Below are 72,089 nucleotides of genomic sequence, written 5' to 3'. Positions count from 1 at the left end.
AACAGACCCTGGTTAAAACTCCAAGCCCTGTACACTCTTAACCACCCGAAACACCAACTTCAGCTTGACAAAAAGTACCACAAAAAGGGGGGTCCAAACCACTCCTGAGGCCCCGAAACGCGCTCCTAGACACTTTCTGGGGGAACACTTTTGGCCTCTCACACTTAGGCCTGTGAGCCCTGTACACTCTTAACCACCCGAAACACCAACTTCAGCTTGACAAAAAGTACCACAAAAAGGGGGGTCCAAACCACTCCTGAGGCCCCGAAACGCGCTCCTAGACACTTTCTGGGGGAACACTTTTGGCCTCTCACACTTAGGCCTGTGAGCCCTGCACACTCTTAACCACCCGAAACACCAACTTCAGCTTGACAAAAAGTACCACAAAAAGGGGGGTCCAAACCACTCCTGAGGCCCCGAAACGCGCTCCTAGACACTTTCTGGGGGAACACTTTTGGCCTCTCACACTTAGGCCTGTGAGCCCTGTACACTCTTAACCACCCCAAACGCCTACTTCAGCTTGACAAAAAGTACCACAAAAAGGGGGGTCCAAACCACTCCTGAGGCCCCGAAACGCGCTCCTAGACACTTTCTGGGGGAACACTTTTGGCCTCTCACACTTAGGCAAATTTTCACTCTCCCAACTCATTTATATGGAGGAACTTCAAATGCTCATAACTCTGGAACCCTAAGTCCTAGAGACTCAAGGATGGTACCGTTAGACTCGGGGTACCCACAAATGGGGGCGTAGGACAAGGTCCCATGTCTTTATCTTGCTCCCCTGAGAATCGGTTAAAACTGACCCTGTTTAAAACCCCAAATTTTCACTCTCCCAACTCCCTTATTTGGGGGAACTTCAAATGCTCATAACTCCAGAACCCTAAGTCCTAGAGACTCGAGGGTGGTACCGTTGGACTCGGGGTACACACAAATGGGGGGGTAGGACAAGGTCCCATGTCTCTATCTTGCTCCCCTGAGAATCGGTCAAAACAGACCCTGGTTAAAACTCCAAGCCCTGTACACTCTTAACCACCCGAAACACCAACTTCAGCTTGACAAAAAGTACCACAAAAAGGGGGGTCCAAACCACTCCTGAGGCCCCGAAACGCGCTCCTAGACACTTTCTGGGGGAACACTTTTGGCCTCTCACACTTAGGCCTGTGAGCCCTGTACACTCTTAACCACCCGAAACACCACCTTCAGCTTGACAAAAAGTACCACAAAAAGGGGGGTCCAAACCACTCCTGAGGCCCCGAAACGCGCTCCTAGACACTTTCTGGGGGAACACTTTTGGCCTCTCACACTTAGGCCTGTGAGCCCTGTACTCTTAACCACCCCAAACGCCTACTTCAGCTTGACAAAAAGTACCACAAAAAGGGGGGTCCAAACCACTCCTGAGGCCCCGAAACGCGCTCCTAGACACTTTCTGGGGGAACACTTTTGGAGTCTCTCACACTTAGGCCTGTGAGCCCTGTACACTCTTAACCACCCGAAACACCACCTTCAGCTTGACAAAAAGTACCACAAAAAGGGGGGTCCAAACCACTCCTGAGGCCCCGAAACGCGCTCCTAGACACTTTCTGGGGGAACACTTTTGGCCTCTCACACTTAGGCCTGTGAGCCCTGTACTCTTAACCACCCGAAACACCAACTTCAGCTTGACAAAAAGTACCACAAAAAGGGGGGTCCAAACCACTCCTGAGGCCCCGAAACGCGCTCCTAGACACTTTCTGGGGGAACACTTTTGGCCTCTCACACTTAGGCCTGTGAGCCCTGTACACTCTTAACCACCCGAAACACCAACTTCAGCTTGACAAAAAGTACCACAAAAAGGGGGGTCCAAACCACTCCTGAGGCCCCGAAATGCGCTCCTAGACACTTTCTGGGGGAACACTTTTGGCCTCTCACACTTAGGCCTGTGAGCCCTGTACACTCTTAACCACCCGAAACACCAACTTCAGCTTGACAAAAAGTACCACAAAAAGGGGGGTCCAAACCACTCCTGAGGCCCCGAAACGCGCTCCTAGACACTTTCTGGGGGAACACTTTTGGCCTCTCACACTTAGGCCTGTGAGCCCTGTACACTCTTAACCACCCGAAACACCAACTTCAGCTTGACAAAAAGTACCACAAAAAGGGGGGTCCAAACCACTCCTGAGGCCCCGAAACGCGCTCCTAGACACTTTCTGGGGGAACACTTTTGGCCTCTCACACTTAGGCCTGTGAGCCCTGTACACTCTTAACCACCCGAAACACCAACTTCAGCTTGACAAAAAGTACCACAAAAAGGGGGGTCCAAACCACTCCTGAGGCCCCGAAACGCGCTCCTAGACACTTTCTGGGGGAACACTTTTGGCCTCTCACACTTAGGCCTGTGAGCCCTGTACACTCTTAACCACCCGAAACACCAACTTCAGCTTGACAAAAAGTACCACAAAAAGGGGGGTCCAAACCACTCCTGAGGCCCCGAAATGCGCTCCTAGACACTTTCTGGGGGAACACTTTTGGCCTCTCACACTTAGGCCTGTGAACCCTGTACACTCTTAACCACCCGAAACACCAACTTCAGCTTGACAAAAAGTACCACAAAAAGGGGGGTCCAAACCACTCCTGAGGCCCCGAAACGCGCTCCTAGACACTTTCTGGGGGAACACTTTTGGCCTCTCACACTTAGGCCTGTGAGCCCTGTACACTCTTAACCACCCGAAACACCAACTTCAGCTTGACAAAATGTACCACAAAAAGGGGGGTCCAAACCACTCCTGAGGCCCCGAAATGCGCTCCTAGACACTTTCTGGGGGAACACTTTTGGCCTCTCACACTTAGGCAAATTTTCACTCTCCCAACTCATTTATATGGAGAAACTTCAAATGCTCATAACTCTGGAACCCTAAGTCCTAGAGACTCAAGGGTGGTACCGTTGGACTCGGGGTACCCACAAATGGGGGCGTAGGACAAGGTCCCATGTCTTTATCTTGCTCCCCTGAGAATCGGTTAAAACTGACCCTGGTTAAAACCCCAAATTTTCACTCTCCCAACTCCCTTATTTGGGGGAATTTCAAATGCTCATAACTCCAGAACCCTAAGTCCTAGAGACTCAAGGGTGGTACCGTTGGACTCGGGGTACACACAAATGGGGGGGTAGGACAAGGTCCCATGTCTCTATCTTGCTCCCTTGAGAATCGGTCAAAACAGACCCTGGTTAAAACTCCAAGCCCTGTACAGTCTTAACCACCCGAAACACCAACTTCAGCTTGACAAAAAGTACCACAAAAAGGGGGGTCCAAACCACTCCTGAGGCCCCGAAACGCGCTCCTAGACACTTTCTGGGGGAACACTTTTGGCCTCTCACACTTAGGCAAATTTTCACTCTCCCAACTCATTTATATGGAGGAACTTCAAATGCTCATAACTCTGGAACCCTAAGTCCTAGAGACTCAAGGGTGGTACCGTTGGACTCGGGGTACCCACAAATGGGGGCGTAGGACAAGGTCCCATGTCTTTATCTTGCTCCCCTGAGAATCGGTTAAAACTGACCCTGGTTAAAACCCCAAATTTTCACTCTCCCAACTCCCTTATTTGGGGGAATTTCAAATGCTCATAACTCCAGAACCCTAAGTCCTAGAGACTCAAGGGTGGTACCGTTGGACTCGGGGTACCCACAAATGGGGGCGTAGGACAAGGTCCCATGTCTTTATCTTGCTCCCCTGAGAATCGGTTAAAACTGACCCTGGTTAAAACCCCAAATTTTCACTCTCCCAACTCCCTTATTTGGGGGAATTTCAAATGCTCATAACTCCAGAACCCTAAGTCCTAGAGACTCGAGGGTGGTACCGTTGGACTCGGGGTACACACAAATGGGGGGGTAGGACAAGGTCCCATGTCTCTATCTTGCTCCCCTGAGAATCGGTCAAAACAGACCCTGGTTAAAACTCCAAGCCCTGTACAGTCTTAACCACCCGAAACACCAACTTCAGCTTGACAAAAAGTACCACAAAAAGGGGGGTCCAAACCACTCCTGAGGCCCCGAAACGCGCTCCTAGACACTTTCTGGGGGAACACTTTTGGCCTCTCACACTTAGGCCTGTGAGCCCTGTACACTCTTAACCACCCGAAACACCACCTTCAGCTTGACAAAAAGTACCACAAAAAGGGGGGTCCAAACCACTCCTGAGGCCCCGAAACGCGCTCCTAGACACTTTCTGGGGGAACACTTTTGGCCTCTCACACTTAGGCCTGTGAGCCCTGTACTCTTAACCACCCGAAACACCAACTTCAGCTTGACAAAAAGTACCACAAAAAGGGGGGTCCAAACCACTCCTGAGGCCCCGAAACGCGCTCCTAGACACTTTCTGGGGGAACACTTTTGGCCTCTCACACTTAGGCCTGTGAGCCCTGTACACTCTTAACCACCCGAAACACCAACTTCAGCTTGACAAAAAGTACCACAAAAAGGGGGGTCCAAACCACTCCTGAGGCCCCGAAACGCGCTCCTAGACACTTTCTGGGGGAACACTTTTGGCCTCTCACACTTAGGCCTGTGAGCCCTGTACACTCTTAACCACCCGAAACACCAACTTCAGCTTGACAAAAAGTACCACAAAAAGGGGGGTGCAAACCACTCCTGAGGCCCCGAAACGCGCTCCTAGACACTTTCTGGGGGAACACTTTTGGCCTCTCACACTTAGGCCTGTGAGCCCTGTACACTCTTAACCACCCGAAACACCTTCAGCTTGACAAAAAGTACCACAAAAAGGGGGGTCCAAACCACTCCTGAGGCCCCGAAACGCGCTCCTAGACACTTTCTGGGGGAACACTTTTGGCCTCTCACACTTAGGCCTGTGAGCCCTGTACACTCTTAACCACCCGAAACACCAACTTCAGCTTGACAAAAAGTACCACAAAAAGGGGGGTCCAAACCACTCCTGAGGCCCCGAAACGCGCTCCTAGACACTTTCTGGGGGAACACTTTTGGCCTCTCACTTAGGCCTGTGAGCCCTGTACACTCTTAACCACCCGAAACACCAACTTCAGCTTGACAAAAAGTACCACAAAAAGGGGGGTCCAAACCACTCCTGAGGCCCCGAAACGCACTCCTAGACACTTTCTGGAGGAACATTTTGGCCTCTCACACTTAGGCCTGTGAGCCCTGTACACTCTTAACCACCCGAAACACCAACTTCAGCTTGACAAAAAGTACCACAAAAAGGGGGGTGCAAACCACTCCTGAGGCCCCGAAACGCGCTCCTAGACACTTTCTGGGGGAACACTTTTGGCCTCTCACACTTAGGCCTGTGAGCCCTGTACACTCTTAACCACCCGAAAAACTAACTTCAGCTTGACAAAAAGTACCACAAAAAGGGGGGTCCAAACCACTCCTGAGGCCCCGAAACGCGCTCCTAGACACTTTCTGGAGGAACATTTTGGCCTCTCACACTTAGGCCTGTGAGCCCTGTACACTCTTAACCACCCGAAACACCAACTTCAGCTTGGTGTTTCGGGGCCTGTGAGCCCTGTACACTCTTAACCACCCGAAACACCAACTTCAGCTTGACAAAAAGTACCACAAAAAGGGGGGTCCAAACCACTCCTGAGGCCCCGAAACGCGCTCCTAGACACTTTCTGGGGGAACACTTTTGGCCTCTCACACTTAGGCCTGTGAGCCCTGTACACTCTTAACCACCCGAAACACCAACTTCAGCTTGACAAAAAGTACCACAAAAAGGGGGGTGCAAACCACTCCTGAGGCCCCGAAACGCGCTCCTAGACACTTTCTGGGGGAACACTTTTGGCCTCTCACACTTAGGCCTGTGAGCCCTGTACACTCTTAACCACCCGAAACACCTTCAGCTTGACAAAAAGTACCACAAAAAGGGGGGTCCAAACCACTCCTGAGGCCCCGAAACGCGCTCCTAGACACTTTCTGGGGGAACACTTTTGGCCTCTCACACTTAGGCCTGTGAGCCCTGTACACTCTTAACCACCCGAAACACCAACTTCAGCTTGACAAAAAGTACCACAAAAAGGGGGGTCCAAACCACTCCTGAGGCCCCGAAACGCGCTCCTAGACACTTTCTGGGGGAACACTTTTGGCCTCTCACTTAGGCCTGTGAGCCCTGTACACTCTTAACCACCCGAAACACCAACTTCAGCTTGACAAAAAGTACCACAAAAAGGGGGGTCCAAACCACTCCTGAGGCCCCGAAACGCACTCCTAGACACTTTCTGGAGGAACATTTTGGCCTCTCACACTTAGGCCTGTGAGCCCTGTACACTCTTAACCACCCGAAACACCAACTTCAGCTTGGTGTTTCGGGGCCTGTGAGCCCTGTACACTCTTAACCACCCGAAACACCAACTTCAGCTTGACAAAAAGTACCACAAAAAGGGGGGTCCAAACCACTCCTGAGGCCCCGAAACGCGCTCCTAGACACTTTCTGGGGGAACACTTTTGGCCTCTCACACTTAGGCCTGTGAGCCCTGTACACTCTTAACCACCCGAAACACCAACTTCAGCTTGACAAAAAGTACCACAAAAAGGGGGGTGCAAACCACTCCTGAGGCCCCGAAACGCGCTCCTAGACACTTTCTGGGGGAACACTTTTGGCCTCTCACACTTAGGCCTGTGAGCCCTGTACACTCTTAACCACCCGAAAAACTAACTTCAGCTTGACAAAAAGTACCACAAAAAGGGGGGTCCAAACCACTCCTGAGGCCCCGAAACGCGCTCCTAGACACTTTCTGGGGGAACACTTTTGGCCTCTCACACTTAGGCCTGTGAGCCCTGTACACTCTTAACCACCCGAAAAACTAACTTCAGCTTGACAAAAAGTACCACAAAAAGGGGGGTCCAAACCACTCCTGAGGCCCCGAAACGCGCTCCTAGACACTTTCTGGGGGAACACTTTTGGCCTCTCACAGGCAAATTAGGCCCTGTACACACTTAACAACCCTAAACACCAACCTTACTATACTATGACCATTTTTATGACATTTTCAGGCGAAAAAAAAAATTACTTTTTTTGGCCGATTTTGACGCCTTAATATACTATGACTATTTTTATGACATTTTGAGACTAAAAAAAATTGACCTTTTTTGGCCGATTTTAACGCCTTTCTACACTATGACCATTTTTATGAAAGTTTGAGGTGAAAAAAAAATTTGACTTTTTTTGGCCGATTTTGACGCCTTACTATACTATGTCCATTTTTATGACATTTTGAGGCGAAAAAAAATTTGACTTTTTGTGGCCGGTTTTTGACGCCTTACTATACTATGACCATTTTTATGATATGGTCATAGTATAGTAAAGCGTCAAAATCGGCCAAAAAAAGTCAAAAAAAAATTTCGCCTCAAAATGTCATAAAAATGGTCATAGTATAGTAAGGCGCCAAAATCTGCCAAAAAAAGTCAAATTTTTTTTTTTGCCTCAAAATGTCATAAAAATGGACATAGTATAGTAAGGCGTCAAAATCGGCCAAAAACAGTCAATTTTTTTTTTGTCTCAAAATGTCATAAAAATGGTCATAGTATAGTCATGTCATCATCTGCCGCTAATCTGGGTCCAGGCCCAGGTCGCAGGGGCAGCCCGCCCAATTCACAATGCACCGAAGTCCTATGGCACCTCCACAGGTGGTGAGCCCATGGAAGGTGGTGCCACCCGGAGGGGGTTTCAAACCCACGACCCTGAGAGGTTGAGTCTCATGCTCTACCAACTGAGCTAACCGGGCAGCGTCATAGTATAGTAAGGCGTCAAAATCGGCCAAAAAAAGTAATTTTTTTTTCGCCTGAAAATGTAAGGCGTCAAAATCGGCCAAAAAAAGTCAAATTTTTTTCGCCTCAAAATGTCATAAAAATGGCCATAGTATAGTAAGGCGTCAAAATCGGCCAAAAAAAGTCAAATTTTTTTTTTCACCTCAAAATGTCATAAAAATGGTCATAGTATAGTAAGGCGCCAAAATCTGCCAAAAAAAGTCACATTTTTTTTTTGCCTCAAAATGTCATAAAAATGGACATAGTATAGTAAGGCGTCAAAATCTGCCAAAAAAGTCAATTTTTTTTTTCACCTCAAAATGTCATAAAAATGGTCATAGTATAGTAAGGTGCCAAAATCTGCCAAAAAAAGTCAAATTTTTTTTTCGCCTCAAAATGTCATAAAAATGGCCATAGTATAGTAAGGCGTCAAAATCGGCCAAAAAAAGTCAATTTTTTTTAGTCTCAAAATGTCATAAAAATGGTCATAGTATAGTAAGGCGTCAAAATCGGCCAAAAAAAGTAATTTTTTTTTTCGCCTGAAAATGTAAGGCGTCAAAATCGGCCAAAAAAAGTCAAATTTTTTTTCACCTCAAAATGTCATAAAAATGGCCATAGTATAGTAAGGCGTTAAAATCGGCCAAAAAAAGTCAATTTTTTTTTCACCTCAAAATGTCATAAAAATGGTCATAGTATAGTAAGGCGTTAGAATCGGCTAGAAAAAGCCAAAAAAAAATTTTTTCGCCTCAAAATGTCATAAAAATGGTCATAGTATAGTAAGGCGTCAAAATCTGCCAAAAAAGTCAAATTTTTTTTTCACCTCAAAATGTCATAAAAATGGTCATAGTATAGTAAGGCGCCAAAATCGGCCAAAAAAAGTCAGACCATTTTTTAGTAAGACCTCAAAAAAATATGTGTATTTTTTATGTAGTTCACTGGAAAGCAGACCAGATGAAGAGGGAGAAACTGATGTGCATACAAAAGAGAACACAGTGACATGCTCATATACTACACATATACAGCACCTACTGGGGGAGAAGACATGTCTTTTGTACATGTGTATGTCTCTGTATATCTGGAGAGCATATGAGTTTAGGGCTGTTGGAAAGAAGAGAAGATAGTGGAGGCATTGGTGCAGTTGAGCTCCTTTTACTTGAAGCCATAAATGTCTGTTTATGTCAATGTGCCATGTGAGTTATATAATGGAAATACATACATTCTACATAGATGTGCTAACATGGACAAGCTGTGTAGATTTAGGATTTTGTGTGGATCTTACATCATCAATCTATTAGCAGGGCACTGCAGGGGATTGAACCCCACCCTAGAGTACTAGGTGTACCATAACCAGTACCTTTTGCTTTTTGAAGTGATGTAAAGGTAAAGCAAAACCTATATTTCAACAGCATTTCTTAAATATTGTGCTATCAACATATCTAGTTAGAATGAGATATGGCATTTGTGGAAATGCTGTTGCAATGAAGGAAAGAAAACCTTACTTTGAATAATGTATATGACATATATGTAGGTATTACTGCTATAGAATCAAAGCATTGATTTATGGCATATAATCTATGATGTGTTATGTATTTTTGCGTTACGTCTGTGGGTAAGTGGTGATGTACATGATTGTATATGATTTGAAATAGTTCTTAATTGTTGAGAAAGTAGAGAAAGCAAAGGATTTGGACATGCCCCCCCAACGATCCTTAATAAGACATTTATAAACTATTAGTGGATATTAGTAGATAGTTAACTATTCATGAACAAAATACTTATATACATTTGTAAATTATTATAAAACCATTTATAAGTAAAGTTGAACATTTATATATGATTTAGATATTGTGAAAAATGCTTTGTCAACATTGTTTGTACATTATTCATAATCAACTAATTTTCAATATGGTGACATAATATAGTATGGTAATATGGTGACATACTGTGGCGAAATACTGTAGATGTGTTAAAAAACCTGCTGTACCACCATTTGTTTATTCATGTTTAACAGATGATTTGTTAGGCATTCATTAAAAAAATCTATAAATCATTTGCAGATGTTATTATGTCCCTTAATCTGAAGTGAAAACTATTCATTATTTACAAATGTCTGTTAATCTTTATAAATGATTTGTGGCCCTTTTACTTACTTCTTATGAACAATCTGGCATTAATAAATACAGATACGAAGCAATTACTAACCTGTCCTTTCATGTTGAAACAAATGATTTGTTAGACATTCATAAAACATAGTTCTAAATGTCTGTTTCATTTATTGATGTAGATTAAAAACAATAATAATACAAAAAATATATATTGTGTGGCTGTACTGACATGATTTTGATTTGATTATTTTATTATGTATGTAAATTTAAAAAAATATGTTAAAAAAGAAAAGAAAAAAATAGGGAAAGGAATGGACAATATTTCCACTTCTATTACAAACATGTCCCGAAAGTAAGTTTTTAATCTTATTGTATGTGCATGTCAGCCAGATTGTTTCTCATGTGGATTTTGGACACTATATGGTCACTGCAAGTATTCTTATCAGTTTCCAGTCAACGGAGTGTTGACAGAATATGCAACACTCAACCCCTCAGTACAGAGCCGAACAGTTAGCGTCGAGTTTTTCGCCGAAGACAGAGCCATAGGCAGCCGCTTCGCCATGCTTAAACTGTTTTGAAGGGGGAGGGGCTTAGTCTATGGAAGGGGCTTGTTGTGCCACCCAGATTTGCTTACCTCTGTGCAGTTTTCCCCAGACACACATTCCTCTTCCACACAAAAACAGCATTGCACTGAAATTATGTGAAATTCCGCGAAATTCCACGTTAAAAAATAGATTCTGTTTAAATCGGCCAATTCCGCAATTCCGTGATCGCGGAAATCATAGGGCCCTATAATACGTCGTGTGGGCGGGGGGTCCCTTATTAAAAGAATCGATTTTTGAACATTTTTGAATCCGTGCTGAATCGTCAAGTGTCGCGTCACGGTTAATCTATCAATCGATGAATCGGGCACACCCCTAATTGTATAGTATATTTTTACTGGTTTGTATATTTATTTTACTATGTGTATCATGTTTTGAGGCATTAGTCATATTTGAGCTCCATCAGACACCTTTGTGTTGTCTATGATACACACAATACTTATGTTAAGATACTGTCTTCTGCTGCAATCATAACAATTAACTTCTTTCCCTTTACTAATAAAGTTGATTCAGATTTATTTCCTTAACTGTTCTGAAGCAGTTGTCTGTTCCTGTCATAATGAACAGCGTGTAACTGTCATCCACAGCAGACAAAGACGTCATTTGGCGTCTTTTCTCCGAGGTTGTGGTTTTAAAGAGAACATAGTCGTGTGTCTGTGACACAAAGCCAGCAATCATCTCGATTGTGGAGTCCACTGAACGATGTTTCTAATTGAGCCCAAGGGAAGGAGGGGAACCAGACGAGAACTGTATATAGAGATCCCCAGGTTAAAGAGAGACACTTGGGTAACATGTTTCCCTCAGGGAGGAGAAAAAAAACAAGTGTGAGGAGGTGGGTAAAGCCTTTAGAATGAAACTAGGCCATCCTAACAAGGACTGGGAGAGACTGTGACAGTAGAATACAGAGCCTAGTATACCCCAGCCAGGGTCTCTCATACTCACTGCCAATATTGCTTTCATTGGCTATGCACCATTTCACTCTCTCTTTTAAGCTCTGCCGACCTCTAATACATCATGATGCTGTATGGTAATTCTGTCAGGGGGCTGTTTCACTTCAAGTATCTGGATATTAATGAATCAAATAATGATGAAAAAATGTTTATGTTAGGGCAGATCCAACAACAGAAGACCACAAGTCAGCATTAACGTATTATTCCTTTAATTAATATTTTACTCATATTTTGTCAATGTTTAATGCTTTTATACATTCATATTTTATGACAATTGAATTTTTATTACTCCTTCTCCTTTTGGGCACTTCCATGTATCCTCTGTTTACTTGTCTGGATTACAGAAATTGTGTTCTGATACAACACATACACAGTGTCATGAGACAGTGCATCACAATTTTTAGCCATACTAGTTTCATAGCTCTAGGGAGGGCTATGTCAGTGAATCCACCTCTTTGGTCCAGACTGAAATGTCTCTACACTTACTGGATTGATTGCCATGAAATTTTGTACAGACATCTGTGGTTTTAGGATGAATCCTAAGGATTTTGTTGATCCATGGGTTTTTCCTCTAGCACCACCAGCAGTTCAAAGTTTCCATTTATCCAATCTCAACATAGACAGAATGGATTGGAATAAAATTTAGTACAGAAATTCATATTGCTCTCAGGATGACCTGTAATAACTCTGATGATCTCTTCATCTACTGCCCATCATAAGATCAAAATGACCATATACATTAAAACCTTCAGTCTTAGATGTGCCTCATATCCTAGCTAATTAGAAAATGCTGTTAAATGCTACGTGGACATTTTGGAGTGGTTAACTGGCTGTATGATTTACCGACAGACTAAAACTTAATGAAATTCACAAGACAGAGTCTATTTTAGATTCTTCATAGCAATGAGTTGCAATTAGCCAGGGCCCAAACAATAAGGGTTTTTAGAAGGTTCTTGGGTCCTCATCACAGTGATCATTCTTGCCAGTCACAGAGAAGAGAAACAATTGAGTTGTTCCAATACTACACATTGCTAGACATTAAAAAAATACACAGTTGCTGTTATGCAGTTTAAGCTTTACGCTCATACCTGTTCACTTAAAGTTCCCTGATGTTGTTACTGCACTCTGTGCCTCCACAAATCCACACATTTTCTGCCCTGCTCTCTGCTGATATTTTAAAACCTTCCTATCACCATGTAAACATGCTCTGCTCTGACCAAGGACTAGAAATGAAAGTGCAAAAGTTCAAAATGTTACATAAATATGATGTAAAAAGCAGACAGGCGTTGTTCTCTCTGACCTGAATTTGGGTGCCCATCTCTGCTTAAGTAACAAATAACTCTTTTTGACATCCTTTGGTGACCAGTATTGCAATTATTGCAACAACTGTCCTCTTGTACTACAGTGGCATGTGTCTCAGAAATAAAGTCACGTTTATTACAACAGAGGTGATTAACTGTGGGAGATAACCATAAGTCAGCTAAGAGATAGCTAAAAAATACAGTGAAAGAAGAAAAATAGTACACAGTATCACAATGCAAACATTTAACACTATAGATAATACTGTTGACTGGCTTTTTTTCCTTTTTTTTTTTTGCTTTTGTAGCTGAAATCTCTCAGGACACCCCTCATTCTTTTGTTGCACCTCCTTTCTTCTGCTGAGCAAGTGAAAATAGCAGCAGCTCGTGGCAGGAGGAGAGCTGTTATTCCAAATGTACAAACTGAATCCCAGAAATCCAAGTGAAGGCATTGTTGAAGCACTGGTACTGATTAACAATCCTATCAGTCTGTGCTCTGGGGCATCAACAATCTTATTTATTTCCCCTTTAAATAAATGTATGGGAGATTTCAAATGCTACTTAAATGCTGCTTAAATTCAATCCAACAAAGACTCCAACAAAATACATGAAATACATGAATGATATATGTTAAAAGAACATATTATTTAGCCTTTTGTCATTAACAACTGAATGAATTGTTTTTCATCGCACTGGTTGGTGAGCTATTGATGTTGCCAAGGTACAGTGTAGATAGGTAGAATCGCCTGAAGGCCTGAATGTGAAACTACACAGTGGATGAATATTGCAGTCAATAGCACTACTTCTGCTGAGTCAACTGTCACTTTTGGAGGATGATAACACAACAAACTGCAAACAATGCAGAAAACCCCTGTAAGAAGAGATCTAACATGAGTACCTTTGTGTATCCGTGAGTTGATTTAATCGAAGAAAAGTTCTAGGCTTTCTGTTTTCATCATCATACTAATTTCTGTATCTGAGCCACCTTAATTCATGACAGCAGTTTACGGGACTGTCATGACTCAGGATGGTCAGCTGACTCTGGCTATCTCGCAGCAAATCCTCAGATCGCATCCACAAGAGGGATAGACTGACAAAAACTCTGCACACTGATCTGAGCTCTCGGTTTGTGTTTGTTGAAGAAACATTATCTCTAGGTACGAGATGTGAAGCCATGGAAGTCTAAAGGAACAGTGTGTAGAGCTAGCTAACAGCTGTCTTTAGATATAATCTGATGTCTTGTCAACACAAACAGTGTAGCAAGCAGACTTTCAGTTTCTGTCCTGTCTGTGGGCAAACATCTTTAAAGTGGATGTCTGCACTTAGTTGCAGCATCTGCTATTGACAGTCCATGCATAGCTGAATGGCATAGCATTTATTTTTAAAATGTGCATAAAGATGACACCCTTGTGAGAGGTGCAGATTTTTATTGTTCATGAATGAATGTAGAAGAAATTTAAGTTTCCAGGATAAATTCTGAAAGACGCTTTATGCTACTTTATTTATCTGATGCAATAGAATCATCAAGAATTGAATCAAAATGAATCGATTCTGGACGAAAAGCAAATCGAATCTCAGATCAGTGTTGATATCCAGCCCTGTTCAGCAGTGGTAGTGATGTTATGCACTGTAAAGTATCAGGCACAAATTATTATTCAGAGAGTATTTTTATATCTTAGAAGATAGCTGGTGGGGAACTTTGATCTTTATCACTAAGAAAAGGAGCTAAAAACGTTTGCTTTGCCCTGTGGGGCCACATTTACAAGTTATGTATGAATTTCAGAGGGAAAAAAATGGAAATTTGAACATCTACATTTCCATGACAACAAGGCAAGTTCCATCTGCATATGAAGATCATGTGATATGACTGAAATCTCTAAAACAGCTACTAAATGAAGCTTGAGTTAAGGCTGTGTTGTCAACTGCAGCTCCCAAGGTCAAGAAAGAGCTGTGAATCTTTCCATGAGTACAGTTTGACAAAATTATCTTAACTCAAGGCCCATTAACTGGTATTGTTCTGGAGCTTTCAATAATTTGATCAGACTCTGCATTGCTTCAAGCTAAGATTAAATATTTTATTTCATTATAAATTTTAGTTTTATGCCCATAAATTATGTAATCCTCATATTTCAAACAACAAAAATGATGGAGAACATCAACAGAAACTTTTAAAGATGCAGACTAATATATGTGGTGTTACCCCTCACAGCACAGTAGTAAAAGAGCAGGATGAGAGTTAAAATAGTAAATAAGTTATGGGGGATAGATTGGAGTGGTAATTGCGTCGCATGTATAACTAATGAAATGACAAAGTGGACAATGAGTACTCAGGGAAGATCCACATTTGTCTTTTCCCACGAGGGACTGTACCACAACTTAGTTTGTGTGGACTTTGCCAAAAAGTAGGTCAAGACTAGAAAGAGGTGAACTCAGTCCCTGAAGCTGTTAAAATCATGATTTATTGCGAGCCATTCAAACTCCCTCACCACAGCGACACTGAGCGTGACACTGTAGGTAAATCTGACGCATAGGCTAAAAAAGCAGTCTACTTATATGAGCTGAGAAGGGTGTTTGGTCACGGAGAGGATGGGCGCTCATACAGTTATATATCTCTACAGAGAGCATAAGATGCAGAAGAGGAAATTGCTCCTCATTTTTAATGTAGTTCCTCTTTCTAAGCAGATAGCCAGCACGGCCCTCATAATATGACCACACTGGCTTCAACAAATGTGGTAAACACTGAGCAATAGCTGTTTTGATTATGTTCATAAGACTTTGCTCTTTCCATCTGAAAGGCTTAATGACCAAGATATCTGCTTTTTCTGTGGAGGCAGGTTGGCTACAAACTGTAAAGATTATGAGCTACTGGGTAATGTTTATCTCCTTGAGACTCACTTTTCTTCCACAGAAACTATAATTCCACTGGATTGATTGGGCTGTTAAACCTTCTATTGAGATTAATATTAAATCCACATTTTCTGAGCCAGGAGACTCTTTAACCACAGATAATGCTCCACTGAAAATGACATTGGACAAATACTCCTCAAGCTAAAAAGTGTTGATAAAGATTTTTTTTTTTTGGTATTCTACACACTTAAACCTTTCTTTCACATATCACCATTCTTAAGTAGATATGGTGAACTTGTTAGCTAAGAGTCACAGCCAGCAGTTAGTAATATTCACTTTGTTTTATTTCTGTTTTTGGCTTTTACCAACTCCTGAAGGAAATATCTGGCTCTTTAGCTGCTAAATCCATTGTGTTCACCAGCTAGTCACTAACTATGTCTGTCTGCAGTTTGGTGCTGAGCTGGTAATGCACAGTGAGTTTTCGGAGCTGCCTGCTGCAGCTATGAGAGTGGTAAGAGTGAAGCAAAATAGTAAGGTTAGGGCCGGACCGCTAAACATTGAGCAACAGTTAAATTCAGTATAAAGCTCCATCAAGTCAAACGGAGGTGCAGACCGCTTTCACGTTTGTGTTGTTTTCACATTGTCATTTGATGCATTGTTATTAGAGAAATAACAGCTGCTTTAACCAGAATGTTAAGACATGGACAGGTGTGTGTGTGTGTCTGTGTGGATGTTATCAAGAATAGATCAAATAAATAAAATCATACTTATGATTTATAAAAATGGAATTAAGTTTAATGATTTGAGATATTAATAATACAAAGAGATGTTGGTGTTGTATTCATTATAGCACACAAGATTGGTTTACTCTCATCCCTGCTTTGGGTTTTGATCATGATTTTGCTTAGAAGCCCACCCGAACCTGTGCACCACTAAACACTCTCAAAATTTCCTTATCAAAACTTTGATGAGAAACCAAAGAGTAGTTTGGATCACTTACTTGTTTTTGTTTTTGTTTTTTTTACACTTTATTTCGTTAGTTAACTGTTCAATTATACTTTAAAGCAAATTCTGTTTTTGTGACACAGATGTCTAAATGGTGTTTCAAAGCTGTCTCCATGATCAAAGGAATAAAATTATGGAGGAGACATGCTACAGCTTTTATTCATTTATTTTGTTGGCCCAAAAGTAGAAAAACTGAAACTTATTGGACCTAAAAATAATGTAATCGGGTCAGGAAACACCCACTATTTTTTATATGGAGCATGTGAAGTACCCCCAGGTTGGTAGAACACACAATTTCACAAAAATAAATAAATACATATAGAGGACATGGCCTCAGTATCCTCAGTGATAGCCATGGTCCTTGTCTTGAGCTTCAGGCTGAGTCTCAGTACAGAAACTCTCAACATTCAAAATCCTTCTTTCAACTTTTCAAATCGCAGTTGATTGTACAAGGACCAGGCAAGACTCTATTTCTAATGGACCTGCTACACAACACACTGAACCAAAAGTGGCAGCTTTTTCTACAGTAATACGATTTCAATGCAAGTGTCAAACCTAAAGCTGATACAGCTGTTGGGAATAACAATGTATACTGTATTTATTTCCCCAGTGCAGCAAGAGAAAACATGATATTGCTTTCTGCCTTGGGGCAAATTTTAAATTCACCACTGAACAAAGTGTCCAAATGCAAAACCAAAAGTATGTTCAACAACCTGTGACAAATACTATTAGTCACAAAGTCCCTCTGATGTAGAGGGTCTAATACAGGGTCTCATCAAGCCTTATCCAAATCACTTGGAGCTTTAACTTTTGATGAGTGCACACAGGCACAAAGTGCCTCCTTCCCTTTCACTTCATTTGTCGCCTCAAGGCTTCACACTGTGTTCTTACGGTTGCGGTGAAAAAAAAAAAAAAGACGTCAGTGTTTCTATTTCCTTTCACATAGGAAGACACGCTGGACAAAACAACAAGAATTGTGGGTAAAGGATAATAGCTTATGAAACCAGATATCTTGCACCAATCAAAAGCCAATACAAACAGCTGATTCGGCTATAAGCTGAGTTCCTGAGCCAAAATGAGAACTCCTCTGTGGAGGTAATGGGCACACTCACAATAACCACACTCTATCTTTCATCAAGATCTTAACCACACCAGTCCTCACTGATGTGTCAATTAAGTGTGAGGAATAAGAGGATGCAGACAGGCTTCTGTGCTGAGCACAACACCTACAGCAGAGCCAAATACAATGCTCATGAAAGTGACATATTTCAGCCTCCTAATTATCAACCACCATCTGCAGAGTGTCTGAGGGATTATGATGATTTGTTTGGGGAATCCTAAACAATGAGCTCTGGCACACAAACTGTGGCACAAAGAAAACACATAATACATTTTCTTGTGGGCATCATAGGCAACTGTACCAAAGTTTATGGAAACACATCTAGAAACTGTTAAGACATTTTCCTAAAACCAAAAAATGCCAATCTCCTGGTGCTGCTAAGTCAGAGGATCATCAAACTCAGTAGGAAACATCCTCTGGGGACCATAAATGTTAATACAAAATTTGGTGACACAGGCATCCAGAGAGCATGGCTAAAAATAGTTATTGGATTAGCCTTTAACAAGTGGTTGTTAAATGCTGTATCTACTGTATTTCTGTCCAGCTGATTTTCCATGCATCCAATGGTTATGCTAAGCTTGGCTAATCATCTCCTGATTCTAGCTCCAAACCTAACACACAGAGATGAGAATGGTATCAATCTCCTCATCTGACTCATTTCTGACGCATTTCCAGTAGTGTTGAACTATTCCTTTAATACTGACACTATACTAATACTAAGAAGCAGGGGCAAAAGAAAAAGAATAAAAACATATATATATATATATATATATATATATATATATATATATATATATATACAGTATATAGTATCTTGCTTTTAACAATTCACCGTTTTAAAATCAGTCCCATTGTGCACATTAAGCTTCCCATAAGCCTGAAAAAATATTCAGGACAACCCTGGAGTGATTCAAAACATGCTCTCTCTTAAAGCCAAACAAATCTCACAGAATTCTTCAGAGCACTCAAGGAAATGAGTCCAGGGAACTGCTCTGCATATGTGTGGAAGTTTAGACAGCATAGAAAATCACTGCGTCTCACTCCACTCACTCTTATATGGTGTGACAACCTACACATGTTTTCCTGGCACTCTGTCCATCTAGTTTCAGGCCGAAAATTGCGTTGCCAATAGTTATTACCTCCTATAGACTTCCTTAAGAGGTAGTACAAGGAATACCTCTATCTGCTGGGATCTGACACATCCGGTCCACTGTCTGATACAATAATTGCAGGACAGGGGATAAAGTGTGTGTCAGTCTCCTACTACAACATGTATGCTTACTGCTGGTGGGAAAATAGATAAAACCAGGCAAAGAGAAGAGCCAGTACTCTGAAAGCATCGTCACCGTCCAATTAGAGGTTATAGATTACAAATAACTCATTATCCATGTGGAAACCAGCTCTGTCTATAAGCAGATTAGTGAATCAGTGGTGTTTGTGTCTGAGTACTTTAACCTGTCATCCTATTTTATTTATTTATTTATTTATTTATTTTTGGTAGTTGAATATGGTGGGATTAAGCATTTTCTTTGTTAAAATGTAAACTATTCACACTCCGTTCTGTCCTTCTAAGATGAAAAAAAAAGAAAAAAGAAATTTAAATTTAAGTACATATCCAGCAGTGAGTTAGCACTGAGTGGTCCAGAACAGCTGAAGTGCAGCAGGCATGTAGTGGAACGTGCACAAACACAAAACTGGGCACAGCCCTGAGCCCCGGGTCTCTGGGGTTTCCAATATCTCCACGCTCACTGTGTTTCATTTAGTTTGTGAATATGCACCACTTAATCATAATATCAAATACTGCTGAAATGATTCATTGATTAATTGACTAGTCAACTGACAAAAATTTTGTTTTTTACAAGCCATCACCTTGGGCTCTGTGAACCTATCCTTTCAAGAAACTGTGATGAGTGTTTTTCACAATTTCTGCTCAGTCTATTCTTATGAAATATAAATAAATGAAATACAAAAATGTTTGTTGCAGCCTTAATATAAACTGAAAGAATGACATGAAGTGATTATTTCCCAACTATATCATTTACACTGAATGCAAACTTTGAAAAAAATAACTTTCTTAGTATACTATCAGTACACAGCAACTACACTAAAATTGAGATTAGGGAAAGATGATGGTTATGGCAAATAAACTGTGGACAGGCAAGAACAACATTGGTTAAGGTACAATTAATTTTGCAGGTCTGTGACAGGACACAAACTCCACTTTCCCTCATGGAAGTCTTAATGTGCTAAACCGCCATCCACCTTACCTTTAATGTCTGTGTTTTTATATAAATGCCACACTGCTTCCTGCATTGGCTTTAAAAGTCGGCACTCAATGTAAATCATGAGGAGCAGAATCATTCAATATGGATATAATTTCTAAATTTACTGGGCTGTTGTTACCTTCTCCTGTGGCCCCGTTGACATTGTGCTTACACAGCAAGCATTCCTAAATAACCTGTATTTAACCAAATCATCACAAACCAGTTTGACACAAGCCAAAGGCTCTGGGCAAAATATAATAAAGCTACCATGTGTAGTCTGCTGAGTGCACTGTACATGGTGGGCACTTGAAGGTGACTGGGTTACACACACACTGCTCGGAGAGAGAGGAGGCACATGTGAGGTCAGGGGGGTGCTCACGGCTCATTTTTGCCCCCAGGCAATGTAGTGAGTTAATCCAGCCATGCACAAACCAGCACTCATGCCTGCTCATGAGTTTTTCAAGGTTATGTGTGAGGATTAAGAATGAAGTATTTAAATATATTTTGGTAAAAATGCGAGTGTTTGGGACATACTAAGAATATGGATGGAAGGGAGAGACGTGGAAGCTGCTGGAGTGTTTTGAGAAGTTTCTATTTTGATGCTGTGAAAACTTTTAAGCTGACCACAGCCTCTGCTCTCCATGAAAAACCAAAACTGAAAAAGTCATCAGTCATCTCTCAGGTCCACAGAGTTTAGGTGTTTCATGCTCAAAAATACTATAAGTTTTAGGGTGGAATATATCATTTTAATAGCCTGCAGGTGTTTGGGTAATTCACTGCACTGCCTGTCAGCTCTTCGGAGAGCCTCCCTGCTGCTTTTGTTTGAGTACAATCATGAGTCCTTGAAGCTGACAAACTGCTTTCATCCTGCTCTAATGACTGAAGACACTGACAAGGAAACAAACAGCACAAGAGGAAGGCACACCTCCGTTTTGTACACTGAAATGAATGAACCTCATCAGATGGACTCATGATTCATAATCTGCAGATATAGGTGGGTGAAGCAAATGAATAATACTGTCCCCTTTCCTCGGAAATTACTGTCAAATTGCCCTTGATGAAGGCACCAACGTTCTTATTCAGCAGGGAGGACACAGTACGCAGAGGTAGCTGCGGTGGTGGGATCCCCAGGGTGATTTTATTTGCTCTGTACTGTAAAATTTAAGAAATGCCTTGTTGAAAAAGAAAACCTGCCTGTCTGATTTGTATCACTGTGATGGTAATTAGTGGTACGGCGCACAGGGAGTTTGTTTAAGAAAAAAAAAAACATGGGTGCTAAATGATCACTGATGACAAGGTTTGTGATTAAATAATCATACTGAAATTATGTGACCTGAATCAGCAAAGTAGTTTTTCTGACTTTTTAAAAATTTTTTACTTCCTCATTGTTTGGGGCTTCACAGACCTTAAGACCCCTTAGGAAGACGAAAATATCAACCAATGATTTCTTGTAAACATTTTTCATTTATCCTTAATTTGGTAGTTACAGATGGGTACGGTACGAGTTATAGATTAATTGATGGATCATGTATGTTTGGTAATCACACACATTATCAGTATTTTTTGCCCAATTTGTTCTTTTTAGTTTAGTATATATGGATTGTGAAAAAACACAGTACTGGCATGGATTTATTTTCCGGAAATTGCACTTGAAAAAGCAGAAACTGTATCATGTTTGAGGACTAGACAATATTCACGACACTATATATTCTTTTTGAATTCAAAGAGCTAGAGTGTGTCTTCAAGTCTGTCTGTTGTGTGTCTTTTAAAGTTATTCTGCCCTGTAAATGTTTCATTTTCCCAGTCCAACTTGCAGGATTTTCTGACGGCTCGTGCAATGTGAAAATAAATTCCTGCTGAGTGAAAACTTGTAAGTGTCGTAAGTATCTCTCAACATCAACTACAGAAACACAGCAGGGGACCGAATCATCTGTCAAGCAGCCAAAAATGACCAGTGGCACAGATGATGAGGAGCTCAAAAACACAGTCTGAAAAATGTTAAGTGTCAGAGAAAATCATTTTGACTGCTTAGAAAATTATATTGTGATTTACTGGAAGTATGTTTTACTTTTACATCTTATAATCATGGCTGCCCAATAGTTGCCTATACATTAGACAGGAATCAAGAATACTGCTACTACTCAGACTGAGGAAAAACCAGAGAAACCTTTTGCTACTAACTGGGCTTGGACATTTGATGGTAACAAAATAGGGAAATTAGCTCAAGGCATTCTTACACCAGTTAAATAAATATTTCATTTCTTTCACAATATATTCCGTATACATGAACAAAAAAGGATGGGTTCAAGCCTGTCTTACAAGAATTCTCAAATACCCATATGTACATCAAAACAGTTTTTGGTTGCTGTTATCCTTCATCATGTTCATACTTGCCTTTAAGGGATCCCTTCCTGACATCCTTGCAGTGGAAGAGATGGGGGGCAAAATCCACAGTTATTGTTCTTTGCAAAAAATGTATTCTGAAGTTTATCTGAAGGTCATAAGTCATCTCTCAGGTCCAGGTTCAGGTGTGTATCCTTGCTGAGTGGTGGTGCATAGTAACACAAAAAGGAGATGTACTCAAAGGTCTCTAACTCAGACTGCTGCAGCCTCATATCAGTTTTTGTAGTTTGTTTGGAAAGAGGACTGCTGATTTTGTCCCCCCATCTCTTCCAATGGAAGCTCATCGGGAAGAGATCTCTTAATGGCGTGTGTGAATGGGAGGAATGATCACCGAGAGAAAAGAAGAGTTTCATTGTGTATACGGAAACAATAAATGTGTCACAGGTAAATATTAAGGCTGAAAGAACATAAAACAATAAAATACTTGTGGTATAGAAAGTGAATGATGCCCACAAACTGATAACAAGGTAATATAAAGAAGTGATGGCGAAAAGGTTGACACTGAAAGTCTCTTAGTTCTTAGATACACCCGCTATCAGTCTTAGCAGTATAACTAATATCATAATGGTGTGATGAGTCAAAGTCACTTTCTTGAGGCCGAATCATCCGTTGGAATCCTGGATTTAGGGAAGTTTCTTTATTAATGTTACACATCTTTTACTTTACTCTTTTTTAGCTCAAGGAGCTTAAAATAAGTGAAGCCCTGCTGTTCGCACAGTATGACAAGTGGGGAGCCTGAAGAGATTACTTTTTCACTGCTGCCTACAATAATGTAATATCGTAGCTTCTTACCCTCGAACCTTGACTTGTCACTCTCACCTACTCACACTGAATAGATGTGGATGTAAAGCATTACATCTAAAATGTATGTTCAAAGCACTTGAATGAGTAAAAGTTTAGCTGATCATTATCTGCACTCATCTTTTTTCCATTTCTCAGACTTACTGATATTTTTTTATTTCCATGTTGTGTTTCTTGTGCCTTTTGTTTTGTCTGTGTTGTTAGATACAGCGAGGGAAGTTCCGGAGTCGTATCAGCCAGACTAGAGGATGAATGGTTGTTATGATGGAAGGTGATATACTGCACAAACATAGTTGGGTTTTTTTTCTTCCTTATTGGCTGTTTCCAAGGTCAGAAACAGCCCAGACAGCAGAAAGCATTAAATGAGCAATTCTAGTCCATACAGAACACTCAGCTTGTGCATGATTTTTTTTCTTCCTTTCTAATTTCTTCCACAAATAGTCTTTACTCACTTATAGTAGTAATCCATCACACTTCACAAAAAATGAGACTTCCTTTGCAGAAGTCCTCTATGGTCGGGATTGAGTTCTAAACAGGTAGCAGGTACAGTGCTTAGCTTTCCCCTATTCTTTGCTCTCTCTTCAAGAGTAAATGTTCGATCTGAGCTGCTCTACAGTAGGGTTATTTCAGCCTTACAGCACGCTGCCTATTAGTACATGCTACCAAAAGATGACATGTGCCTGAATTGTTCAATGTGGTTCACAGGTCAAGTAACAAAAGGCCATCTGGTTTCTCATTCAGATTCCAATTGCCCTTTTCTTCACCTGATCCACTGCAAGAGGCAGAGATGGGAAAGTGCCTCACAGGGCCATTACCATGAGGCTTATCAGACAGCTCATCAGCTACAGGCAGATGAATGGCATTCAGTGTTAAGCAAAGCCTGAGATGGGGACCTTAAGATATTAGCCTAAATGATGACCACTATTTCCCCCTGCAGAGGATAAGGTTGTCTGCAGGACTGACTGCAAAATAATAGACAACAGCAAAAAAAAAAAAAGAAGTTTGGGAAACATAAAACGAGTAGTGGCCCTGTTTCAGGAGTGCATACTTCCCCTTATATTTTAAACATGATAGAGGTGATAGAGGATACTGCTTGAGCTGTTTGTATAGAAGGAAGAACTGAAGTTACTGCAGACAGCAGAATTTTAAAACAACAAGACAAAGAGAGCCGTGCTAACATCTCAATGAGGCTCTACTTACTGTGGGCATAGCTACAGTTTGAGCTAAATGCTAATGTCAGCATGCTCACAATGACAATTTTAACATGCTGTTATTTAGTGGGTATAATGCTAACCATGTTCACAATTTAGTTTAGCATGTTAGCATGATAACATTCACTAATTAGCACTAATAACAAAGTACATCTGATGTCATTAGCTTTGCAGGTATTTGGTCGTAAGCTAAAATACTGGACATACTGTACTAAAATGTTGACCACCAAAGTTGTTGTATTTTTGCTGAGAGGACCATAAATGTCTGTACCAAATGTCCAGGTAATTCATCAAACTTTTAATTAAAAGCCACAAATATCATGGTGGCACAGGAGGAAAAATCTGTGGATCACCAAAGTAAGCCAGATTCATCCTCTAGGAACCATGAACGTCTGTATAAAATATCATGTCTAAACCTCTGATAATCGTAGAGATATTTCAACCCAGACCAAAGTGGTGCGCCAACATTGCCATCCTTATAAGCCCACTGCTGGAAAAATTGCTCAGATTCATAAAGTCGACCTCTGGCACTGAGACCCAGATGTACCAACCAATCGTGAATGAGATACATTTTCCGTTTCTCCAGCACAGTTGGACAACAAATTACTCTGCATAGTGACAACCCTGGACAGTTCAGACGTACGCAGGGAGTGTAAGGGGATTTCAGTCTCCTGAGTTTTCTGTCACATGAGACTTCTAACAGAAAGAACCTTTATTAAAGAAGTGTGTTTTATTAAGAATATATTCCTACAAGGAGGGCTCGTCTATCATCGTGGCTGCGCACAGGTCCATTATTACACCAGAGTTATCGCTCCTGTCCCTGGTAACACTGCAGTGCTCAAACGGCTACTATAAGGAAGAGTTATGGTGACCAAGACAGAGAGATATATAACAGCCAAGCATCACATGATGAATTACTGCTTTGCCTGGGCTTATTTGTTGGTACTTAGGGTCGGCAGTGATATATACCAAAAAGCTGTGGCACAATTCAGAGGTGGTTTGAGGTAGTCCGTCAGGGTAGTTGGGTATCAGACAGGCCAACAAGCTAAGAGAAAGGGGAATTTGGAGGTGAGAAAAACAGAACATAATGTTGAGGTTATTTTTGGCTCTAACATACAGTATAAGGTGTGCTCTATTTTATTACCCAGCCATCCATCTCTGCACCATGAAGAAAATGTGCAATCCTTTGGTGAAGTTTCATGAATAAGGCCATTCTTTTAAGGTGCCCATTTGAAATACATGCAGATTTTCTTGCAGTGATATACTGACTTACACTGAATTATGTATTTGCAAAGTATTGCACAATTTATACCAACTGCTAGTCAGGTTTCCATCCAAATGTAACACAAACCTAATCCGAATTTCAGGAAAATCTGCAACAGAAAACGCAAATTCATGCACATTGTCATCCACTACTATTCACAAATATTAACGGGTTCATCTAGATAAACAGTTGGAGGTGCTAATTCTAGAGCTGGGGCCATTAAACCATTGAGGAAGAGGAGGGCACGACAAGTTGATATAATTACATTTGTGTCAGTCAAACCTCAAAGGGTGGAAAGCCATTTAGAAAATGTCATGGGAAAAGTTCATTTTGGTTTTATTTGTTGATTATTTTATTTATTACCAAAATTACATTCTTCTTATTGGTCCACATAGATCAGATATTTTTGTCTGTGGCTATTTTTGGGTCTCTTCAGTGGACAGATGTATCAGTCACATGCTTGATGTAGGTCACGATTTATTCACTAAGCAAAGTGACTGCAAATAATTGTTGCAGTCATTGCTTTGTAATAATGTTATGTGTATAATACTGAATATATTGGCATGCATTTAAAACACAGCGTCTGCATATATCAAACCTGTTTTTAATATAATTACATTTTTTTTTAATCTGAGTTTTTATATAGGGGATATTACTGCCAGTAGCCACAAAATGTTTGTACTTGTGGCAATGTTACAATGCACAGTGTAGTGCACTGGTGTGGATTGTCAGCATGACTATTCTTCATTACATTTAAAAAACATCTTTATTTTACCTTTTCAAGCTTCAAAATGTTGCCTCAAGAATCTCATCTCTTTAAAAATCCTCTCATCCAGCAGCAGTTGTCTAATCCTTTGGTTGGAAAGGGTGTTTCTAATGCAAAATGGTTAATAGATATGTATACAACACTTTAAAATACACAATTATTTATCTAAACAGTGGGGTCCAAAAGTCTGAGACAACTTTCAGACTTTATTTTTGTGTATATCCACAAATAAAGGTTTTGTCCTATCTAGTCAAGTATAGCTTAGAAGCCCTATGGTTATTAATTTATTTCCATCATGAAAAAAAAATAGCTTTGTGGCAGGTGGTAATTACCATTTTTTTCATTTTATACAAACACAATTCATAAATTGTCATTCAATGCCACCTCCAGTATGTTATTCACATGAGAAATGGTTAGGATGATAAAAAAAAAAAAAAGCAAAGCAATTGTGTTGGTTTCCCTCGATGAAGGCTTGGAACAGTAGGAAAAAAATGCTTTCCCTTTGGCACTGCAATCCAATTTTACCTCTGCCTTCAACACACTGCTGTTTGCCTGCTAAGAAATGGATGGCCATTAAGAAATGAAGGTCTTTCTGTTTATGAATATACATATTCCAAGACACCACTCATCATCTAAGTGAATTTCATAATGCAATCAATACTTCATGGTCACACCAAATGCATCAACACAATGGGAGCCCAATCTCAAAACCGCACTGTAATTCAGTGCTTATAAATTCTGACCAGTGTGTTCCAGATGACTCCACGACTTTATATTTTTTTAATGTATTAAGCTCATCCCCTGCTATGAGGGAGTCCTGTCCTCAGAGGGCAGTGCAACACAATAAAGTGTAACAATGACATCTAGTGGCAACACTAGACACAATTTAATAGCCTACTGTGCAGTATATGTCAAAGAATCAAGTCAAGACGGTTACTCTGTATGGTGAGATGCTCACTGGACGGAACAGAAATTTATCAGCTTAAATTATTCAGTTTCAACAGGTAGTCCACAATGTTGTTTCATAAGGACCTTAATGTCCTGTGCTCATTCTAACACTGAGTAGAAATCTGATCTATGTGGCTTTTCACTGCTGCTCAGCACGGACGATCAGTTTCCCAGGAACTATTTTAAACCCTGCTGGCCACACACAGGCCACAGACCACAGAACATGTCCCCGTCTGGTGCTGATAGATTGTAACTCAGCAGGTTAAAGTGACTGAACTTGTTCATGATAGAAGAAATAATCCACTTTCTTAACATCAGGATTGAAATCTTTTGCTTCTGTGAAATATTCATGGATGAGTACAGTCTATGAAATGCTGCTGCATTTTATCACTTCAACAGCTCTGATTGTAGTTCATGTAAGTATGTGATGGATGAGGCTGCACAGAGATGAATGTTTCCCAAATGTAGGAGTTAATCCTGACAAGTCACAAAAGGTCATCTTCAAAACCTCCTGACCTGCCAGGATGTGCTGACCAACATCCACAGCCAGATCACTTCCACTGTTAGTGAGACACTCAAGTTCAAAAACACTTTCCTCTTTAATCAACACTATGCATTTCTGCCTTATTAAGTAAAAGAAAAGGCTTCAATGAGTGTGATATGCCCTGTAGCCATGGAGACTGAAGATACTTAAAGAGAAGGATGTACTTGCTGTGTGTAAACCTCTCAAAGTAAAACACAAGGCCACTCAATCAAGTGTGGGACAGTCTCAAAAGCTCAAATCACATTTCTGTGTTACTCACACATAATATATTCACAAATACTGTACACTTGAAGAGTTTGACACTGAGGTGAAAAATAAACACTTTGTGTGGTTCTAAAATAATACTAATAGTGTAAAGAAATACTGAGCATCAGCAGAAAACATTAACTACAGGTTTAGTTGCTATTGTTTGTTGCATCTATCCAGCCTGGGAGCTATTAAAATCACTGCCCTTTTGTTTACATTTGGACCAAAGATTTTAACTTTGATTTTCTCTTATTATCGAATCACTTTTAAGTACTATTGCATTTACAATATTGTTTTAAGAATGAGATGGTGAGAGAAATAAATGCTGTCTGAGCACTCGTTGGCAACTTAACATTAATTTATATATGAACAAAGCAGAGATAAGTGATCTTTGTAGTGTAGATTTTATGGTAATGAAGTTTGGAGATCTGTAGGTGGCTGTATGCAAGAGGATCTTTCATGAAACCAGCGGCAGAGGCTGCTGAGCAGCACATGTGAAAGCTTTCATGAGCTGGACATAGACTGGATGTCATCCTGCACCTGAAAATAGCTGAATGTCCATTTCTTTAAAGGAAACTATTATTATCTATTATTACCCTATTATCACCTTTACTCAGAGGCAACCAGGAAACACTGTCGCAGCATCTTAAAGAAATTCTGGAGCTTCAGAAAAATGGAGGCCGTTCATGCGAGAATGTGCTGCCAGCTCAAATGTCGAAAGGCGCCTCTGTTTACTGTTGCAGAGGAGTCAGGTTGAAACGGGTCAGATGCTTTGGACCAGTGAATCATCCATCATCTACTGGGCAGGGTAGGACGGGGGAAACTGGTGACGCTTGGGCTATTCAAGCTGATGATAAAAAATCATTAAGATGCCAAAAGATTAATCACTCTATAACTGATTGTTTAAAAATTACAGGTCAGTGGGTAAAAATCTATGAAAACCTGAACAATAACCATAGCATGTGGACTAATTAGTTCTAATCAGGAGCAGAAAAAACTTTGTTTTCAAAAGTTTTGGTGTACAAAGTTTTATTATGGCAAATAAATGTGACCATTTTGCCAAGAAAACTCCAAAATCAAAGTTAGTTTTATCTGTGTCACGGTGAGGTCTGCCAGGCAACCAGCAAAGACTTAAAGTCTATGCATTCTTCCCAAAATGTAGGACTATTCCTTTAAGATAAGGAGGGATAAAGGTTCTAACAGTACCACGATGAAGTATATAGATCTTCCACATAATCTCATTATTGGCTTCTGAATAGAAATTTACAGATTCATATATCTGTAAACGATGCTGTGCTTCACTTACTAGCTTTTTCTGGAGCTTTCAACTTCATCTCATCGTCTTCATGAGCAGATATTTTTTTCTTAGCAAACACCATCAGCTGATGATGACTGTGAGATGCAGTTGAAAGCATATGAAGAATATGTGATACCCCTGAAGGCCTAGAAAAGCTAAAAGTAAGATTTATTTACTGTGCAGCAAAAGTTTCAAGAATCAAAACCGTTTTTCGTAACCTAAAGAAAGCCTTTAACTGTGTTCATTTAACAGTACTATGGCCATGGTGCAACAGGATTCTTATGGTAGCCACAGGGTACTAAATTACAGCTGTGTGATTAACTGCCAAAGACCATTTGGACATTAATAAACAGCAGGATGTTAGCTTGTCACTGGACAGGCTTGTATGACTAGCTTTTACGTGTCAATGAATCCCAGATATATAATTACAACCAAATGTACTGCAATTATCACAGAGGCTGGGAAACAGAACTTGCAATTAAGGCTGGTTTGAAGATCTGAAGCTTAAGATTTCACGTGCAATTACACTTTAGCACAGTATTTTATATCAACTGCATGTTGTAAACCTGCCAATTGTGGCAGAAACAGAACATGGGCAAAAACTGTGAGAGCCACGTTAGATCTCCTTAAATTTGTAAACATATTTTCTACTTAGGAAATTACTTAAGATAATTATAATTACTTCACAACAGCTGTGAAATATAAATCCAACTCCTAATTTACTTTCAAAAACATGTTTCCCCTCACAAAATGTTTTTGTAAACTACTTTAGCAGAATCTAATCTCGGGTTTTCATGTTAAGTTCAGTGAGCCTGATGAGCATTTAAAACATTATGCCACGAAATCACTACAACAACATCAGACAAAGCTGTTGACAGACATAATGAAGACTGGGCTGACTGAAGGGGGGCATACTGTGTTTTTTTTTTTCAAGCTTGACAATGACATTTATCAGTTTAAGTCAAACGTCAAACTGTTGATTTCATCTTTGGTCCTCAAAATGTTTAAGTGATTATTTCATGTACTGACTGATCTTCACTGGTCTTCATTTCAAAATAGTACTGGTCAGGGTTAGAAGAACCACATCCTACTAGGTTGATGTTATGGAAGGTCGCAGTCAGGGGTAAAAGAAACCAGTATTTTGGTTTGAAACAGGAAACGAACAGTGGTCTCCAATGCTTCAGTCACAAGGGTTGTTGCCTAACCCACACCACCCCGGCTGCCTCCCTATGAAGAGCTGCGGTACTAAAAACAATGCCACGCTGCTTCTTCCCTATTTCCCTGAATGTCTCAAATCGTAATTCACACAGCCGTTAGTGGTCCTTGTGAAATAAAGGCAAACACAGATTGTATTAGCTATCTAAAACAACAAATGCTATTATGCTATTATTTTGTGAGAACAGTCTTGTTGAGTAATATTATCTGGAAGATTTTACTGCAAGTGGTAGTAATAGAAGTAAAATAGCCTGGGATCCTCTAGAATTTCTAGGCGATGGTGATAAACATGGTAGTGGAATGATGGTGTTATAGCAGAGTAAGATGGTGCAGTGGTAAAGCCCTCAATGAACTATTGTTGTTATTCAAGCTTTGAATACAACCTACAGCATAGCACTAGGATTAACTGCACACTGTTGGAGATACGCAAGTAGAGATACACTGTGTTGATCCTAAAAATCCCACCAGTGAGCCACCATCCTCCTGGTTTTCTAAATTATTTCTACCTTCTGTTAGCACTGGATTGAGCAGCATTAATTGGACATATGTCACCAGTAAAAGGATACTCGGGTGGGGGAGTAAATGACTGAGTAGTGCCAAGTTTGCAGTATTCCAAGTTAAGCTTCCCGGCATGCACCAGCAACAGGTGGAGCCTTTATGAGTGTCCTGAGCGTTGCATGACAGCGACAGCTATGGGTTTATCACCACGGTCAAGGGGAGAGACAGGCGAGGGGAGAGTTGAATGTCAGTGGATCAGACAGTTAAAGTGCAACCAAGCAAGGTGTGAGAAATAAGGAGAGGGAAATGTCACATGGGGGGAAAAATGCCCAGAGTTTTAGGCAGTGCTTTCTCTTTTTTGTTTTTTGTTTTTTTTTAGAATGGTGTGAAGAAATGAGGCTGGAAATAGAGACATCTCAGTTATCTCAAACTGCCGAACCATGTGACGAACAGAGAATTCCAGGGAGGCCACGCTAACCTCAACCCCCAACTCTCTCAAATCTAAAAGAGCATCTGATCGTGACTCAAGCAACTTGGGCGACCCCAAGTAGATCTCAACCAATCACGATTCTAAAACTCTTGTGTCCTGCTATGGAAAGGCCTAAAACCGAAAAACAAACTGGTCAGTGTAGCATCTACCTGTACCAGCCAACGTCATTCGAAGAAGCAGTATCCAGTGAAATGAACATGATGGATGAACAAAGCCAATGAAGTACCACATCATTCTAACAGTTCAACAGCTTTTATGTTTGTGATGGATGCGGCCATACTGACTTGACTATTTTCCAAATGTAGGACACAATCCCGACATGTCAACTACCCCTGACCCCGCAGTCCGGGCTGACCCATATCCACGCTCATATCTATTTCCACTGTCAGCGTGTCACTCAAATTCAAAACACATGCCTGGTTAATTAATGCTGTCATGTACAACATGTAAACATCTATAATCACTGATATGACAAATGCACTGATAAAGAATCAGTTTCTAAAAGTGCATGTGTACTATGTGTACATGTGTGCTAAAAATAGCTACTGCTCTTTAAAAAAAAAAAAAAAAATCTAATTCGCATAACCTTGCTTACACCCACCTAATGAATACCTAATTTTGACCATGTTAATTTAGCTCAATGTGCTGTGTTGTCAGCTTGACACCAGCTCCCACTCTTGTGATGGCGACTCACCAGGATGTGACCATTTCACATTCCTGCTAAATTGTCAATTAACATGTATGAAGACGGTATCATCTCTCATAACAAAGTACTACACACGTCTGTTCAGCCATCTGTTAACTGTGCCATGCCAGAGCCGTCTATGGGAAATACAGCCAGAGAGAATTCAGTTCCTGCTGCACACACTTGTCTCCTCATTAGAGGAGGAGACTCACATAGTTGACAATTTGCTGATAATACATTTACTTTATTATTACTTTTGAATGGTTGGCATACTTGTATTTGAGTATTTTTACTCTGAGTTGTTCTTACTTTTACTTAAGTCAACGATCTGAGTACTTATATCACCATCAGAAAGAAAAATAAAACACACACACTAGCAAAATCTGTAGTTGACTTCGCACTGTTTAACATATCTAGATTTCACTGAACTGGGTCCACTCAGTAATTTCATATCTAGGACCGAACAGCATGTCGCTCACTGGCATCACTGATCACAGTGATAGTACAATTTAAGGTTGAAGTCCCTCAGAGTTCTGATATTAAAGCGTTAACCGAAAATGCGTCCCACTGACTTGCTGAGTTTGTGTGTCGTACTGACAGTCAGTTGGAGGTACTGCTTTCACTTGATTCACATCAGACCACAGGTTTTCTGGGTGTGATAAGCATTTCGCTATGAGGACGACTTTGGTTAATGTCTCCTAGCACATTTTCAATAAAGTATTCCTTTGAAAGTATAATTCAGCCAAAATTGAGTTTTCCACACTGTTGAGTCCTTGACGGGGACATGATGAACGCCACTTTAGAGCCAGAGAAGTGTGAAAAGCAGGCATTCAATTATTCTGGAGGTAAAGTAAGAAGCTTTAGCTGCCTCTTCTAGCTCACTAGTTGGATGTGTGCAGTTTTGAAGGTGGTGGAGAGTGTGAAAAGGTTTTATTTACTTGAACATCCTGGTTCAGAGGTCAGGTAGAGGCCAAATTTCAACAGCACAACGACAACTGCAGCCAGAGATAAAACATATTTTCTCCTCATGCGACCATTACAGCTGGACTTGAAAATAGAATATGAACACACATCACTCCTTTGACAGCATGTGTGTGTGCCAGAAATAGAGAACGTAATGTTTAGCACACTTAGAAAAGAGGAAACTCTCTGACAGGCTTGTACACAGCTATGAACCCAGGAAATGCACAGTGGAAAAAAAGAGCAAAATTGAAACAGCCCTTCATTTTTACAACTACTTTTACAACCAAAGGTATCAAAGATATCTCCTGATTTATACATGCTACTGTGGGCCGAGTTCCGACCTGGGCGTATCAGCATAGCAAAGCTAGCAGAGCAATAAATCAGACGCATGGTGTGACCTCATCAGCCACTCGCCTCTTGCAAGGATTGGGGGTATTACCTTTCCCGATCACATGGCGCACTCCCTGAAGCTCCAAAACATTATCCACAGTTGATAAGAATGTCTTTCTGATTCTGACTATTAAAATTATCCAGATAAAAATAGTGCAGCCACAGACACCTGAGGAGGAGAGTTGGTGGCCTGCACTTTTGCCTGGGAAGATTTAACCTTTTGCAGTCTCTCTGCACTCAGTGCAAAATAAACCACATTTTAACATCATTAAAAAAAAAACACATGCAACAATTACATTTGGCAACTTATAAAGTTTCATGTCAAAAAGCTACAAACTACCAAACCAATGAATACTTCACAGATGACTATCAAATACAGCTGCCTATGTCTAGCAGAAATGAAAAAGTAGAACACTACAATGACAGCGACATATCAAAATGAAAGAGCAAGATAAGACACTGCCTGAGGGAGCAGAGTCAAAAGAAGGACTGGAATATCAAAAAATAGCTAGATATGGATGGTAAATGAAGTGGAAGGGAGGCAACAGGGAGCCAGAGGAGGTGGAGTGTGAATTATGTGACACACCATTAGAAACAGATGCAGACAGTTGTAAGGAGCCAGTTGGCATGTAGGTCATGGTATTTCATCACTGTACACATATACCTGGAAGCTTTAGTCTGCGAAACAGTTGGCAGGAGTAAGAGAAAGCAAAGTAACATGAGGGAGAAGTTGGACAAGCATGTTATTTTTCATTATGGAACCGAATATGTTATTATGCAACGCAGAATCAAAACCGGAACTTGATCTGTCATTATGCAGGCAGAGTGTGATGACAGTATCCATCGAGGGTGATGAAACAGACCTGGCACAGGATTTGCTGACGGCGAGCATCACAAGAAGAAGGCCAGGAGAACAGGTAGAAATCACTCAGGTGAGGCTGAGTTTCAGATTTAAGGAGTTACATCAGTTTATGCAGGAATTTAAAAAAAACTTTAATCATTTTTGATGCTTTCATGCCTGCGTGGGCTTACAAGACACCACAAATTCATGTAAGTCAGACCCAGAATGCTACTACATATGTATATATAGAAAAAAAAATCTAAAAAAAAAAGTTCAATGCTATGGTCAATTATAGTACAATATAATCATATATAATAACGACCTATTCAAAAAAGTAAATCTCATGACTCACAAAATCATTTTTCAGCACCTTTGTATTGTATCATATTAATACTAACTCTATTAAAACTAATGTGCATTAGTGGTTCACCACATCACAGCCACCCAAATATAGCGTGAGACAGTTTTATGCTCTTCATCAACCCCTCCCAGACCACAACCTAACCAGATGACACATGGTAAATCTCCAGCCAATAAACCAGAACATCCCCGTGGTGTCATCTTTCCATGTAAGTGAACCAGTGAGGCACTTAAATAGCTACTGAAAATGTATGTATGCTTAAGCATTAAGTGCTTATGATTGTATGACATCCAGAAACATGTAAGCTACTGCTGTATTGCTGTATTAGGTTCTGAAATTCCACACGAGGTATTTTTTAGTCACTAAACATCATCAGCGTCAAAGCAAAACAAAGAAAAAATAAGAAAGTTTTATTTATCACGAGAGCAAATCAGCACCGCTATTTGCAATGACCTAATGGATACATATACAAAACATACTATGTGACTGAAATAGTCACAGACCTACAACCATCTGCTGGAAAACGATACTTGAAGACATGTTTCTTTAAGTCAGACAGATTTATGGTTGTTGTTGTTTGCTGAAGGTAAAGTTCACTGGATTTACTGTCAGGGCAAGAGAGTCAGGAGGACTGGCATGTGGTAAAAAAAATAAAACATTTCAGGGAGGTTTGTCATACTTCTCACTTTAAAATATAAATTCTTTCATCATAAACTGGGGTTATTTTGCAAAAATCCAAACAAATGTAATATTTAAAGGACAAACATATTGTTGGAAACTGAATACTAAAAACTGAGTAAAAACAAGAACCATACATACTGTAAGTACAGTGTGCTATTATATGTTTCATATGTAAATAAATCAGGATCACTTTGTATGTGAATTGGTGTTTTTATTTCCTAGCATCATTTACTGTGTGTGTATTTCTAGTAAGGATGTTTTTGCTGGAGTTATTAACACTTGTAGATGCTCTTGATCAGGTTTCAGATGTTCATAGGAACATAACAAACTTGTAGCAGCTGTCTCGTGTTCGGCACGACATCTCGATGGGAGGGGGACAATGTGACGCACCTACACCTCATCCTTTATTTAAGCCTCTAGAGACAGTGGCTGGCAACATTTACACTGCTTCTTAAAATAATACAGCAACTCTCAACATCACATGCAACTGGAATACCGGAGTCTGTAATAAAAGACACGAGACAAGAGCATTCAAGGGCTGCAGCCTTGAACTTTGATTCAGATGTAGCTGCATCCATCTTTAGATTTTAATCGAAATATAAATCAAAGAATAAAATGGTGGAAAATATCCACCACACTGTTTGGATGGGTTTGATGTTGATCAACTTTTGTTTTTCTTTTTACAGGTTTCATTCAGTAATAAAAGTGTCCTGCACTGAGTGGCCTGAAATAACCACTAATCATGTGTCTACTGTCTGATTTGCCGTACTTTGTATGTATTTCATATGACTCTCCTTTAAAAATATGTCTTGGAAAAACAAAAACAAGTCTGGCTGCACTCAGAGTTTTGCCCTCTTTATTTTCAAGAACAATCTTCAAGAACAATTTACAACTCAGGACATTAAAGTAGTTAAAGTACTGCATTAATATTTACAGCACACTTACACAAAGCAAACTTAATTGGGTCTTAAGCTTGTGAGCTCAGATATATCCAGATTTCAGGCTTGTAAACGAGCAAACTTCATCTTGATAACTGTCGCTACATCTGGTTTATGGGAACAAATGATTCTTTAAGAGGTATTTAACCTGCTCTTTGACCCACCCTTCACGGTGCCCCCCCTTGCTTCACCGCCCACCTGACCTCCAATGTCTTTGGAGTGACCACAAATACAAAAAAGCCTAAAGAGCTTTTGGCAGTCACTGGGTCTAGGCAGTAGAGGAGCATCAAGCACTGACTTGCACACTGCTGGAAGGATCTATTACATTAAAAAAAAAAAAAATTAGAAGAAGGCACAGTGTGACCAGACTGCTGCCTGAAAGGGAACAGAGCTGAGAGCACTGAGGACTGTGAGCAGGTAGGTGGCCATCAAAACAAAGGCTGGATGATAAAAATGCACTGAACAGAGAGGAGAAATGGATGACAGTCGGTTTATTTCTTGTAAGTCAGCCCCTGCAAACATAAATCTGGATAATTACAATGTGTACCGTCGCCATTTGCATCAGAAAGACATCAGCACTTTGTGAGCAGGTGCACAAGTAGTTACAGTAAAAAACTTCAATTGTACTTGCACATGTGTAATGAAGACATGCTTCTATTTTCCTCTTCAGAGATTTGAATGTGCTACGCGTAAAGAGTAATAAAGTGACTTACAGAAAATAGGACTTTATGTGCTATCTAATTTCAGTTACTCAAATTACAGAGTGTGCTACCATGTTAATAATTTAGATATACATTAAACGCTGTACAGGATTTTGTTACATAGAGGACACGCAAATTTGGTGTTGGTGCATGAAATCACTTTAGTAAGGCATGCAGGCTTCTCAGTTTGAATTTCATGGTTTTAAATCTAGGAAGCCGGATCATAGCAGTGAGGTCAGAGCAGTGAGGTTGCCGGCTGATGACTAACTTTAGATGGAGGTATCAAATCGATATGTAGCCTGAGATTCAGAGAGCTGCATGGAGGGAGTGGGTTGTACTCTGGCAGAAAATAGGATTTCTTTTTACATTAAAGAAATACACAGAGTTGTGGTTGATACTGCCCGCACTGTACTTGTTTTCCTTATACTTCTTTCTCACACTGTGCACATGCAAAATGTATTTTTGTGGAAAGCAATTACCTTCAATGCAATTACGCTTCACATTTCAGAAAGAAAACAATCGATCAAAAAAGACTAAAAGGCAAAAAAGAAAAAAAAACAGGCTGATTAAAACACACTGCCGCACATAACATGCTAAAGCTGAAGCATTTCTTACATGCTTTGAACAACATATATGCATCAACTTGTCAGCGCTCTCACAGCAATTGAACAAATGGGCATTTTCACAAGTTCAAATAGCACCATTAGCGCTCATTTGACACCAAAGGCCCTTGTCGTCAGACCTGGTTTTGTGTGAGTTACACAGCTGAAGCCACTTTCTGTCTTGAACACTCAGCTGCAGTCAGTGGTGTGTGGAGAAATGAATTGGGGGACATTCGAGAGGCTACCAGATGCCATTTTAAGAGTATGTGGTCATTGGTGCAGTCATCTGCGCTGGGTGGCTCAATCGCACAGACATGTCACATACTACTGACGCATTAGGCACCGCTCGTTTGTCTGTGCAGCATCTTCTTTTTTTTTTTTTATTTATTTATTTTTTTTTACAAACTTCAAAGCAATCCACTGGCATATTAGTTATTTCCTGAAGTTGATACGAGAAGAGGTCGACTTTAAATGATGTCAAAGGATGCCATATTGCACACATGCAAAGATGAAGTTACAGTCAAACATCGCAGGGTTTGACCATGCATGGACAGATGAGCAATTACACCCACAAATTGTTAAGAGACAAACTGCCAAAATACTTCAGAATTACCACAAGACTCTTTTAAATTAATATAATAACATCCTATTGAGAAAACATTAATTCACTGTATCATAGCAAGTAGTAACTAGTAGTTGAATATCCTTTCTGCTACAGTTGTCCAACATTTCATACTGACCGTCTCTAATTCTAAGCTCAGTGACTTGTTATGGTGGCTGCAGTGACAGCCAGCCTGCAGACCTGCTTATTTTTTAAAGCTACAGAGGTGATTAGCGTAATGCAGCCTGCGGCACAAATCTTTGAAATCTCGGGGACAGTGACCAGGACAGATGTTCAGGATCTATGTTATTTTGTCTACAGTGTTCCCTCCCCGACAAGTTAGGTTTCATTAAATCAGATGAGATCCTCGGCCAAACATTAAACTATAAATGTAATCAGCTAAAACGGCAATCTCCTCTTGGAAGAGGAGCAGGTCTCCTTTAATGCAGAGGGCCTCCTGCCAAAACGTCTCCTGTTGCAGGCTGTTTTGCTTTTACCATATGTGTTGTGTAGTTCATTTTCAAGATACACCGAGAGCCAAGATCGCTGCTGGAGCACGGAACCTTTCTGAACATATGCTCGAGCATGTGTACAACTAAAAATAAAACACTTACTTTCTGAGACGACAGGTTCTAATTTCAGGGGGACATCAGGACAGGCAAGATAGTTAAAATTGTGAAGTGAAATATTCGACATTCAGTATTTCGTAAAATTGTGGTACAAATTAAAAAGCAAAGTCATCACCAAAACAAAGTCAGACATTTCAGTTTTTAGACAAATTTCGACCTGTTCAAAGGCCCTGAAAATCTATTTTTTCAAACTGACTCTGAGCACAGATTAGCTTAGTTTTTCAATGTTAATCTCTTGGTACATAATAACTAAGTATGTTTTTTCCCCCAAAACTTATTTAGTCATAAATATTTAAAGCTTATAGAGAAATGCTTAAAATTTGAAACCACAATATGAGGTTCTTTAAAGGCTTAGAGGAGCAGGCTGGATGCACAAGCTGTTTGAACACTTCAAAAATGTAAAACCCTTTGCTAACTAGACTGAGCAGCAGACAGCCCTGATAAACTAATTCAGACAATTGTGAGATCAAAAGTGATTAGGGTATTTTCATACAAAACAGGCTCCACACAAAATCACACTGACTTTGTATTAAGTTTGTAGTAATAAAATAGAAGGAAAAGGTATAATATTACCAGCAACTGATATATCCTAAATCATACACAAAAATACACACACTATTTTAAGGTGTGAAAGGGTTAAAAAGTAAAAAAGGAAACTTAGCAATATTACCATTTTCAGTCATTCAAATAAGCACAAAAGCAGAATGTTATTCACACTGAGCACTTAAAGCAGAACTCAAACAGGACTCACCTCTCCATGTCAACAATATTTCCTGAAAATCTTTTCAACTGCAAAGTAATAATGACAATTATATTAATTGCTCATCCATAACCACTCCTACTTTAAGTTTCTGTCCAATGAGAAGGTTAAGATCTCTTAACTTGAGAGTCATTAGGTCAAATTTTACAAGAACAAAATATAGTAATGGCATAAAGTGATGCATGTGACCTTTTACAACAGAGAGGAGCTGTGACTCACGTAACATTAAACAAGTGCCATATGACTCAGTTGTGATCCTCATCAGTGTCACATTACACTTGATGTTTTTATGTACAACTCTGATGAAAAAAAAAAACCCCATGGTGGTGGAAAACAAATGCGTCCCTCTGAGATTCCAGGGCTGCAATTTGGTGCCATCAGCTTTATATATATTTAAATCAAGTGAATAAAGAACAGGAGGTGTGGTGGAAACTGTGGCGCAGTGCTGCATGTGCATCTTTTAGCTGTTTTTTTTTTTTTTTAAATTTAAAGCATGGTATTTCATCTTAATAGCTGCATATATCTTTTCAAACTGTACCATAAATCAACTGATATTAATCAGGACTCGGAGGCTGTAGCAGTGGCAGTATTTTAAAACTAAGCCTAACTCTTCACCATCTTTATTTAAAGCTTCAACAAGTTCCTAGCTTAATTAACACATGCCCGGAAAGGATTCCTGAGATAGACATTCATCCTGCGTTAAAGGCCTACAGTTACTGTAAATGACACTGGTTGCTGCCTCTTACTGACTGGTTAGAGCAACTGCACTGGTGGAGAGGGGGTAGTGTGCTTCATCAAAGCATTTCATAGATGCAGAATTTCCTCCAAAAGTTTTAAATAAATCCACGATCCCTTGAGAGGCATTTGCTTGAATTTTTAAAAAGAGAATAAGCAAATGAAAGCATGACTGATCTAAAAGTTAAAAAGACTGACTTTTCCGACTCTGAGGTGAATGTCAGTCAGTATTACTGACTTTTGACCCATACATGTATGCTCTGCTAAAGATTTCCCCTTTTATTGTCTCTCTTTTTTTTTGCAACAGAGTCTTCTGAATCAGTAGGGCTCCAAAGGACAGCAAGATGTGGAAGAAGTCAAAGGTGACCGATCAAACTGCTGCCGGGCAGGCAGGTAAGTGCAGATTGATGGACACTCCCTCTTGTTAGGTCAGTCAAAGGGTTGGTATTGCAGTTGTCTCCACCTGTACTTCTTCTTCTTATGCGAGGAATGATGATAAACAGAATTTTTCTGACGACTAATCCTTATATGAAATAATTCATGTGGCACTGCATCGAAGAAAAAAATCAACCTGCGAGACAGAAAAACGACCGGAGAAGATGGCCACATCACAGATTACCTAAGGTCGGCATCCTGTGCAGAAAATGCATCTTTTTTAAAGACGTGGAAAACCCAAGACATTTGAATAATGCTGTACTATGCTGAGTGCTGACCATGCCTGCAGAGAGGAAACGAAGATAAGCACCACAGCTTTTTCTTTTGTCGAAAGGAAGCAGTCCAAATAATATTTATGGTTTTTCAAGTGACTGCACAGTATAATGTCGTCCATGATGTCAAGAAAAGACAACAGAAAAGATTTTATTTTTTTGTCTACAAAGGCACAGATGCTGTTCTTTGCTGTCTGAAAAAAAAAACAAAAAACAGCAGCAACAAGTATGAATGTAGCGGTGGCCGCATCATTTATCAATTTCTGCTTCCCAAGGATGTGATTTCGAAGATGTCGGTCAAATAAATGATAACAGGCATCACAGATGCCAGAAGATGAGAAGCAAATAAGCTGTAATCTCTTGATGACAAAAAAAAAAAAAAAAATCAAGACAAAGAATCTTCTGAGTCTATCTGAAGAACTATACTGGCGTGTAGCCCATGGTAACAAGATGAACAACATCATCATCATGGAGGATAAATGTGATGGTCAATAACAGCTGCCACAATTGAAGAGGAAATTGAAAATGAAAGGCAGTCCTTGGCTGACAGAAGACAAAATGAAAGCTTATTTGAAATTAATTTCCCACAAATTGCTTTTGTCCAGAGCATCTGCACATAATATCTCTCAAGCACTGTGCAGGAATCATCCTGAAATGTTGAGGAAATGCCTGAGCGAGCTTGAAGTTAAGTCTAATCAGCAGTTGCACAGCACAACTATTTGTAACCATATTGCTAACACGCTGTATTATACTTTGTCTATGACTAACAATTTTTCGTCGTGTCATGTGTCTCTGAAGATTTTGTTCTGCTCAAGTTGTGTCTGTGTTTGTGCTTCACATTCCTGGGTGATATACTGTATATTGTGGTGTTTTATGTTCATTATGTGTCTATAATCCTGTCGAAGTTCCAACCTGCCATGGTGCTTTTGTCAGGATTAATATTTACCTGTCCTGTTCCCTCTCCTGCTCTCACGTTGCGTGTTAAGTCGACGGTTCTGAGGGAGTTCACCCAGATGACAAAGGTATGCGAGCAAAAAACGAAATCAGATTGCACAAACGATTCACCTTCTGTAAGTGCATGACTCCATGTTGGGTGAGTTGCATGTATGATGTGGTCTTCATCACTCCTTGAAAGGTGTCATCCAAAGCGGATGATTCAGCTTTCAGTGTCACAACAGATGCATTTCATTGTGACATTTTAAACAACCTCCGTATGAGTACTAGCTGCAGGCTGTTGCTAGAGGGCACTACAGCTGATTGACATGTGTCTACTTTATATCGTAATTAAAAAAGAAAAAAAAAGCCACTTTCTAAACCTACGTCCACATGCTTTTTAGTCCTGTACAAGTATGTTGGCACAGTTCAGTCTCAATAAGTGGACTTGCTCGACAGGGACAACTCCAAGGGGTGGCATGGCGTCTCATAAAAGTCTAACTAATCTGACTACCCACCCCAGGGCCACCTTAAAAATTTCCCAAATCTTTAAGCTTTAACATATGAATCTTGTAAATCTAAGTTAATACTGAGTCACTCAGTAAAAAGATTCCCAGTGCATAACATTTCAGGCTGTACTTTTATACCATGAACACCAAAGCAAACGGAGTCACCCCTTTAAGTTTTCTGTATTACCTAGATTTTTGCCCATTTCACGCCTGACCCACACACTCTCCTTGGCTTCACTGTGACAACCTCGACTGCCACAGATACAAAACTGCAATTTCTATGATCCTAGTAGTTCAAAGCAGGTCACAGAGAACCATGTGCTGTCAGGTTAACACATAACTCTGAAGTCTCGAGTTAATCAGCTGGAATGACACCCATGACCTCTGGAAGCCCCTAAGCCTCACACAGCTCTCAATATCTTTTGATTTCTTGTATCACTGTGACAAATATTCTGAGTGGACTGGAGGTAACACAAGTGTGCAGTGCTCCGGGGTATGAAACTTGCTTAATATAACCACAGCTGAAACTTGTCATTTCCTTTTAACATGACAATGAAGGAAATTAGAAGTGTAAGCCAACCAGTCATCCGTTCACATCAACAAAAAGAAAACTGGTGGTACCTTTGCAGCAGTTTGACTAATGTAGTCCAGGACAATTTAGACCAGTGACAGAATCTAATTTCACTGGTGCATAAACAAATGAAGAGACTTCATTATTACTTACTGTCTGTGCTTTCTAGCTACAAATTGGGACAGCTGAGTGGCAAAGGACTGCAAACTTATGACAAAGTATAAACCGCCGACAATGGCAACTGGCTGGCGCTGCGGTGATGAGAATAAACACAGCATTACCCTATAACAGTGGGGACATGTTAGAGACTCAGCAGGTTCTGAATGTATAGCCCATTCGTTTGTTCATTTATTTATTTGGAAAATCTAATGTATTTGTAAAGAAGTTTTCAAGACTTGAAATGAGAAAAACACAAATTTAAAAAGCTAAATGAAATGAAAAAGATGAAAGCACAGAGCAATAAATAGAGGAAAGCACAGCAAGTGTAAGTACTTAATATTCAGTGTTAGAGGTGGTCTGTTACATCTTCTGTAAGTTTGCTCCAGCTTTGTAAAGCTTTTTTGGACACCAATGTGAGATGCAAAGATACAAAATGCATATGAATAATACAAGTACCAGCCAGTGACACAGTCTGAGTTACACTTAGTGCTGAAGGAATCATAATGTACAGTACAAAAAAAAAAAAAAAAAAAAGAAAAAAAAAGAAAGAAAGAATAACAAGTGAAAGGACTGAAGAACCCCTTAAAAAAAAACCTTGTTCATTTATGATGAACTGCAAAATTTCAATCACTGCTTTTAAAGGAATGTCTATTCTGGTAACAAATCAGTGTCATGAAGCCCAGCTAAAACAAAAAGAGTCGATTAAACATGACACAAAAGCAAAATAAAAATAAAAAAGGGACAGTAAAAATAAAAGTCATCTAGAATAATTTCGTCTGGTAAAGAACTCTTAGTAAAATAATAAACAGTCCTCCTATGCCAGCGTTTGAGAAATATGATAGGAGCCGTTATTTTCAGCCACAGGCGTTTCAGACAAGGACTGAATAGAAAACTAGCTTTTCAGCGATAGCAGCCCATGTACATGCTTGACGTCTGTCAAGATCTCATAAAAAATAAGATATCAGGAGTCTAGCAATGAATGTAGCAAATGTAGCTTGACTCATATATATATAAGAAATACATTTTACACAGCATTTATCAAGCATGTAACTCTACTCAGGAATGATAGGATCCTTATGAGTCTTTTCGCACTAAATTTATGCCATTTATACTCCATAAAATACTTCCTGCTGACTGACCAATGAAATCAATGCCTGGCTTAAATATGCAGTTTTTATTGCTGTTCTACATTAACAGGCTGATCAATACTTCCACGCAAACATATTGCTTTTAATGATGTCCGTGTCATCCTCACAAATCCACAGCGTGAACGTTCAGCTTGTTGACAACAGCAAAATGTCATGTTATCAGTGCTCTGCCACATACAGAACATACTGTTAAGTAGCAACTGCCGCAAGCAATTTACCTCCAGTGTGCTTCGGACTGCAAACTGCAGCGGCACCCTACTCATTTCATAAACTATATATTCTATAGTTAATATTCTGCCTATTGCAGGTCTTTCGTGCCAAGTGAAAATAATTAAAGACCAGGGATCCCTGGACCAGCTGAACCCCTGTGATCAGCAGTCGGTGATGCCCCCCTCGAGATTGCTGTGGGTTAGCTCATATCGGTATGCTCAGGGTTCTGGGACTTCTGCAAAACACTTGCATCAATTCCTAAATCCAAAGACATTTTAAATGCCTCAATGTGAGAGCCACACTGGAGCCATATCATTTGTTCCCTGTTGACCTAGCAACTGCAGAGGGTAGAGCTTTTATCTCCCACACTCAAAACTTCTGGCTTTTTTTTTTTTTTACCTGTTTTGAGTGCTCACAAAATTAGACTGAACTGTGCTAAGAAGATATGTACTGTATAGGAGTTTTAATTTTTTCCAGATGTCACCATTCAGGACCATACATACACATGAAAGGCTACTCAAAATATACTTTCTCACAAGCAAACTGCTTCTTCAGAGTTATGAAAAGGAAAAAAGTTAGTATTTATTCAGCCTCAAACAAATCAAAACTCAAACAATGGAATTACTCACATTAACACTTAAATCAAATTTTGCATTAGGCTTCACTAAACCTGAAACCAAGGTATATAAGGTGTATAAAGAATGTACAAAACTACAGAGTAGACATATACTTGTGCTCTGTGGACACATAAAACAAACCAGTAGTTTGACTGACATAAGAATCAGAGGATAGAGAGAAAACTTTTTATCTTTGTGTATTTTATTTTTCTTTATGTCTCTAAAAATTTGCTAGTCACATGTAATCTTTAGAGATTATTTTTCTTGATTAACAGAATTCGTTTTCTTGCAAATTTACTAAATATTTTATCAGAAACAAAAAGCTCTACACTGACAAGCTGCATACGAAAACATTGCATCAACCAGAATGAATTTAAAATAAAAAAAATTAACAGTCCCATATTCTGATTACTATTAACTCAAAGTTTCCACTCACGTTTTCAACAAGACATAAACATTTATGTTTATGGCAAGAATACTCGATTATTATCACACTGACTATTAGCGTATTAGATCTGCTAGTTACACAAATACAGTCACTTTGGTGTGCATGTTAATATCAGGATAAACACTCACAACTAATACAGACAGGCCTGCAAAGCAGGAGAGTCCAAAGTACATTACAACATAAAATTTTGCTCGATCTTCTTTTACAAAGTTTCTTAAAAAAATATGGCTTTACAAAAATGGAAAATTGTCTTCATGCATAAATTAAAAAGTCACAGTCCCTGTGAAGCTCTTAAACTTTTGACCTTACTGTTGGTCTTAAAGCATGTACTGCTCATTGTGGGCACTCTTAATCCAGTGGGAGCGCTCCATGTTTGTTGCGAGGATGTAGTGTCAAAGCAAAGCCAAAACACAGGAGATACCAGCGTAGGTGTAAACTCGCTTGTATTGTGTTTTTGCAAAAACAGCAACAAAGGTTTTGCAAAATACAAGAGTCAAGAGCAACATCCCTCTGCTGGAGTCAGATTTGACGTGACAACCAGAATCATGCTAATTTGGCTCAGAACGTTTCGTTATTCCTCTTCACATGTCACTCAGTTTATATAAAAAACACTTGATAATCTTAAAATATTTAGGAAAAAATGAATAAAGATCATACAAATTATCACACCCAATAGTGTTAGGTAGTTATTTCATCTTTTCTTAGCCATAAAAGTCTTTTTAAGTTTGATCCATCACGGTGGCGTTTCCTTCAGATAAACACTTGATGTATGTTTGAATGTGACAATGTGTGAAGTTTACACTGACATATGTTTGCTGGGTAACTTGTCTGGGTTTTAGATTTGTATTTATCATCCACTTTTGAACTTAAGACGGTCTTGGTAAGCCTCTCTTAATTTTTTTTTCCTTCAAACATACTGTACTTATTCAGTTCACTGGTTTACAGAGATACCTCTTCAAAACAAGTCATTACTATTTTCATGTTTTAATGAATATACTGTATTTTCCTAGTCGTGCCCTTACATTTGCTAACTGCACTTAGCATTTATCTTATATACGTTGTGCTTTTCTCACTTTTAATGTTTTTTATTTTGATTAGGCATCAAGAAGAAGTCCAAAGTGCCCGGTGTCATGATAACGCAGTTTATGGAGGAACTTCCAGAGGGAATGTCAACTCCAGATTTCACCCGCAAACCCATTGCTCTGACTATTCAAGAGGGTAAGTCTTCATATGTCTGAAACAAACACTAAGGGCCATATGAAATTAAAAAAAAGATTATTAAAGCATTGACCGGGAACTACAGCGTCACCGTTTCACATCCGGGTGGGGACCTCGAATGTAATTACCAATCTCTCTCTTTTCCCATTACTGTCATCTGATACAAGTATCTGCTAAATTAAAATTCCCAAATATATATCTTAAAAAATGTAACCTCAAAGTACGACACATTCCAGCAAAATTGTTAAACATCTTAGGTCATTCCACATTTTGAACAAAATGTGCCATGTATCTGCAACATATCCATTTTCACTAGCAATGAATAATTTGTAGCTAATGAGGAAATCCTCATTTTGTCCTATTCCAGGTAAACATGCAGTCTTCAAGGCCAAAGTAGTCGGCGATCCCACACCTACTGTAACATGGAGCAGAGCAAATGGAGAAATATTTTTTCACTCTGAGGTGTGCCTGCAAAAGTATGACAATGCGTCTCAAGAACATACCCTTGAGGTGAGATTTACATGTAGCACTTAGAGCGTAAGACATAAATGAAGACGATTTGCAATTCATCTTGCTTTGAAATATTAATAAAAATGCCATTAACTCCGTTTTTGCATCTCAATAGTTTCCTAAGGTTGCCCCCGAGGATGCTGACACCTACAAGTGTTTTGCAACAAATGAATATGGAAGGGCGGTCTGCACTGTTGTCTTGAATGTTATCGCAGGTAGGATCCTTATTATACATAGAATCACTCTACTCCTTCTTCCAAGTGTGTTAGATAATATTTGTACGATATAACCCCTTGAGAATATGGCATAGTTGAATAGTGAAAAACATTAAGCAAAACTGAAGGTTATTGTTTGTTTACAGTTGGATTCTCTAAGACCAAGGAACTTCAGAAGACACAAGGAGAAGGTGAAGTTTCAAGTACATTTTGAGTTTTGTCTGAAATGGAATGCTAATCTTACATATATATTTTTTTTTTAGCAAGGCAGGATGTGTTTGTTGGCTGTTGGGACAATGCACGCCATTTTAAGGCCAAATCTTTCACAAATAGATAGCTAATATGCACTGTTACCCCTGTCAGACACAAAGTGCACCCAACAGCAGACAAAGCAGCAGCGCAATTAAAAATACATTTATCACATTTTAACAAATGACACTTTAAGGAACTGGGCAGCCAGCTGTGCACAGAGATGAACAGGGGCTGATAGCCTTCATCTAAGCTATCAATACTTGGAATGATGCTACAACCTGGACCATATATTTTCATAACGACATGACATTTTATTCATTAATTGGATTCACAGGGAAAAAATCTGCCTGTCACGGTGCATCTGTCACATCAGTGCAGTGTCACTGTGTGCGGACACTTGACACATTAATGGCTCTCTTACAAACTGAATGAAAATTTGAAGATCACTACAAACTACAGAGGTTGTGTAAACCCAGCACAGCCAGCATGGTTTGTGATCGATGACCTTAATTTTTGTCAAAGTTTCCTTTTGCCAAAGAATATCAGAAGCACAGCAGAGATCAGTGTGATGTTTGATCTGTCAGTTCGTGTGTCTGGGCACTGTTACTACTTGACACAAAAATTTTATTGGGACTGGAAAAAAATCTGTGGGATATCATTTAGATCGGACTGGACACCATTCTCTTTCACAACTCTATTAAAAGTTAAGTTTGTTTTCTATTTTTCTTATTGCCTACAAATCACATGAAAAGACTGATCCTTCTAAACAGTATTATCTACATATGCATAACTTGATTGTTGTCCAAAAACTATAGGAACACATAGGTGAGCCAACTCGATGCACTGGGTGACATGCTCCTTCATAACCATGAATGTGGGCACTGTAGTTTGTGTCAAATCCACTCCCAAGCCGTTTTCAAAAATGAAACTATAATTTTGTGACCTGCTTTACATCTAGAAAAGAAATGAATGGCCTTTGGCTATGGACAGAGACAGACTAACACACTGCTGGCTTCAGTCCTTTCATAAAAGTTGCTGACAATAACAGTACAGAATATAGAATATTACTGACTTATCTTTTAAGCTCAACAGTGTATTTTATCAAAAAGAAATTAGAAATATTCGTAAAACAGAAAGTGTGGCACAAGGGAAAGTCACATACACTATAAATTAAAGATGAAATTTTCATTGACGATTCATGATGCCATTAAGTGATGGAGCATTTTTTCTTGTGGTTCCCCAGATGTAACAGACTTCAGAAAAAAACTTAAAAAACGGTGAGTCATATAATATAAACTCAGCAGTTTGCATGTTAAAAGAAACAATTATGGTACTTTTTTTGACATGCCTACAGTGATTTCTCTTTGATAGTATGAAAGTAATTTTTCCCATGGACCTTAATGAAATTAGTGTAATATCTCACTCTGCAGTAATTCTGATGGAACACGTGAGGAGAAGCCAATGGAGCCAGAGGAGAAGGTCTGGGAAATTCTACTTAGTGCAGACAAGAAAGACTACGAGCGGATCTGCGCAGACTACGGTATCACAGACTTCCGAGGCATGTTGAAGAAACTCAACGAAATGAAGAGAGAGAGAGAGGAGGAGATTGCAGAGGTATGTGGTATACCAATCACTATTTCATTCTATTATGAGCATCTCCGAGAAATTTGTTTTAACATCTCTTTATGGTTACCGTTTGATGTCTACCTGAAACTGTACAGGCAGACTCATTTCTATTTTTTTTTTATAATTCTGTTCTGTAATGTTTATTTCTACTGTAGTTTGTGACACACATCAGTACACTGAAACATATTGAGGTCAATGATGACGACTGTGCAACAATTGAGTTGGACATGGACCTCAAGGATCCGAGCAGCAAAATTTTCCTGTACAAGGTGAGATATTACTTACTTCAGTATTGTTTTGCTGTTTCGTCTTTTCTTAATGATCTGTTATCTGAATGGAAACACGTTCCTCAATTCTGCAGGATGGCGTCATGGTTCCATTCACCAAAGAAGACGGTGAGGGGCTGAAGCACAGTTTGAAACAAGTCGGCAAGAAATATGTGTTCACAATTAAAAAGCTAGGTTCGGAAGATGCTGGACTGTACTCAGTGGACGTTGAGGGTGTCAATGTATTCTCCACGGATTTTAAAGGTGAGTCATCAATCAAGTGATTAAGATTAGATAAGGTTTAAGTAAATTCCATTACTTTCAAGTTATGACTGATATATTGTAGCTCACCCAAAAGATAGTTTTTTAGACTTATTTATAACTATAATTAGATGAACACAATGAAAAGGGCCAGCCTCCAATGACCCTGAACAGAACAGGCAGTTTAGAAAATGGACAAGACAACATGAAAGAAATTGATTAGTCTGTCTCTGCTTCATTTTGCGCCCTTCTGAAATCCTGCAGTACCTGAAGTCGACTTTGCTGTCAAAATACAAGAGGTCAAGGCAGAAGAACGAGAGGATGCCCTCTTTCAGTGTGTCCTGACTGCACCCATGAATGAGATCAAATGGTTTGGCAAAAGCGCCCCACTGACAAATAGTGAGAAACATGAAATCATTGTATCTGAAGATAAGCTTATCCACAAGTTGATTGTGCGGGACTGTTTGCCTTTGGATGCTGGCATCTATGCTGCTGTGGTAGGAATCAAGTCCTGCAATGCGTGGCTTGTAGTTGAAGGTAAGTATATTACTGTCTTCCTTTGTTATGTTTGGGGTTCTCATTATACCATATGGATGCCAGTTACATGCATAAATATGGAATATCTTGCAGATACTTTCCCCTGATCCCAAATAATTGTTTAATTCTGAATTTAACATTAAGCTGAAAATTAAAATACATCTGAAATATTATCTTTTACAGCTGACAAAGATCCTGCCAACAAAGGCAAGAAGGCAGCTCGCAAAACTACTATGGCCGGGGGTGGTAATGACGAAGAACTGATGAAAATTGCGAAAGAACAACAGGAAAGATATCAAAAAGAAATGGAAGAAAAAATGGAAATTGCCAAGAAGGCTCAAGCAGAGAAAGAAGCTGCAGAAGCAGCTGCCCGGGCGGAGGCAGAAGCAGCCAGAAAGGCAGAGGCTGAGGCCAAAGCTGAAGCTAAAGCTGCAGCTAAGGCAGCTGCAAAGTCAAAGCGAGCAGCAGCTGGTAAGGATGGAGCAGTGAGGAGAACTAAGAAAAAAGACGCTGGTTCTGCCGGTGGCGCAGGCTCCGCTGCAGATGGTGCTGGTGGGGCTGGAGGTGCTGGTGGTGCTGGAGCTGATGGTGGCAAAGGTGCAGGTGCTGGTCAAGGCATCAGAGCTGGTGCTGGTGCAGATGGTGAAGGTGGAGGAGAAGATGGACGTGGAGCTGGAGTCAAAGGTGGAGCTGGAGGTGGGGCTGGAGGTGGAGCTGGAGCTGGAGTTGGAGGTGGTGAAGGTTTGGGAGAAGATTTTGAGGGAGAAGAGGACTACGATTCGTTTGAAGATTCTGATGCAGAATTTGAGGGAGAGGGAGAGGGAGCAAGAAAAGGAGGAGAGGGAGCAGGAAAAGGAGGAGAGGGAGCAGGAGAAGGAGGAGAGGGAGACGAAGAGGGAGGAGAAGGAGATGGAGAAGGAGGAAAATGCAGAAAACGTGTGAGAGATGGTCCACTTCTTCCAGATACTGTGATAGGTAAGATTAATTCACACTGTAATGCATGCTGACACACTTAATGACAAAAAATATCTTATACCCAACATAAATATGTTTATAGAGAAATTTGTCTATAATTTTGGAATCATTAAGATTATTAATACTAGGAGCAGTAGAAGGCACAGTGTATGTATTTTTGTTAATGTCTCTCTGTGTTTTGATATTAACCTCCACTTCTTTTGTCTACATATTACAGTTCTCTTGATGTTTTTTACTGTATGTCATTTACTGTTGTTTGTCTTTTCTGTGAAATTTCAGATTCATCATAAAAATCTCTTTGTCTAACAATCTTAAATTATAATCTTTAATTATATCCTTAATCAACAAAGATTTTGAAAATACTTTTTCATGATTTGATGATTTTGCCTCAGAGTAGGCAGCTGAAAGAAAGTGGTCTTTAGGTCAGCATTAATATGATAATTAATCATTACATTTGTAGTAACGCTATGTTTAACATTCTGTATAAAGCTGTTATTTATTATTACTAATAGGAGATAATAATGATGAGGAAACCACAAATCAACAAGGTGAAAAATCTGGGAAAAAAGGAAAACGTGCCAAAAAGAAAAATGTGGAGGTTGAAGAACCTGTTGTTGGTAAGAGATGTTAGAGGTTGCATGCTGTAGACGATTCACTGGCTATGAAAGTCATTTGGGAATGAAAATGACTTTGACATCGCAACTGTAGGAAATTCTAAACACTTCCTAACTTAAATGTAGAAGCATTAACACTGACCAAATTAAAGCACTGACACTTTACAAAGCTCTATACGGCTCTGCTTTGCAGCTCATACAATTAGCTGAAAGCTCCACTTGGCCCAGGTGAATTTCAAAGCATATTCCAGAAAGATCTTGTCAAGCCTCAGTGAACTTGCTTTATCCAGGATGTGTAACATGGGTTCAGAGTTATATTTCTTAATTCTTGAAAACCCTTGCAGTTCTCAAGCCTACATTTGAAAGTAAAGTGCAGTTTAGTTCTCATTTGTTCCGGTGTGTTGATTGCTCACATGGTTAGTCCCAGAACAAAAACAAAATCCTTGGGCTTGAAGTATTAACTCATTAACTATTTGCTAAGTTTAGCAGATAATTAACTCAGTCAGCAGTTATTAATACAACACAGTTCTATTTGTCTACATCTTTATGTTTGTTTTTGTGCCTCTTCTGAGAAACAGAAAGTAGTATAGCATGTAGATGCTATGCTAAATTCTACATTCTCATCTATTAATCCTTTGTGTTGATAAATATAGATACTTGTCTATATTTGTGTTCTGTGTGTAATATGTCTGCTGTTTGTCTAGATGTTGTTAGAAATACCTTGTTTAGTTCATGTACAAGTTTGTTATGTAGAGGGTACAAAAATGGGAAAGGTGACTTACCAACCAACGTATTCAAGCTGAGCACATAAAAGGTGCCTGTTCATAAAAGATTTTGAAGAATAGAAATACTAAATATTTTCACAATTAATCCTTTTTGTTGAAATTTAAAATTACGTGACAACACTTCACTGGTATTACTTTACCAAGTAGCATTTGTTCACAAGAGGTACGTAAAGACAAAGTAGTCTAAGGTGCACAAACCCATCAGCTAATCAGGTCACTTCACAGTGCCAGCATTACTGAACTGATTTTTAATAGCAAGTTGGATTTCACCTTTTCCCACCACCTTCCTCTTCTGCACTTAATGTTTTGTTATATCTGTTGCTGCTGTTATTGTTTTCATGCTCCATGTTGACACTTAAATTGTTATTGTTACTGTTTTCATTAATGTTATTTGTAAGGCATATCCAACAGCAAATGAGAAACATTGGATTGATGGTAATTACGATGATATCCCCTAAAACTGAAAAGCAAAAAACAGAGAAATGAGCGGTGCCAGTGGCGATAATGGCACGGGGCCAGCAGCAGGCAGTGATGAATCTGCTGAAAATGTTGAGGGCGCAGACGGCGGTGAGCCATCTGCAGCTGGCAAGCGTTCAGGCCGCGCACGACAAGGCCCATTGATCGAGGAGACAGTTAGTGGTAAGATTACGGGTGCTGCATTAACTGCTGCATGGGAAGCACTGTCACTGAACAAAGTCATTTGATGAGCAGATGACTTTTTCAGTGGTTTGAGGGTTAACAGAAAAAGTGTGTGACCACCAAGCAGAATGCCACATTTGATCTCTAATCAGTTAAACGGCCTCTTAGAACGATCAGAGAACTCAGTAAGAGTGGATTTTAACCTTGAGAGTGCCTTGAGAGTGGATAAAATGCTAATCAAATTTGATGCACTAATGATTTTTGTCTATGGAACACTGTATGATTATTTTTACAGTTGTCATAACAGTGAAATGAAACAAAACTGACTTCACCCTTCTGTTTTGCAGAGAACAGAACAGCATTATTTTATTTCTGTGATATCAGCAGGCAATTTACTGTTTAATTGTGTCCACCTCCGTCTCTTATGTATTTTGTTCGCTGTGTGCGTGTTCGTGTGTGCGAGTGTGAGAGTAACGTTTAAATGCATCTGTGCTTTGTGTGCATCTGTGTTAGCAATCTTGCTGCTTGCCTTTTTAAATGTTTAAATTCAGGATGAGTCGGTGCATTGAGGTTAATCATTTCAATGAGCAACTACAGAACCGATCATGTTCTTGATACGACTGTAACACTTGTGTGTAGACACACTCTTACATAATTTGAAGATGAAGAAAACCTGAGCTGACTTTGGAGGATGACCATGCTCTAAACCAGTTTCTTAACAGTGAAGACTGAGCTCAAACAGACAAAATCATTGTTTCTTCCACTGACCAAGGAACTGTCAGTCCCGAGTGGGATGTTTTATGTTTTAAGAGTGTATATTTCTTTCAAGAGCAACTACGTGAACAGAGGCAAACAAAGGCCTCGGTGATGACATTCTCATGAGCTGTGCCAAGATTTCAACTCTGCAAACTCTGAAGTTGAAGAAGGCCACTCCAAAACAAGACAATCAAGCTACACATTAACTAAGAAGACATCTTCATCACGTTTAAAGCATATGCAAAATGTACTCTTCTTACATCCTTTGCAATCTGGGATTATATGATCTCTTCATATATATTTTCTGACATCAAATTTGCATTTTTAAAACATGTATTTTTACAGATAAATAAAAAAATACATGATAGCAACAGAAATGCAGAAACAAGATGCTAAGCTGTGATTATTGTTTAGAAAGTGAGGTAAGTGTGTACACACTTGGATTACATACAAGTGTGTAGACCATGCATCCATTCATTCATGAATGCATGGATTCCTTGTAATTGGAGATCCACAATAACAACGTGAAACAACTTGTAAGCACATGTAAGCTTTATCTCTAGAATACGTGCATTCACTAACTTGCTGGTTGATAAATCCTCAGACCCAGGAGTTCACTTTCATGCTGGGCTTTCTGACTGCAAAGCCATTATTGGAGAAGCAGCAGAGCTGGAGTGTAAACTGAGCAGTGAAGACTGTCAGGGAATCTGGTACAAAGATGGAGATGAGGTAAGTCCAGGGTCTATATGGACCTTATTTCAGTGATACGGTCCAAAAGATGGTGATTATCATGTCTTTAAATAGGTCAGAGGTTCAGATGAGATGTTATTTATATTTACCGTGTTACAGTGAGATGTTTGTTATTTACAGATTAAATCATCTGAGGGTATAACCATTTCAAAAGAGGGAAGTTTTCACAGGCTGAAAATTCACAAAGTCACAGAGGAATTCGCTGGAAAATATAAATTTGAAGCAGATGGACGGAAAACAGAGGCTCTGATTGTTGTTGAAGGTAAAAACATTTTCCTCACAAGAGTTACTTCCTTCCATACAGTGCTTGCATCATTCATCATTCAGCGTGCCTGCAGGTCATGGTCATGATGAAAACTGATTTTTAAGAGTACGCATTATTCTAAAGCTTACACAATGTGTGTGATTTGATACATGGATTACACTGCTTAAAATACCTGTGTGTTTTTACCAATGATTTTAGATCCACCCAGATTTAATACCGAGGAACTGGATGCATTTAAAACTCCTGTAACAGTGAAAAAAGGACACAAAGCTACCTTCAAATTACCTTATATTGGACGGGATCCTATAAAAGTTCAGTGGTACCTTGAAGGTGAAGAGCTTCAGGATGAATCAAACATCAAGATTGAGCACTCAGAAGGGTACAGCCGTCTGCTTCTAACTAAGCTGCAGCGCAAAGACAGTGGTGAAGTCAAGATAAAACTCAAAAATGAATTTGGCACTGTTGAGGCCTTCAGCCAGCTTGTTGTCCTGGGTAAGAAAGATTCTGTGAAAACTATGAACTACACACAGTTTTTCATTCAGTATTTTGCATGCACCTACACAGTAAGTTGCAGTAAGTATTTTGTTACACTTTGTTCAGCAAAGATAAATGATCACTGTACTATTTTGTTTTTTGACAGATAAACCTACTCCTCCAATGGGACCTCTGGAGATTGTTGAGGCCTCATCATCCACAATTGAATTCAAGTGGAGACCCCCAAAAGACAGCGGTGGCTGCAAGATACAAAACTACACCCTTGAACGGCAACAAGTTGGCCGCAACACCTGGAAGAAGGTAGGACCAATTGGTCCGGAGGCCCAATACAAGGACAATGATGTAGATCACGGCAGGAGGTACTGCTATCGCATCCGAGTGGAGACTGAAATGGGAATCAGTGAACTAATGGAAACGGAGGACATTCAAGCTGGTACAAAAGGTAAACTCAGATAGAAATGATTAAATTGCATCATCCCTGTCACACCATCGGTATATTCGCTCTCAAATCTTTCGTACTGATATAAACTTTGGTGACAAACAAATTCATAACACTGACCAACAGTAACTGTCTTGATGTCTGAGGTAACAGAAGCCAGCTACAATAGTTCACTAACAGGCTCTGTGAAGGCAACCCAGCACAACCAAGCCTCTAGCATCACTTATGTCCCCAAAACCAATGGGATGTGTCTTTAAATTCCAGAAAATTCTACAACATGTAGTGAAGTTACAGTATTAATTCAACTTTTGGTTGTATTCATCCAACATCATGATCAGTTCTCCCATGGCAAAAATCCTACTTACTGACCCTTTTATACATAGGAATGATCACAGATCGCAATCCTTTGTCTCTCCAGCATACCCTGGACCTCCATCAGCACCAAAGGTTGTTAGTGCCTTCAAGGACTGCATTAATCTCGCCTGGTCCCCTCCTTCTGACACTGGAGGAACCAATATTCTGGGATACAACCTCGAGAAACGCAAGAAGGGCAGCAACCTGTGGGGCCAAGTCAACCCACCCGATCAGATGATCAAAGGTTACTCAACTATTCATACAATACATCTGCTTGATCATGTCATGACAGCCTGTTACAACACATTCATGAATGTCTGATGATTTGTGGCTGTTACTCCTGTATTTCATATGTTGCTATTAATGCAAACATAAAGCATATGTTTCCTACATAGGTAAAGGAGTTGCTGTTAAAGACGTGGTTGAGGGCATGGAGTACGAATTCCGTGTGTCAGCAATCAATAACTCTGGAGCGGGTGAATTCAGTACACCATCTGAGTTTGTGTTTGCCAGAGACCCTAAAAGTAGGTGGACATTTAGAAATATTATGACAGCCATAATTTCATCATCCTTATACCTCATACAGCCTACAAATTTCAGCACTCACTGTGAATCATGTCTTGCAGAGCCTCCTGGTAAAGTCATTGACTTGAAAGTGACAGATTCCACCTACACAACCCTGTCCCTGTCTTGGACCAAAACCAAGGACATTGAGGGGGTTGAGGATGAAGCCAAAGGATATTTTGTGGAGATCAGGCCTGCAGAAAACACAGACTGGGATCGCTGCAATTCAAATGCAATAACCATGACTTCCTATACAGTGAAAGGCATGAAGTCAATGGCCATGTACTGGGTCAGAGTCATTGCTACTAATGATGGTGGGGAGGGACAGCCTCAGGAGCTGGATAATTACATCCTTGCCATGCCTCCTCCTGGTAAGAAATTCCCTTCAAACTACTTCATCAAACAATGATATTCAATATTATGAAAATCTAGTTAACCTAAAGAGATTAGAGTTCAGGGTAACCATGATGGGGATAACTGAAGCCTGATTTAAACAATCAAGATAAATGCAATGATAAACTGGGATTCTGGGGGACACAACTGCTTAACACTTTACAGCTCTAGTTGGCTTCTTCATCCTATCACCAATAATGAAAGACAGCACCACAAAGCAAGACTTTCACTTTCTTGAGCACTTAAATTGTCCATAAAAATCATTTACTAGCACATAAACATACAGTACCAGTCAAAGGTTTGGACACACCTTCTCATTCAGTGGTTTTTATTTATTTTTGTTACTTTCTACATTGTAGATTCATACTGAAGACATCTGAACTATGAAGGAACACATATGAAATTATGTAGTTAATAAAAAAGTGTTAAACCAACCAGAATATGTTTTATATTTTAGATTCTTCGTAGCCACCTTTTGCTTCGATGATGGCTTTGCACACTCTTAGCATTCTCTCAATCAGTTTCAAAACCAATGAATGAGAAGGTGTGTCCAAACTTTTGACTGGTACTGTATGCCAATCAAAAAATGTTTCAGTAAGTACCATAAGATTAAAGTTGAGAATGCAACTGTTTATGAATCCAGGATATATTGAGCACATTTGACATCAAAATATCAAAATAAGAAGATAACACCAAACTTTCATTCTGCTGTTCACCTAGTGAGGCCACGATTCACAGATGCAAAAATCAAGAGTTTCATGGTGGTGAGGGCAGGAAATTCTGCACGATTCAACATTAACTTTGAGGTAATTCAAAATGACACATCCAGGGCAATGCATATATAGTGAACCCTATTCATCTTCTAACAAAATTATATTCTTTGTAGGCCTCGCCTTGGCCTGAGGTCATCTGGCTGAAAGATGGAGTGCCAGTGTCTAAAAAAGTGACCATCAGCAATGCAGAGGGCACATCCCAGCTTCTGATTCCCTCAGCTGAGCGGTCAGACACTGGAATCTACACTATCATTGTCAAGAACATTGTTGGCCAAGAGACATTCAGCGTTGAAATCAGAGTTACAGGTGAGTTTGGTAAAACACTGCTTTCTTCCAAGATAAATAATTGATTCTTGTTCCATATAAAGCAGCTAAAAATAAGGGAAAACTTTTTGTATTTGAACTATTTGAACAGATGAACCTAAGCCACCAGGTCCTGTGGAGCTTGATGAAAACGTGCCCGGGACAGTGACTATTTCATGGACCGCATCTCCAGATGAGAAACGTGACGACAGGCTGCACTACATGGTGATGAAGCGCGATTCAAACAAAAGAACTTGGAACTCCATTGGAGATCGGATCTTCAACAATAAATTCACAGCCTGCAACATAATGCCAGGTCGAGAATACCAGTTCAGAGTCTATGCAAAGAATGACATGGGCTCCTCTAATCCCTCTGAATCACCAAAGTGGCTTATTTCTCAGAAAAGAGGTATGTATATACTTTTGTTTTCCACATTCACTCAATACTAGAGATCTGTATTTGAATTAACATTGTAATGAATTGTTGAAATGAAAGTGAGATGAATGATCTGTGCCCTTTCTTTCCTCATGCATAAGCCAATTTACTATATTCACTTTGAAAAGTTGCTGCTATAAGTGTACCACTTAGTGTGCCAATTGTTTCTATATGCTTTGTGACTTACTAATTTTTGTAATGAATGTTTATACAGAAACACACAAAAACATCTAGGGAAGTTTTTGAAAAATTGGAGCATATGTCAGTACAAAAAATGCAGGGACACCTTTTGGAAGAAATGCAATAATTCTTCAGGCCTTTCATGCATTAACAGATTTCTTTTCTTCGTGCATCAAGAGTTAACTGTTAATATTCAGCCAGTTAATTTGGTTAATACATAGATAGATAGATAAACTTTATTAATCCCAGAGGGAAATTAGTTTGTCCCAGCAGCACACATACACGGACAAACACAATACAGTTATAAATAGAGAGATTAACAATCTAAGGAAATTCAAATAAAATTCAGAGCACAGTTCTGGAGGCTACATGTGTAGTATACAGTCTTGATTTGATTCAATCATCTCACCAGATTAAGTATCTTTGATATGAGATGTCTATTTTAGGGCTATCCAAAGAAATTTGATACTCTAAATCATTTAACTCTCACATTTTCCAATAGCACAGAAACATCAAAGTGTGCATTATTTCTCAGAGAAGCTCTGGTACACAAATAAGACCAGAATGTGCTGTACCTGTAAAATTCTTTGTAGCACTGCCATCAGGCCTGATGTTAAAACACTGGAGACATTCTGATTTGATGCAATGCATTCTGTTTTCCTCCAGAAAAGTTCACTGTGAACCTGCCAGAGTCAAAGGCCTGTGATCTGCAGTGTCCTCCAAAGTTCATTGTCCCACTGAAAATGCACACTGCTCCTCAAGGTTATGAATGCTACATGAGCTGTGCTATAAAAGGAGATCCAACACCACATGTGACATGGCTCCGCAACAATATCAGTCTGAATACCAACACTAATTACTACATCTCCAACACCTGTGGAGTGTGTTCCCTGCTCATATTGAGGGTTGGACCTAAGGACACCGGGGAGTATAAGGTTGTTGCAGAAAATTCTATGGGGAGGGCAGAGTGCTCCACTAAACTGACAGTCAGAGGTAAATATTAAACAGAATGTACTATTTTAAATATCTTGTCATGTTGAATCTGAAACTAATGACCACCTTTGTCTTTTTTTTCCAGAATAAATGAACACACTGAAGATTATAGAATTGCTCTAAAACCCCAACAGAAAGTTTTTGGTAATTTACTTCAGATACTACATACGTTGTCTTTAGATTTGAGCCAGCTCCATCCGATACAGATAGATTGGTGGTTTTTCAAAGTTTAAGTCACAATGAGGTCTTAGGCATAGACTACTAAAACCCATAGACTTGTTGCTGAAGTAAAACCCACAAATGTGTTGTTTTGATTTCAACTGTGCAATCATAATAAAATGAAAGCTTAAAATACTAATGCGCAGTCTTGCATATTTTAACAATAACAGTATGCATGTTAAACAGCAAAAATATTTATATAACAGGACATTACGTAGCAGTGATTTTAAAACTTAAGGGTGTTTGCCTAAAGCTCCTGCAACTATAAGCTTATGTCTTTCGATTCATTTTTGGATGTAGGTTTCTTTTCACATTGGTATGAGAAGAGATAACAGAATGATACTGACATGAAAAATTTATTTAATCCTGATTGTTTGTTGTAGTATGTTATACATAAGAAAATATGTGTGGGTTTGGTGTAAATAAATGTTTCATTCATTATTGTGATGTGGAATTTTTAATCTGCGTGCCATTTTAAGAAACAGTTACACACTTAGTAGAACATGTATTTACATGTACAAAGAAGCATAAAAAATACTATCAACACTACCACAATATTGTGGCCTTCACATAGCAAATATCAACATTTATGCTTTAAAATGCTTCTTGTTCACCTCCATGAAGGTGTATGTGAATAATTTATGTTCAGTCTTGTATTACCTCTATGAGCAATTTTTTTCTGTGGAGTCAGACATTAGTCCAAGTTTAGAGTCACTGAAGAAGAGGTCACCAGTTGCACCCTGGGCTAAAACATGACTGACAAGTGCAGGATGACACTTCTCAGTTTCAAAGAGAAGCACTCATTACAATGCTAAAATAAATGCTAACTTATTTCTGTTCTGTTTAAGTGTAACAAGAAATGACTGTGGCTCATTAGTAGCAGAATGAGGTTTAGCTTGTTTTGTTTGCTTTTCATCTGATATGTCCAGAACAGTGTCAGAGTAAATACGGATATCCATGCAAATTTTCTCATTTTTGAGATAGGCTTTCAGCGTTTGAAAATTAGGGTTCATTAATTTTGACATTTCTAAACATGCAAAACAAACCAATGTAAGGAGATTAAAAAAAAAATCAAAATTTAATTGACACTCACCTCTTGTTAAATGCTGTGATGAAGATCAGACAGCCTACATGTGCAATTAAGCTAATGGAGAGGCAGCTCAGCCCATAGCACTTCTATGTCACTTCCCATGAGACTTTCCTTTTTAATAAGAGCAGCCAGAAGCACCCTGCTGCAGCACTAAAGCTTAAATTTCCGGTTTTGAGGGAGGGATTAGAAAGCTTCACTGCTGCATTTCCTCTGGTGCTCCCTTTTCAAGAACCTATAGCACGTTAGGGCCAAAGTGCATGTCAGTAAACCTATCCCTGAGAGCCACAGTGAAAAAAAAGTGGGTTAGGTTGCTCTGAGTGTCTCTGAAAGACTTTATTGCCTCTCAAAACGGAGAGACCACACTCAAGAATCAGCTGGAGCCTGGCTGGCAACAGACAACAGAGAACAGCAGTTTACTTGAAAAAGTAGTAAGTACACATAATTGATACTGGGGAAAATTACTAAATATCAAGATATGGGTGGATGTTTCATCAAGATCCTTTTTAATCTGTAACCCAGTGTATGTATATAGGTATAGGTTCTACGTGCTTATTTGACAGCAGTTTGCATGTTACTGCATATTAGCTTTCTGTCTGAATGGTAGTAAGAGCTAATTATCACCTGTCAGAATTCATATTAAAGGCGCATGCTGACAGCAACTTGCTTGCAACAGGCTTCCAGTTTCTCTTAAGTTTAATATGAAGAGAGGAACACATGATGATGAACTGTAATAGTGTTACTGATATTACATGTTTTCAAAAAGCAGAACTGCTGGAGCCTAATGAGAATTCATATAAACAGCTCGATGCTCATGAAAAATCTGTGCAGATGCACGACGAGCAGTGGTAGCTGATGGTCAAATTACAGAAAAGACAAACTTATTTATGTATTTGTACAAGTATAAGTGTAAGTGTACCTACAAAGATCTAAACGTTACACTACTTTGCTAAGCTTTAAAGTGCTATATATATTTTACCTAAACATTTATGACACACAAATGACAAAGTACAAGAATGTTCTCAGCTTTTAAATGGCGCTCAGAAATTTAAGACATAGGCTTGACAGGTTAATCATAAATCAGTTCACTTATAACACCCTTGGCAAAGATCTTTTTTCACTAAGACAAATATAGCTTTACAGAAGGGCACCAAGTGTACAAAACCGTTAAATATGTTGGTACTTCATCAGACAGAACTCAGCTTGATTTATTTATTTTATTTTATGTCACCCATTGGTTTTAGGCTTTTATGAATATGGGCAGGATTTCAACTGTGCTATCTGTTTTGTAACTTGTTTAATGTATAATGTGCTATCTGACTGAGTACGGTAGTTCTTTTCAGTTAGCTCACTAAGACAAATTCCAATCAGTCATGTTAATATGGCAATAAAGTGCTGAATCCTGAATCTCAAGTCTAATAAAATTTAATGGCAACAGTTTAAGTGACTATCAAATATAATCCAAGAACAAGAGACTCCTGTCAACAGACTAATGGGATCATAAAAATTAAGCACAGTGATGACAGAATGCTTTACACTTACTCTGTATATAGAAGTGATATTCACATGCATGATATTTGTTCTAATTCAAATTCTCTCTCAAAAATTAAATCATAAAAGAAATTTTTCTGTTCATAATTAATTTACTAAATAATTAGTAATTATGCGTTGAACAGATTTTTTTCTATACTTGCTGAAATGTGTTTATAATGATTTGATTATTTGTCATGTATAAAGTTTATAATTTCAGAACATATTAATTAACCCTAACCCCAGAACAACTAACCACCCACATGGTAATATTTGCCTGTGGCAACACCTTTTTATTTCATCTCTTTATCTTTTAACTTATTCCTTGAGAAAGCAAGAACTAAATATAAAGAAGGTCCTGACTAATGTTACATTTTCAGTTATTTACGTCACTTCCTGAGTCGTGATAGGTAGTTTTATGAGGTATGTGACCTACTGCCTGCAAAATTAGGCTGGTCACTTGTAGGAATCTGCACAGGGAATGCCAAGTATTTTGTGATCACAGGAATTCTTTCACTTATAGGACAGATCAAATTTCTAACTCATGGATCCCTACACCATTTGCCAGAAAAATAGATCTCACTCTCTTTGTTTAACAGTGATCATCTCTTTACTGTTACTGTAACTGTTAAGCTTACTGTCTCTCCAAGAATAGACTTCACTTAAAAATGCATCATGTTGTAAAAGAGGGCGCAGTGCCTAAATCTACAAGTTAAAACAATGATAAGTGACATTACAGATTCAGACCATCTGGATTCCCATCTGATTAACTGCATGTCAGACAGATGGGAATTCTTATGGCTTTCAACAGTGGTCAAGATATGTCATCAGCTCAAGATTACACTGAAATCCCATTATTTGCTGTGCACTAACATGGGAACAAATTACTCCATTAAACAATCCAGTCACTGTCAAAGTGAAGACCAATTCAAATTGTGTTTAAGCGAAGTGCTGTTTTAGGTTTTGTTTTAAAAGTGCATTTTAATACTTTTGCATTAACAGAGAAACTGTTGTCAAGATGTTTAAGATACGTAAAACTAAGGATGAGGAGCCAACAGCTCCAGGGCAGGGTAAGTAACCACAGAGTTTGAAAACTGGCCTTTAATTTTATATTACTGCCAAACAACAAGTTACATCATCAGAACTACATGCACACTACCTGCACACACGGCCTTTTCTCTTTAGCAAAGCGATTTAAGTCAATAAAATTATTCTTCAAGTTCTTCATGAATATGTAAATAATGCAGTTCATCTAATTTAATGACAGTGAGAATAAAAAAGAAGTCAAGGGTGCCCGGAGTTATGATCACCCAGTATGTGGAAGAACTACCTGAAGGCATGAGCACACCAGATTTCACACGGAAACCAATTGCTCTGACTCTTCAAGAAGGTATGATAAAATACCACCTGCAATTACATGCACGACTTAACTTTATTTGATTATGATGTTTCCTGAGAGAACAACATATTTTGTGTTTCCATTTCTACAGGAAAACTGGCTATCTTCAGAGCAATTGTTACTGGCAAACCAACACCAACTGTGACCTGGATGAGAAATGGAGGAGAAATTGATGAAGAAAGGTACAAAATCGTCTATGATACAAGCACAGGTGAACACCAGCTACAGGTGAGCTGACTGACCCTTTTGTCATAAAGAATGTTTATTCAAAGTTAAAATTTAAATAATACTGACGGATCAATAAATTAATCATAATGAATAGGAGGTCATTTTGCACGATCCTGGTTTTGAAAAATAATCACAAATTAATTTATGAATATAATTATCATTTGCATAATAATCATGCATTGACTTTTAGATGCCAGACGTATCAGTGGATCAAGCTGACACCTACAAGTGTTTTGCCACGAATGAATATGGAAAAGCAATTGTAACTGCTGCCCTAAATGTAATTGAAGGTGAGTTATTTTTAATCCACGATATATTAAGTCAAAACTAATTATTTAGATAAAACACATCTGTCTCACTTCACTCTGATTTCTTTCCTTTTAGTTGGCTATAAAAAGAACAGAGCTTTGCAACAATCAAGAACAGGTACACAGCCTACAGTTAATTTATAATGACGCAATGTCAATCATTCATGCAATTAGAATTGTAACCATGATGCTTATTATGTTTTAGCTATCCGAGAGACACCCGAGGATTTCAAAAAAGCCTTAAAAAACGTGTAAGTAGTACTGTCAATTTACAAAGGGCAAAATTTTTTTTTCTGCAAGTCATGTATGGTTATTAACTTAATGTAATTTTTTTTTCTTTCTTTTTGGAGTGTTGACACTGAGCAAAAAGAGGAGGAAAAACCAGAAATCAATGAGAAGTTCTGGGAACTGTTGTTAAGTGCAGACAAGAAAGATTATGAGAGTATATGTGCACAGTATGGTATTACTGATTTTCGCGGGATGCTGAAAAAACTAAATGAGAAGAAGATGGAAAGGGAGAAAGAACAGGAAAAGGTACTGTATGTTTCAGCTTCATCTAACATCAGAGTGCAACATACTGCCTCAATACTAGAAATGCAAACCCTAAAATTCTAATATTTGTGTTTCCAATGACTACAGGTTGTTGAAAGACTTTGCAACCTAAAGCCCGTAGAACTGAAACCATGTGGAGACGCAGAGTTTGAACTTGAAATGTCACTTAACGATCCTACGAGCAAAATCTTCTTATACAAGGTAAGATGTTTCATTTTAAATATTTTCAGTTGATAAATTAAATGACAGCACTAAAGGTCATTTGACACACTCTGCATCACAAATACATTATCATGCATGCTTGACATTGCCACAACTTTAATGACCACTTATGTTTGAACAGGATGGAGTTATGGTTCCTTTTGATCCTGACACAGAGGTAAAACATGGATTGAGGCAAGTGGGAAAGAAGTTTGTGTTTAGCATCAATGGTGTCAACCCTGAGGATGCAGGATTATACCAAGTGGAGGTTGATGGAGTTAAGATCTTCTCGACTGACTTAAAACGTACGATGAATTATCCAGAAAACTAAAATTTACACAGTGCTATACAACAATGCTACATGATATGTCCTGTGACAGGAAATACAAAACCATGCTCATGCTAAACTATAATTTTGTGTTTTGTCTAGTTCCCAATGTAGACTTCTTGGTCAAGATTCAAGACGTGACAGCAGAGGAAAGAGAGGACGCTGTGTTTGAGTGTCTCGTCTCACATCCACTCAAAAAGATCACCTGGATGGGCAAGAATATCGCACTGGAGCAAGGGGACAAATATGACATTACTGTGTCAGAGGACATGCTGATTCATACATTGGTGGTAAAGGACTGCATGCCATTGGACAAAGGAATTTATGCAGCTGTGGCTGGAATGGCATCCTGCAGTGCCTGGCTTATAGTGGAAGGTACTGCTTAATTATTAAAATTTTATCATTTCAACACAAGTTTATCAAATATTGAAAATGTTCCATTAAGCTTTAAAATGATCCTGGCACTGTGTATTTTTTATTAGCTGACAATGATCCAAACTCGAAAGGAAAGAAGAAAGCTCGCAAAACAACCCGAGCAGGTGGTGGTGGAGCTGATCTTCTGAAGATTGCTCAGGAACAAAACGCTAAGATACAGAAAGAGAGAGACGAGTTGATTGCAAAGGCAAAGGCAGAGGCAGCTGCAGCTGCTGCTGAGAAGGCAGAGGCTGAAGCTAAAGCTAAAGCAGAAGCAGAAGCAGCAGCAGAAGCCAAAGCTAAAGCTAAAGCTAAAGCTAAAGCAAAGCAAAAGGCAAAAGCAAAAGCAAAAGCAAAGACAAAGGTAAAGGACGAGGCAAAGGCAGAAGCAGGAGAAGATGAAGCAGAAGCAACGGCTGATGTAGAGGAGGAAGAAGATGCAGATGAGGAGGACGAGGAGGAGGAGGACGAGGAAGAGGATGTGCTGGAAGAAGATATTGAATCTGAATCTACATCATCAGAACCAAAGCAGGAAGTACAAGGAGTACAAGCAAAGGCGGGAGAGGCTTCTGGTCAAGTTGCTGAAATGGAAGAAGGGGAGCCTGCTCAAGAGAAAAGAAAGAGAGTGAGGAAAGGCCCACTTGTTCCTGATACAGTTGTTGGTGAGATGCAACAGAACATAAATTCTACTTCTACTGCTATGTTGTTCATATTTCTGTTCTGCGTTAACAGTAAGACTGTATTTCCTTTAGACCCTGGAGTTTACTTCACCAGTGGACTGTCAGATGTAACTGCCATCATTGGCACTGATGCAGAATTGGTCTGCAGACTGAGCAGTGAGGAATGTGATGGAATCTGGTACAAAGATGGGAAAGAGGTGAGGAACGTGAGAGTTGATAGCTTTCACCTTCTGAGATTTAAGTGTGTTAACATGAGTGTTTATGCCTTTCAGATAACAGCTACAGATGAAATCTGTATTGTTAAAGATGGTACTTATCGCAAACTAATAATCAAAAACTGCAAAGAAGATGATGCTGGGAAGTACCGATGCGAAGCTGATGGGCGTAAAACAGAAGCTGCGCTAAATGTTGAAGGTACTGTAATCAGAATCAATCTGAGGTACTTCAATTCAGGCAAAACAAAAGAGCCGCCACAGTTTCCTTTTCAGCTTAGCAATTAAAAGTCTCAGTTTGAAAAGATGTTGTGTTGGTGTGTTTTTTCTGCTAGATCCTCCAAGAATCAATCCTGATGATCTCGCTGAGTTCATTAAACCTGTCACAATCAAAACCGGGAAGGACGCAGCCTTTAAGGTGTCCTTTATTGGCCGGGAACCCATGAAGATCCAGTGGTACAATGAAGGCGAAGAGCAGGTGGAGGACACCCATGTCAAGATTGAGAAGTCTTCGACACACAGTCGCCTGCTGCTAACCAAGTGCAACCGCAAAACCACAGGAGAAATTAAGATTAAGATTAAAAATGAATGTGGGACAACTGAGGCTATCACACATCTTGTTGTATTAGGTTTGTATGCTGCATCTTAAGCACTGTCCTTTATCAGTATAAGACATGTATATGAACACAGGTTTTATTCTTTTGTCTTACTACAGATAAACCAACAACACCTCTAGGCCCTGTGGATATAATTGAAAGTTCCTCCACTTGCATCGAGTTCAAATGGAGGCCTCCCAAAGACAATGGAGGTTCCCCTATCACCGACTACATCCTGGAGCGTCAGCAGATTGGCCGAAACAGCTGGAAGAAATTAGGCAAGATTGGCCCAGAGCCTAAATACAGGGACACTGATGTGGACCATGGCAGAAAGTACTGCTACCACATCAGGGCTGAAACCTCTCAAGGCACCAGTGAAATGATGGAGACCGACGATATTCAGGCGGGGACGAAGGGTAAGCCTTCTAAAAAGTCTCAAATACAGTATGTGATGTTAAAAAGAGGGATTTCTTTGAGCCAGTTAAAAAGCGACTGCTTTGTCTATTTTATCACTCTTTCAGCATACCCTGGACCTCCTTCTACGCCAAAAATTGTTAGCGCTTTCAAAGATTGCATCAATCTTGCTTGGTCTGCACCTTCTAATACCGGAGGAACAAACATCTTGGGATACAACGTGGAGAAACGCAAGAATGGCAGTAATCTGTGGAGCCTTGTCAACCCACCCGATGAGCCCATTAGAGGTACTTTTGGAGCCATCTTACAATTGTGCACAAGCTTGATTTTGGGTCTGCTTTGTCTCTTCAACTAAGAAAGTAATTATCAAATGTCTGATCCATACTGTTTGACATGCCAACAGAGAAAAAGTATGCAGTGAAGGATGTTGTTGAAGGTATCGAGTATGAGTTCCGTGTATCAGCAATCAACATTTCTGGTGCTGGAGAGCCAAGTTCACCCTCTGAATTTGTGATTGCAAGAGATCCAAAGAGTGAGTAACAAGCCCAGATCAGCTATATTATTGATGCCTCATCACTTAATTGCTGATCTCTCACTGCTTCAACTGCTCTCAATCTTTCAGAGCCCCCCGGTACAGTTATTGACTTGAAGGTGTCAGACTCCACATACACCACCTTATCTCTGAGCTGGACAAAACCCACCGAGGAGGAAGGAGTCCAAGACGAGGCAAAAGGATACTTTGTGGAGCTCAGACCAGCAGAAAACCCAGAATGGAGTCGCTGTAACTCCAGTGCTATTATTATGACCTCCTACACTATTATGGGTCTAAAGTCTATGGCCATGTACTGGGTAAGAGTTGTAGCCACCAATGAGGGTGGAGATGGTGAGCCTCAAGAGTTGGACAACTACATCATTGCAATGCCTCCCCCAGGTGAGTCAGTGGGAATAATGAACTGTCTACAGACAGAATTTGGTACATTTTACCTTCATTAAATTGCTTTTTCTCATTAATTTTGTCTAAAAATCCTACATTGTTACAGTGAGACCTCAATTCACTGACAAAAAAATAAAGAACTTCATGGTAATGAGGGCTGGAAACTCCGCTCGAATCAACTTTAACTTTCAGGTGCAGTATAGTATTCACACAAAAATTTATGAGCATAAAAATAACAAGTTGTTTTATTTCATGTCCTGTGTAAAGTAGCAGATTAGACACTTTGCTGCTGTCCTACAAAAAAGCTCAAACCCATATTTTAGCCTTTTATCTCCTGTTGTTGACAGGCCTCTCCAATACCAGCAATTACATGGCTGAAGGATGGCCTCCCTGTAGCCAAGCGTGTGACAATTAGCAACTCAGACACATCATCGCAGTTAATGATCCCCTCATCGGAGCGCCAGGACACTGGGATCTACACCATCATTGTCAAGAACATTGTTGGTCAAGAGACCTCCAGTGTTGAGATAAGAGTCACAGGTACACTGAAAAAAATCTCAGCTTATCCTTATCAAATAAAAGTGAATGTAAATGATTACATGAGAAGAAAATATGAACTGAGCATGACTGCATGTGTGCGGGCATCCCTTCTGTAGCCAGAGTAAACATAATACATCAAGATACTAAAAATCGTTTCCTACCCGTTTCTAGATGATCCCAAGCCTCCAGGCCCTGTGGAGCTGGATGAGAATGTGGCGGGAACTGTGACGGTCTCCTGGGCTCCTTCTCCAGATGAGAAGAAAGATGACAGGCTGCATTACATGATCACCAAGCGCGATTCTGTTAAGCGTACTTGGCAAACTGTGGCAGACCATCTCTTCAATAACAAGTTCACTGCTATCAACATCATGCCGGGAAGGCAGTATCAGTTCCGGGTCTATACCAAGAATGACATGGGGCTTTCCAAACCCTCTGAGTCAGCAATCTGGGAAGTGAAGAGAAAGAAAGGCAGGTTTAACAACAGTGATTCAAAATTTTGAGGAATAGAGTTGAAACAATTAGTCAAATAATCAATTAGTTGATCAAAAGAAAATTTGAAACAAAGCATTTGCTGCTTTAGCCTCTTAAATGTGAGGATTGCTTCTCTGTGCTTTTCTGTGTTTTGTATTTAGGTTTAGGTTTGTCAGTCGAGTTGATTTCACACTGTGCTCTCAAAACCTGCGATGGACATCTTTCAGTATTTTTTTTTTAATCGAAAAAATGTAGACAAATTCATTAACAATGAAAATAATTGATAGCTGCAGTATTTTATTTAGTAAAAATGAAAAATATTTGCTGGGTCCAACTTTCAAAATGTGTGCATTTGATGCTTCTCTTTGGGCTTTGGACTGTTGATCTAACAATCTGAACCTGTTATGTTGAGAGGTTATGACAGGCAGCTTTTTTTTTTTTTTAAACTTTTGACATTTTGTTGACTATACGATCTATCATGAGACTAATTGGGACACTAATTGATACGGAAAATAATCATTAGTTGGGAGATTCATTGATTAACTAGATGCTGAGCATAACTGGAGCGACAGTTTCAAAGGACAATCAGGAATCTGCCTTCCTCAAAAAGGCAGTTAAAATATAACAACAGCCCAAGCAAGCTATGTCACTATTACAAGTTTCTTTGTGCATACAGATGGAGATTACTGTACAACAAACTGCAAGGCGCCTTGAAAGACAGCAGTTTATATAAAATGCTGCAACTTCTAATTAACCAACATTAAAGAGAAGACAGCAATGAAAAATGTATCAATCAATATGTATTACACCTGTTTAACTTTTCTCTCCCTTTTTCCTTTAATCATTTCAGAAACATTTTCTTTGAACCTTCCTGTCTCCAAGGACTGCAACTTTGAGACGCCTCCGTCATTCTCTGTTCCACTAAAAATGCGCAACAGTCCAGAGAGCTACGAGTGTTACATGAGCTGTGCAGTGACCGGGAACCCCAGACCCCATGTTACCTGGTACAAAAATAACATCAGCCTCAACACCAACACTAACTACTACATCACCAATACATGTGGGGTCTGCTCCATGGTGATACTCAAAGTTGGGCCCAAGGACAGTGGAGATTACATGGTTGTAGCTGAAAACCCTCTGGGTAGAGTGGAGTGTTCAACTAAACTTGTTGTTAAAGGTAAAAACTCCTTCACAGTTTTCTTTTTTTTTTTTATTACATCTCATATTTCTGTTCCTCTTGCTTTATTTTATCAATATTCCCTTCTTCCTCCTCCAGATTAGGATGAAGCTGTGGTCCTGAACCCCTGACGACGCCTGCTCCTTTTAAATGAATGGAAAGCAAAGCATTTGCCATTTTTGAAACGTGCTGTTATCTATTTGTTTGTTTGTTTTCTGTGAAATATTGCATTAATGTGTTTTAATAAACTGTGACTGAGAAAGTAAAATCTGAAAGAAAAGAAGAAAGGAAGAGCTCTTGAGATTCAGACTAGATTCTGTTGTACTCAAATGCAAATCCTACTCAATTTATCTACTGCGCGCAAAGAGGACTTTGACGAGTGAC

General features: G+C 39.5%; 2 protein-coding genes across 3 annotated transcripts; both read left to right on the top strand.

Moving 5' to 3' along the window:
• The first annotated feature begins 36,753 nt into the window (after nt 1-36,753).
• On the top strand, nt 36,754-61,075 carry LOC121178791 (immunoglobulin-like and fibronectin type III domain-containing protein 1). Of its 2 annotated transcripts, XM_041033150.1 has the most exons (25): nt 36,754-36,903; nt 40,822-40,907; nt 46,915-47,034; nt 47,402-47,544; nt 47,660-47,759; nt 47,906-47,950; nt 49,255-49,288; nt 49,442-49,625; nt 49,793-49,906; nt 49,999-50,167; nt 50,429-50,701; nt 50,885-51,676; nt 52,189-52,293; nt 55,075-55,199; nt 55,341-55,482; nt 55,684-55,977; nt 56,126-56,422; nt 56,838-57,017; nt 57,169-57,297; nt 57,400-57,708; nt 58,451-58,536; nt 58,617-58,809; nt 58,919-59,215; nt 60,089-60,415; nt 60,501-61,075. In XM_041033150.1, exons 2-25 carry the CDS (start codon nt 40,859-40,861, stop codon nt 60,503-60,505), a joined length of 4,512 nt encoding a protein of 1,503 aa, XP_040889084.1. In that variant the 5' UTR covers nt 36,754-36,903; nt 40,822-40,858; the 3' UTR covers nt 60,506-61,075. The 2 variants fall into 2 exon arrangements, with proteins under 2 accessions (XP_040889084.1, XP_040889085.1); XM_041033151.1 differs by lacking the exons at nt 36,754-36,903; nt 40,822-40,907 and adding an exon at nt 40,920-44,963.
• A 3,194-nt stretch (nt 61,076-64,269) lies between these two features.
• On the top strand, nt 64,270-71,833 carry LOC121179489 (immunoglobulin-like and fibronectin type III domain-containing protein 1). The gene is made up of 24 exons (XM_041034378.1): nt 64,270-64,321; nt 64,519-64,641; nt 64,742-64,878; nt 65,069-65,168; nt 65,263-65,304; nt 65,392-65,437; nt 65,537-65,720; nt 65,826-65,939; nt 66,082-66,244; nt 66,370-66,642; nt 66,750-66,889; nt 67,214-67,343; nt 67,434-67,558; nt 67,634-67,775; nt 67,909-68,202; nt 68,289-68,585; nt 68,691-68,870; nt 68,987-69,115; nt 69,206-69,514; nt 69,624-69,709; nt 69,865-70,057; nt 70,229-70,525; nt 71,379-71,705; nt 71,805-71,833. Exons 1-24 carry the CDS (start codon nt 64,270-64,272, stop codon nt 71,807-71,809), a joined length of 3,888 nt encoding a protein of 1,295 aa, XP_040890312.1. The 3' UTR covers nt 71,810-71,833.
• Nucleotides 71,834-72,089: the final 256 nt, after the last annotated feature.

The sequence above is a fragment of the Toxotes jaculatrix genome, chromosome 3 (genome assembly GCF_017976425.1).
Source record: "Toxotes jaculatrix isolate fToxJac2 chromosome 3, fToxJac2.pri, whole genome shotgun sequence".
In the NCBI taxonomy this organism is placed as follows: domain Eukaryota; kingdom Metazoa; phylum Chordata; class Actinopteri; family Toxotidae; genus Toxotes; species Toxotes jaculatrix.
This window is presented reverse-complemented; position numbering and strand designations above follow the sequence as displayed.

Bases quoted from the DNA above. Each gene is read 5' to 3' on its own strand.
- LOC121179489 (XM_041034378.1), top strand. From the start codon at position 64,270: ATGTTTAAGATACGTAAAACTAAGGATGAGGAGCCAACAGCTCCAGGG. The intron at 65,721-65,825 runs GTACTGTATGTT...CAATGACTACAG, and splicing joins GGGAGAAAGAACAGGAAAAG to GTTGTTGAAAGACTTTGCAA. The intron at 70,058-70,228 runs GTACACTGAAAA...ACCCGTTTCTAG, and splicing joins TGTTGAGATAAGAGTCACAG to ATGATCCCAAGCCTCCAGGC.
- LOC121178791 (XM_041033150.1), top strand. From the start codon at position 40,859: ATGTGGAAGAAGTCAAAGGTGACCGATCAAACTGCTGCCGGGCAGGCA. The intron at 57,018-57,168 runs GTTACTCAACTA...TTTCCTACATAG, and splicing joins ACCCGATCAGATGATCAAAG to GTAAAGGAGTTGCTGTTAAA. The intron at 59,216-60,088 runs GTATGTATATAC...GTTTTCCTCCAG, and splicing joins GCTTATTTCTCAGAAAAGAG to AAAAGTTCACTGTGAACCTG.